The 72,089-nt window shown below is 37.2% G+C and overlaps 2 protein-coding genes and 1 pseudogene across 2 annotated transcripts; 1 reads left to right on the top strand and 2 right to left on the bottom strand.

The window, feature by feature from the left end:
• Positions 1 to 30,250: 30,250 nt before the first annotated feature.
• On the bottom strand, positions 30,251 to 38,015 carry LOC149225711 (putative xyloglucan endotransglucosylase/hydrolase protein 32; annotated as a pseudogene).
• A 2,315-nt stretch (positions 38,016 to 40,330) lies between these two features.
• Positions 40,331 to 41,005, top strand: LOC149225710 (uncharacterized). The gene has a single exon (XM_089379994.1). The coding sequence runs from the start codon at positions 40,331 to 40,333 to the stop codon at positions 41,003 to 41,005; it is 675 nt and encodes a 224-aa protein (XP_089236120.1).
• A 5,720-nt stretch (positions 41,006 to 46,725) lies between these two features.
• LOC149225709 (putative xyloglucan endotransglucosylase/hydrolase protein 32) lies at positions 46,726 to 48,595 on the bottom strand. The gene is made up of 4 exons (XM_089375138.1): positions 48,316 to 48,595; positions 48,035 to 48,135; positions 47,301 to 47,521; positions 46,726 to 47,208 (listed from the first exon to the last, which is right to left on the bottom strand). Exons 1-4 carry the CDS (start codon positions 48,560 to 48,562, stop codon positions 46,794 to 46,796), a joined length of 984 nt encoding a protein of 327 aa, XP_089231264.1. The 5' UTR covers positions 48,563 to 48,595; the 3' UTR covers positions 46,726 to 46,793.
• Between the last annotated feature and the right edge of the window lie 23,494 nt (positions 48,596 to 72,089).

Raw genomic sequence — 72,089 nt, 5'->3', positions numbered from 1 at the left:
GAATTTGCCCTTCTGCACCTCTAAGCTTTACCATATATCCCACCATTCACCGTTCGAGGATTCCTAGGCCCAATGAAGCTCCACCCTCTAGGCCTTACCATATATCCTGCCATTCACTAGTCAATCATTTCATAGGCCCAATGAGGGTATACAAAATCAGGCTTTACTGCAATCCCACCTTCACCGGTCTATCGATTCTTAGGCCTTGTGTTTTCTCCTGAGACCACCCCACCTAGTTTCAAAACCATCCATCAATCCAACTCAACCAATAAGAGAAACCCCATCATAGCATGGTTATCCAGAAATGACAAGGCAAGGTTGGAAACCATTGGCACACCTGGAAAAACCCATGCCAATGACAACAAGAGAACCAAATATATGCATGCAAAAACTAGTAAGGAAATCATACATTCAACTCAATACCTACAAGTAATCCCATCCTGCTCTTCCTTACTTGATCTTTACTTCTCTTTACTTTATTGTCCTTCCGCTGCCTTCCTCCAATGTTAGAGTGCTCCAAGAATATTCTAAGTGTCCAAGAGTATGTGAGAGAGAGAGATTAGAGAGATATCTCCAAGATCAAACTGACAAAAGGTTGTGTACTGGTCCTCAAAATTCTTTTTTATTAATAAGGCCTCTATTTTCTTCAATTTCAATTATTTTCCTTCATTTTCCTCCTCACATGCAACCTGTGACCTTTCACCTTTGTTTTCTCCTAATTTCCTTTATTTTCATAAATAAAATGCTAATTAATGCCTCTTTCCTTTTCAAATCCTTTTCCATTTCCTTTTCCAATTTCCCTTTAGCCATAATAAACCAAATGAACACCCAGTATGATGTTTTTCCAAACATTCAACTTGGAATAAGCATCCCATGACATTGGTCTTATTTTTCCTTTATTAAATTTATTACACGGATTTTTAACACAGGGTTGTTACAACTAAGATGAGGTTTTTTTACTCTTACTATTGACAATTAACTTTAGCAAAGCACCCTTCACCCACATTTGTGAGTGGAAGAGATGCTCACCTTCATTTGGATCTTCAGTCTCACTTTTCTTGACCTTGTTGGAGGCAAGGTTGGTGGGTTTTGTATCAATGATTTGTTTCCCCTTGTCAAGTTATGGCTCATAGTTGGAACATGTGTCTGACTCTAAAGCTTTCATATCGGCCCCAAGTGACTGCTTTGCATGACATTCACTTATTTTGTGAGTGGGGTTGTTGTGGAACTCACACCACTTTCCTATGTTTTTCTTCATCTTCCCATTGTTATTATTTGATTACGACTTCAACGAGTTGTCCTGGGTCATTCCACCTTGGCTTTATCCTTTGTTTTACTATTTGGGAGTGCCCTTTCACTACTTTAGATTTGCAAATCCAAAGTCTCGCTTCTTATGTTTAAATTTCTACTCGATTTTGACAACATATCAATATGTTTCACCAAGCAAGGAGATGTCCAAGAACTTCATTTTTTCCTGGATTTATTTATGCAGACAACCACAGTACTTAAGCACTAGATGTCGCTCAGAGTCATTGATACCTAGCTTCGTGCATAGGGTATAAAATATATGTGTGAACTCTGGAACTTCTTGGTCCCTTTCCTATCATAGTGTTGTCCATTTTATGTATTTGTCTTCATAGCTCCCAATAGGTTAATATTGTTCCTTAACAACATATTAGAAGGAGTCCCAAGAGGGTGCATCTAGAAATAGTGAGGATTCCTCCTCGACCCTTTGGTCACAGTAAGTTTCCCACCAGTCCTTGACATGGGGAGTGGCCTTAAGGAGCGCAAAAGTAATATTTTCACTACTGGAAAAATTATGCACTAATAAATATCCTTCCAACAGATTTAACCATTTATCCAGAGCATTTATGTCTATATGGCCTTCAAATATGGGAATATCAAAGTTAACTTTTACTTAAAGGGGTAAAAGCCTCTGAAGTGACTATTGGATGAAGATGTGTCATGCATTGGTATTCGTCGAATGATATGGAAAAAATTATCCATCATCTCGTTCCTCTGTCTCCCGAGGGCTTCTTTGAGTAAAAATTTGATAGAATCTTCTGCTCCCTCATATTTATTTTCTTCTTCCATGGGAAGTTATTTGGGTCAGTGAGGATGTTCTTGTAATGGTTCAATTAGTTCGAGTCCCAAATGCTTATATCTTGACCTCATCAAGGACATGCACTGACAAACAAAGAAAGAGAAGACCGCTCTGATCCCACTCATATGGGTTTACAAAGGGAAAAAATGAAATATAAATTTAAAATAGAAACATAGAGATAGAATGAAGCTAAACCTCAATTAATAATTATCAAATGTTGGAAATTGTCTACATGCATAATGAAAGCAAACTAGCTTGGGCGATGGTAACTAATCTTTGAGAAGAGATGTGATGGCTACATGTTTTCTGAAATGTGTTACAATGAGGCTTTGAGGAATTTTTATCACAAAGAAGCAATGAGAAACCCTAAACATCCAAAAAATAACCCTATGAGATGAAGCACCAAAAGATATGGGCCCCGATGGGGTTAGTTGGAATGCCAACTTCCTGGAGTTGAAAATTTGGCATACGATCTTTGTTTGGTGTGCATGATATCCTATTAGAAAGGTATATCCAAGGACAACAAATTTTGATTACAAACATGACCATTGATCTATGTTTTCCCATTTCCCCAAAAAACTCCTTTTCGGGCCTCAAAGTGGCTCCAGAATTTTATGACCCAAAACTACCAAAAATAGAAAACTATCGAAATTGGAAACTATGCTAAAGAATAGGAGACTGATAGAAAACAATGTTGGGAGTCCAAGTGGAATAGGCTAGTGGCCACCAATATCCACTTCGATAAAAAATATAAACGTATGATGGTCTTTCTTGCAAGTTCACTAATCTTCCCATTCATTTTCCTCAACAAGAGAAGGGAAACTAAACTAGGGCTTCCTTTCCTTCTCTTCTAGTGCTTATTGTCCATTTTTACTTCTAGTTATTGTAATACAAAGACATATACTAAAAGTGTTCAAATATTGAATTTACATCAATGAAAACACTATTCAATAGATCCAACCATTGGAAATTAATCAATGGATTTAGGTGCACAAACATGTGTATTTTTTAACACCGTAAAACATCGCGCACCTTTCAACTAATTTGATGATGGTCAAAAGCATGTATTGTGGATAGAGTGTATAGATGCATGATGTTAACCCCACCACCAGACCAATGAAGTATTGACACATGGAAGACATCCAATGGGTGTACAGGTGGCAAGATTCAATTGGGAAAATGGCAATGGCACATGGAATTCTAAGAATGATGACATAACATTTAGTGAGGACATGGTAGCTCGAGAATGGATAAGGTTGATGACATGGTCTTAGTGACATGGTAGATCAGTGATACATGGTGGCTTGTGATAAGGTCAAAGGAGATGACGTGGAAGGAAATGATGCGATGACAAGTGATGATGATGTTGTGAAATGAGGATGAGATGGCATCGTGTCATGATACCATGTGGCATGCCAAGATGACATGATAAGTCAACCAATAGGTGCAAGTCTTCGTGACACATGGCCCACTTGGAATGAGCTATGTGGAAAATATGATGTCATGATGATGTCAACACTCAGGTTCCTAGTAACCCTTAGAGCCCGGTAATTTGGTGTGATCCCATGAGAGTTTAAAAGTCATCCCACTCCCCATAATAAGGCTCTCTTCATGTATATATTGAATGATCTAAAATATTTCCACTACCATAATTAACCAAGATCTTTTACTTCTGTGATGTTAGTAGAATTGCATGTGAAAGAGTATGAAAAACCACATGTGCATACTTTAAAGAAGAGGAAACATAATGACAACCATCAAATCAAAGAACACACACAAGTTGATAACAAAGTTCACCTAGTGTGGGTTATATCTCTGGGCCCAGTGTCAAGAGTGGGGAGGTCACTTCATTAAATGTTGCAAGATGATGATGAGTACATGGTGCATTCTTTATCATTACAAGGATAAACTCCCTCAACTAGAGTGGCATGTCTCTCCACGAGATGTTCTCCTATAAGAACTCTCACTCATATGGGCCCTCCTTTAGCATGACAAGATATTAAATTCTCACATGAAGTGGCATACAAGTATCCTCCAACAAAATGGTAAACAAGGATCTCAACATCAAAATCATCATCTCAGCAAATCAAAAGAAAGACATGGCATCACTACATCATATACCTCCACTTCCAGGGATGACCTGAAAACACACAGCTCTATTGAAGAAATGGACTGCACCATTGGATTCATGGCGTGAAATCGCATCAAATGATTATAAACTTGACCCCTTTGTGACACCATAAATTTTGGGCACCTGGGAATCTCAAATATTCCCCTCAAGATTCCTTTCTTAAGATTGGAGAAAAACACATTGCTGGAAAGATGAATCTAACTTCACCACTATGTTCCTTGCGAAAAACTAAGTAAAATGAGTATAAAGTTAGTCTGGTTTTGAAACTATCATTTTTGGGCCTCTAGGGAAACTCAAAGATTACTCAAATTCCACAAATATTCCTCTCTACAAGTTGACTGAAAATCTGCTTCTAAGATGAAAAATTTGATCTCACCATCAGAATCCTAGTGAAATTTTGATTAATCTGAGTATAAACTTGGTATAATTATACCACTGTCAAAAATCAGCTCTGAGGAATCTAAGAGATTCCTTCAAGATTCCTCTGCTTAGGGTTCCACCTCTTGGAACTGCATCATGGTTCCACACGGTCATGGTTCCATCTATGTCCAGGTTCTAACACCTGTCAATGTTATACACGCTCGGTTCCTCCATGACCTCTCCTACCCTCTTTGAATGACATTTGAACATGTTAAATAAACTTGGGCCTGACGGATTAACCAATGTGGTCGTTTGGTCTAATAGTTAGCGCACTTGAATCAGGCCGTCCATGGTATTTTGTTAATTAAGGAACCGATTCCCCACATCCCACGCTTATAACAAATGGCCATTGATTAATTTGGTTGTATGTATAATTTTGGGTAGCAGACATGTGTTTTTTTAATGGTACGATTGGAGGGGTTGGCCATCTTGGTTGGGTGGGTTCAATCCTTGTCAGCCCTATTATGGTGTTCCTTTATTTAAATGTTGGGTGGTAGGTCTGCCAATGGTGGCCATCCTCCATTATATATATGATATATATAGGGAGGGTTAGAGGGATGGTAGGGTTTGACCACCCGCCATTCCAATATATATATACTTTATTTTATATAAAAATAATGGTCTAAAAACCGTCGAAAGATTTCGAGGGTCACCGAAAAAGTGAAAGAGGTGAAAAATTCTCCCATCCCGACCACCAAAATTCGTCACCAATAAGTGCCAATTGTTTTCTCGTTAGTGGCTGCCAAATTTAGTTGGCGTTCCTGCCAAATTTAGCCAATGGGCTTAGTTTGACCAAAATATTGACTAGCCATAACTTTCACATACGAAATTGGATTGAGGTGTCATTTTTGCCCTTGGAAATATTCTAACGAGCTATTTGATCTAACCCTAGTTTCATTGTAGTCCAAGAACTTTGATTTTTGGACCTTTCCTGAGCCCTCTTTGATTTCTGAGCCTCTCTGGAGCCACCTAGATAATTCATCCCCACTGAGGATCTTTTGGTCCTCTAAAATCATGAACATAATCTGCAATTTGATGTGCTCCCTTATCTGCATAACAAGTGCTTTGACAGGCCACACTTCCTTCTCCTTCACCTTTTTTCTCCAAAGCCATAAGTGATGAACCGACACCTACATCCTTTGCAAACTTGTAGTACAATATTTGCAAACTACATGTTCAATTACATGACCAATCATGACCCAAGCATCCCCATACTTGCCAAGAGTTTATAACACACACTCTTTGGTCAAGTGTACATAAAAAACATAATAGTGTTAAACACACACATGGCAGAGACAAAATAGGAAGGATAAACATGAGAGTACCTCTATTATTAACAAATGATATACATTTATAGTACATGGTGTGACCATTGGGTTCCACATCCCAAGGTCTCTTGGACTTCCTTAGTATATTCGGATTCCACACCAACCCTTAGAGGATTAGGTGTCCAACATTCCCCCCCTTAATCCAAAGGGTTATGTATGAGTCCAAGAAGAGAGCTGTAATACAAAACATGCAAAAATGCATGTAGAACTAGACTGAATGTGCTATCTGAAATGTTGGTATAAAGGGTGGTGGTTTAAGGATGACCACCAACACTGGAACGCTTAGTGCAATTCCCAGAACTCTTCCATGTCTGGGATGAAGCTCAAGTCTTCTTCTAGAGGAAGTGCTTCTGATGTTTTGAAGAGGGAAACCTTCAACCATGAAAGGGAGGTCTCACCATGCATAAAAGGGAGAACTTCAACCTGAAAAGGGAAGTCACAACCTGTGATGGTTTAAGGATGACCAACAACTCTGGAATTCTTAATGCAATTCCTGGAACTCTTCCAAAACTGGCAAGAAGTTGAAGTATTCTACTAGAGGAAGTGTCCCCAATTCTTTGAAGAGGTGTCACAAATTGAAGGCATGCTCAGGGGCATCTTTGTCTCTGGCTACAACTTTGAATCTGGTATGGCAGGTTGTGGCTCAGGCTCGCTTGATGTGGCTTTGAAGCTTGTAGATGACCATCATTTACCCCCCTGTCAGATACAAGGTGAGATGATGGAGAAAACTCAACTACAAGACTGTTCAATACTCTACAACAATTTCGGACATATGACTGAAATATCTTCTTCGTTGTTGATGCCCATTGCCAAGAAGCGATCCATCCAAGATGAATATTTGTTCTTACAGGAGGTTTGTTTCTGAAGCATCTGTTTGAAGAATGACTCGTTTTATGACAATGCTTACATGGATGAAGATCAAAACAATGATCTTTTAGATGGCCAACTCGGTCACAGTGTTGGTATTTCACAATCTGTTGCTGTTGAAGAGGGGCAGAATCTGGAACAGCTGAAGGTGAACTTTCATGAAGAAATCCAGCACTATGGAACTTGATGGGATTTGAGTAATCTGGGATATGAAAGGAAACCTCCTTTTCATATCTAAGACCTGTTATGTGCTTGTTGTGGACAAGTTCTTCCCAAGGTCTGATGATGGACTTGGGAAATGCAGACTGAATTTCTGCATCTGCATGTAACCTTGTTGCTTTATTGGGCACTGTATCTAAATCAACTTGCTACTTATGGGAGTCTGTTTCATTATTCTGAACGATAACAGGTTCAGAATTATGACTCCTATGTTTTAATTCTTCTTGCTGTAGCTGAGATCTAAGCTCCAAAAACTCTATCTTGTCTTGTGTATTTTGCAGACAAATTCTAATGTCAGCCAGAGAGGATTTGTTGATTTTCACTGTGTCATGATCAGTAGAATGCATCAATGTTTTCAAGAATTATAATACTTCAGTAATTTGAGCCATATTCTCCATTATCAAAATTACACCTTTTAAAAACTGATCATAAATATGAAGAAATGAAGAAGCAGCACCCACTCACAATACTATGTCAAGAATCTTTTCTTTATCGCTGGAAATTTGGAACCTTGAGCAAGTCAACATTACCATTGACCAAGAAAATTTCAGCTTTGGAAAGAGCGCAACTTACAGTTCAAGATATATAATTCAAAGCAGAGAAAACATCAGCATATATATACCACATAACCTTAAAAAATAACTCAATGTGCATATAATTTGTCATTTGTCATACGATTCAAGTTGTCAATGCAAAGAGAAGAGCCACCATACCACATACTACTTGCAAAGCATACCATGAATTACGCACTCTCCAACATATACATACCACGACCTTCAAAACATATGCTCCATTCACCAACGCATAAAAATAATGCAGCATATAAAGTTTGGATGACACCAGTGCTCACGGAATTGTAAACACACCAACACACCTTCTTCACCTTCAATGCACAGCACACCACCACATTCCAACACATATTCAATGTAGAAAGTCATCATTTTAACCAACTCACCGTTACGATTGAAATGAGACAGGAGTTATCAACGCACATATCATGCACGAATACAACTGCAACAGGGTAAACTCCAAATGCAACAACAATACTCGTAGGAATGAAGGTACTAGCCAGATGGATATGCATGGGCCATACGCATTTCTGGTGCAAATAAAAGGCCCAGGTCTCAAAGATAAAAGATGACAGTAATATGTGAGCCTTCATTGCACTAAGAGAATAGATAATGTATGTATGGACAGTGTGACCATTAGAGCGAGTTATTACATGTGTACCCCATCTGGAACATATCAAAAATAAAAGACATAGCTCTTATGACCATTGAGAAAACACAGCTAGTCCGTCTTCTTGCGAGGGGCAGATGAGTTACCAGGGAAAAGAAAGTGACCGTCCCCTGTGAAACAATAGAGTGCTAGAGTCGTTCAATCACATTTTCATTCCCAAATGCCAACACCTATTCACTCCCCTTTCGGAGCTCGACATTGTATGATCCCTACCATTTTTCGAGATTTCGAAACCTGACTAGAGTACATTACCACTCGAGAATTTCAATCAACAGACGGATGGCCGGCTCCCTGTACAGATAGCCGAAAGCAACGCAGGCAGTAATTGCTTATTAGATTTGGAGGCAAATACAACAAATCATAAATGTGTCATCAACAAATCACAAAGACCATCAGCAAGTGTGAACAAGTTCTACGATCGATGTGGAAGGACAGTAACCAATGTGCCCATTCAGTAAATTGCTCAGCCCAACACATGGAGGAGGTCCCCAACAGTTCTTTTGCTCCACATATAGTGACATGAATATCATATGAATACAACCATTTCCTACGCAAAAGAATCAATTCTTGCCCAAAACATGAATACGCCTTCCACCACCAGAGATGTTATATGCAGGTCCAAGAATTGTTCCGAAATGGGAATCAATAGGTTGGGCTTTGTGGAATACAAAGAGTATGTTTGCAGTTATGCGTTCCAACTCAACTCAATTGCTTCAGCTTCCATAGAGTATCTTTGTAACTGTGTGTTCCAACTCAATTCAATCGATTCCACTTCGGACGTAATGTAGAGTCTCTCTGCTCTCCACGCCGCTGCAAATCTGTTCTGCGGTGCTTCTGATTCCCCAGACTCAGGCAGCCGTTTTTGTAAGAGAATTTAGTTCATCATACCGCAATGGGAGGAAGATTTACCAATGGTGGCATGAAACTATGCATACACAACGTTTATACATAATGTTAAATGAATATAGTTGAATGGGAGCCGCGGGGAGGCACAACGTATCAGACAACATTCAACTTAATGCCATGACAATGTTAAATGAATAGATTATGACTGATGGTATGGTGTAACTGCAACGATACCGCCTTGGATAGACTGTAAAACTAGAGTGAGGAGGAGGCGGTGTAATACAACGTTAGATATATTAAAAAACACATGAGACAGAGAGCAACGGTGGTTTGGTGGGATGATGATATGCGATGTGGTATGGTGCTAAGCCGGATGCTGCAACAGTAAAAATATGGTAACCGGAATAGATTTTACAATGGTAAGGTATACCACAAACCATTCAAACCAGCCTTAACGCACATTTCCCAACATAAAATGTACATACCATGCAATGCATCCTTTCAACTCTACGCATGGAAAGCAGTGATCAGACTATGATTCAATGTAATGCCAAAAGTCTGCAGCGCTGACAGAAAACCACACAAATGATTTGTAGCAGGAGGACGGAGAATTCTGGAATGATAGGTTAGAATGACATGTAGATGGACCCCCAATCGACCTCATACAATATATGCACAGAGAAACAATCAAGTGCACAGATGTTAGGAAGAGCGTTCTTCAAGGAAGAATTAGGTATTGGCTCTCAAACAGAGAAACGATGGAGGGCAGCAGTTCTGACAAGCAGACAGGGTATGGTAGCATGTTTGATGAGCAGAGGGCAGATAGAGAATAACATCGATAGCGCTAAGAGAAGGCCAACGAGCACAAGGTCAGACGAATTGTTGTTCAAGGAAAAATCTATAATAGAAACCATCCCTGACAACAATAAGAAAATAGATTTCTGACAAAGGCCAAATTAATGGAGCGTTAGCTCAAGCGCACATTGAAAATTCTCAAGTTTAGGCAAGAATGAACATATGAAGAATAATGGACATGCAGAATAGGAAAAACTGACAGGTACAGAGAGCAGCGTATTAAGGCGGTTCATGAAATTCAAGGTATGTTATAACGTTTAACTCTCGACCAACTCATTCAACAACAGAGATTTGACAGAGATGGCAGTCTAGAACATAGGTACAGGACTGACATGTATAAAAATGCCATAGAAAACAAGTGTCTCGTAATTGAGTAGGGTAGGAGATCGCCTGCTCTGATACCTTGTTAAACACACACATGGCAGAGACAATATAGGAAGGATAAACATGAGAGTACCTCTATTATTAAAAAATGATATACATTTATAGTACATGGTGTGACCGTTGGGTTCCACATCCCAAGGTCTCTTGGACTTCCTTAGTCTATTCAGCTTCCACACCAACCCTTAGAGGATTAGGTGTCCAATAAACAAAAACCAATACCCCATCTATAAAAAGAAAGAGAGGCCATAAAACATCATCATGTTGCTTTCATAAGTGATAGAAAGCACATCACCACTTTTACAATCATGTCACAACATATGATTTACAATGAGATTGCCATGAAAAATTGTTGTATCTAATAAAACCGTCTCTTACTTATCAAAGTGAATGAGTCATTATCCTGGAGTTGATTCGCTTGTTGAACAATTTTTTCAACTGGTTCATGCACGAGCGATTTGTCCTTGACATGCTACTCTGGATGGAGCCTCCAACAAGTGGCTCTTTGATGTCCATCTCTGTTGCAATGGCTGCAAAAATTATTCTTCCTCCATACCTCCTTAACCTTCTTCCTTCTTTGATGTGGAGAGGACCTTTAATGTCTTATCCTCTTTCTTGTTTCCATTCTCTTCCAACACTCGACAACCACATGGTTAAACAAGCCACAAAAACTACATGGTCTTCTATGCCACAATTTACCAATTTGCTTGTAATCAAAATGAACTCTAGAACACTAAGACTTTTTATACCTTGATTTGGATCCCTCTTTGGAATGCTCACTTCCATTTGTAAATGACCTAAAATCACGATCACTAGAGGCTTGTGAGGTACTCTCAACATCCTTCATTGTCTCGGACTTGTTGCATGAATATTCTCTTGTTTCTTCCTTTCTGACATAGACCAATCTTGCATGTCGTGGTAATTCCACCACTTGGATGGGATTCACAATGCCTTGCCCATTATCTCCTAGGACCTTTCCTTCATATCCCATCTTTTCCAATAATCTTGAACCAATGCCTGTAGTGTGCTTTTCAAAAGCACCCAAATCATCATCATGTGAAAATGAAACTGAAGAACTACCAACACTGTTTACCTCAACTGTCGATTCTAAAGCAGGTGATGATAGCCTTGCTAAGCCTTCGTTGCGCTTCAACTTTTCCAAGGCCTCTTTTGTGGCTCGTAATGAAGTTGCATTCTCTGCTTCTCCTCTTTTTCTTCTTGAAGAAGTCTCCTCAATTCAACATTCTCTTCTTGAAGGCTTTGATTGATCTCCTCATTTGAATGATGATAATATGATGAAGAAGAAGAATGTTCACTCGAGAAGGTAGATGGAGCATCATCCTCTACTCTTTATTTCTTATTCTCCTCTCTTTCTATTTCTCCTCACCATTTTCTTTCTAGCTGCACATTTAATCATTCACACTCGCAATTCACATCAACGAAGACCGCTCTGATACCAAACTTGATCCAGATTCTCTCTGCTACCAGAATTAACCAAGACCTTTTACTTCTGTGATGTTAGCAAAATTGCATGTGAAAGAGTATGAAAAACCACATGTGCATACTTTGAAGAAGAGGAAAAATAATGAAAACCATAAAATCAAAGAACACACACAAGTTGATAACGAAGTTCATTGAGTGTGGGTTACATCTCTGCACCCGGTGTCAAGAGTGGGGAGGCCGCTTCATTAAATGTTACAAGATGATGATGTGTACATGGTGCATTCTTTGTCATTACAAGGATAGAATCCCTCAATTAGAGTGGCATGTCTCTCCAAGAGACGTTCTCCTATAGGAACTCTCACTCATATTGGCCCTCATTTAGCATTACAAGATATTATATTCTCACATGAAGTGGCATACAAGTGTCCTCCAACAGAATGGTAAACAAGGATCTCAACATCAAAACCATCATCTCATTAAATCAAAAGAAAGATATGGCATCACTACATCATATACCTCCACTTCCGGGGATGGCCTAAAAATGCACAGCTCTGCTGAAGAAATGGATTGCACCATTGAAATCTTGGCATGAAATCGCATCAAATGATTGTAAACATGACCCCTTTCTGACACCATTAATTATGGGCACCCAGGAATCTCAAAGATTCCCCTCAAGATTCTTTTCTGGATATAGGGAAAAATCTGTTACTCAGATGAGGAATCTGACTTCACCACTATGCTGCTTGCAAAAAACTGAGTAAAATGAGTATAAATTCAACCTGGTTCTGAAACTATCATTTTTTGGCCTCCAGGGAATCTCAAAGATTCCACAAAGGTTTGTCTTTTCAGGTTAACTGAAGATCCGTTGCTCAGATGAAAAATACGATCTCACCATCGCACTCCTGGAAAAATTCTAATCAATCTAAGTATAAACTTAGCATAATTCTGCCACCGTAAAAAATCAGCTCCAAGGAATCTAAAATATTCCTTCAAGATTCCTCTGCTCAAGGTTCCACCTCTTCAAACTGCATCATGGTTCCACACAGTCATGGTTCCATCTGTTGAAAATGGCAACAAGAAATGCTAAAAATGGAAGTGCTAAAAATAGCACTGCTATAAATATCATTTCAAGATACATTCCAATTTTAGTTAGTCCCTAAACTAAAATTGAGAATTAAAATTCGAATCTGATTTTAGGAGCTATTTGTAAAATAATTAATTAATTCATCTTGAGTTAATTAGTTGTAGAAAATCAAACATGAAGTCTATGTGAAGACATGCAACAGTTTCCCCTTTGATTGAGGAAGTTATCCCTTGATTAAGGAGATCAGGATGAGTTGTACTTTGAGTTGTAATTAGTTAGCTCAGTTAACAGAGTTAATTCCAGTTAGATTAGTTATAACAGTTTGTGGAACTGATTGTGAGTTCAGTTAGTTAATGTATGCATGCATGTAACTACTGCACTTCAGATAACTGAATATTCTCTCATAAATAACTCATGCATGTCAGTTCAGTCAGAGACCCAGTTGAGATAAGATGATGGGACAATGTACTATCAGTTGCAGGAATATTCCATTGAGGATATCTCTTGCATGCAGAAGGAATTCATTCCTTGGAGATTGCGTAGTTACTTATGAGTTTGGTGAGTTGTGTGAGAGGTCAATTCACACAGGTGGCAGCCAGAGGACCCAGGAGAAACTGCGCAAGGAAATAGGAGGCTTGGAGGATTGGAGGAAGGCATATATTGTGTCTATTCAGTCTATGAGCAGCATTGAGGGATTATACTGAGAGCTGGATAGCTTGTGAGCTAAAGCTTTGTGTAATCCAGAGATATTTCCACTTGTATGATAATACAGAGATCAGGGATTTTAGCTGAGGCTTTCCCCATAGTATTCTTCTGTGTTCATGTGTGATTGTTTCTTCTTCATCTTTTATATGTGTTCTATTTGATCTTGCTCAAAATCGATTAAGCTTTTGTAAGTTTGTTTGTAGAAGTAGATCAATTATTTTGCTTTAGTATATTTCATTATCTGGTGATCTACAGTGGGAAATTCTACATGGTATCGGAGCAAAGGTGATCAAAGCGAAGAACAATATACAAAGAAGGGAGAAGTTTGAAGTTTGATGTTCCTGATTATAGAATTAGAATTCTTATCACATCTCAAATTTCACCAATGGCATTCAATGGTTTGAGACTCAAGTATGCCCTTGATGGCAACTCGAATTATATATCCTGGAAGGATTACATGGAAGCGGTATTAAAGGACAATGGGTTGAAGGACTTCATTGATCAAGAAGTCCCCAAGCCAGCAACTGCTAATGCCCAAGAATTGGTGGAATGGAAGAAATGTGTGGCTAGAGCGAGGAGAATCCTTCTGGAGGGAGTTCTAGACCACATAGTCTCGAGTCTCCATGGGAAGGAGACACCATTTTCAATGTGGAAGACATTGAAGGATCTATATCAGAATAACAACGATCAAAGGAAGCTGGCACTGAAAGACAAGCTTCAGAAAATCAAGTGTGAAAAGGGCGACACGATCTATACGCATCTGAACAAGCTCAACACCTGCAAAGATGAGCTTGGAAGTGTAGGGATCACGACAGCCGATGATGACATGGTGAGTCTTACTCTCCTCGGTCTTCCTAAGAGCTGGCATAGCTACCAAGACTCAGTAAATGGAAGAGAGAAACTGCCAGATTGGGAACAACATTAGTAGGATCTGATGTAGGAGGAGATAAGGAGAAGCACCAGAGATGGATCTTCATCAAAGCAAGATGATGAAGAAAATCTAGCCTTAGCGAGTAAGGGGAGGAAAGGGAAAGGGAAGGCGTCCCATTCCAAATCCAATTCTTCCCATTGTGGGAAGAAGTTTGACAAATCAAAAGTGAGATGCTTTTATTGTCATGAGGTGGGCCATTATGCTACGAATTTTCCACAGAATAAATCCAAGAAGGGATCCTCGAAGGGATCAGATGGTAAGGCACTAGCCTCACAGTTCGAAATGGATTTCACCCTCATCGCATGTATGGTTTCATCGATGGTGGGGTGTGTTTGGTCCCTGGACAGTGGAGCTTCATTCCACATGACCGGAAACAAGAATATTTTTAGTACCTTGGAGGAGAATGATCTCCAGATGCGGATCGAGATGGGCGATGATGGAAAGTATCATGTTTCAGGTGAAGGTACGGTTGTGTTTCAGAGGGAGCATGGAGCTCCCCTCACCCTGACTGATGTAAAGTATGTGTCAGGTCTGAAGAAGAATCTTGTGTCCGTCGCTATGCTGGAAGACAAAGGCTATGATGTAGTCTTTAGTAAAGGAAAGGCATCCCTGAGGCATATCGGCACTGGACAGACCAAGAGGATTGGTATTCGAGTAAAGAATCTCTACAAGCTGGAGGTAGACGACTGTGCTGCATTGAGTTCCAAAGTAGAGTTGGTGCAAAGCCAAGATGTTGGCGAGCTATGGCATAGAAGATTGGGCCACTTACACCATGGGGCCTTGAATATCATGCAATATATTTCTACCAGACTACCCAAGGGAAAACTGGAGTAAATGGATACATGCAAAGGTTGTACCTTGGGTAAGTATGCGAAATATTCCTTTCAAGATCGAGACAGTAGAGCTGGAGAAATCCTGGAGCGAGTTCATACAAATGTGTGTGGACCATTCTCTACAGCCTCCACTGCTAAACAAAGGTACTATGTTATTTTTATTGATGATTTTTCTCATAGATGTTGGATCTACTTTATGTAGAAGAAGGATCAAACCTTCTCAAGGTTTTGTGAGTTTAAAGCCTTGGCAGAGAAAGAATCTGGAAAGAAAATAAGGGCCTTGCGTAGCGACAATGGTGGAGAGTATGTCTCCCAACAGTTTAAGGACTTCTGTGCAGCATAAGGAATTAAACGGGAGTTGATGGCACCCCATAACCTACAACAGAATGGGGTGGCCGAAAGGAAGAACAGATCAATTGTGGGAGCAGCTCGAGTGATGTTGCATGACCAAAGCCTACCACTTCATTTGTGGGTTGAGGCATCCAATACAACAGTATACTTGCAGAACAGAAGCCCACATCGTATACTGGGAATGAAGACACCTATGGAAGCCTTTTCCGGGAAGAGACCAGATGTGAATCACTTCAGGATCTTTGGATCATCGGTTTATTACCATGTGACCAAAGATGCCCGGAAGAAGCTAGATCCAACAGCTGAGTTGGGGATATTTGTAAGGTACACAGATACACCCCACAACTATCAGGTGTTCTTACCTACCAGTCAAAGGACAGTGGTACGCAGAGATTTGAAGTTTGAAGAGAAGAAATCCATGCAAGTATCACTTGAGAGGGAGCTCAAGTTGCATGCAAAGGAGGAACTTTTAGTTCCTAAGGAGGAGGAGCCTCAGACTGATGCGGAGCAGCCGCATGCAGAGGATCTGAGAGTGGAGACATCCACTCATTCTAAGTCTTCCAGAGATGGGCAGAAATGCTCAAGGGAAGCTGACAGGTTGATGATGGCTGCGCAAGAGAATGTGGGACAACCATCTTCTCAACGCAGACAAAGGAGGTCACCCGAGCGGTACACTGGTTACATGGCCTTGGTTGGGGAGTGTGTAGAGACCGAACCTTCTTCTTTTGAGGAAGCAGTGTAGCAACCAGTTTGGGTTGATGCAATGGTGGAGGAGTACAACTCTATCGTTCAGAACTGTGCTTGGGATGTTGTCCCAAGACCGGAGGACAAGCCAGTGGTGAGTTCTCGATGGCTTTACAAGGTAAAGCAAGCAACTGATGGTAGTGTTGAGAAACATAAGGCAAGGTTTGTTGCCCGTGGTTTCTCATAGGTCGAGGGGATCGACTATGATGAGACTTTTGCTCCTGTAGCAAGGTACTCATCTATCAGATCGATGTTGGCACTATCAACTCAAATGGGTTGGAAGATCCATCAGATGGATGTGAAGACTGCATTCCTCAATGGCAAGATTGAGGAAGAGGTGTACATTGAGCAGCCGGAAGGTTTTGAGACCTTTGATCGTGAGTCGCATGTGTGCCGACTCAAGAGGGCTTTGTATGGGCTGAAGCAAGCACCTCATGCTTGGTACACCAGGATCAACAGTTATTTCACCGGGTTGGGCTTCACCAAAAGTGAAGCAGATGCGAACCTTTACCACGTCATGGTAGAAGGTAATCCATTGATCATTGTTCTTTATGTTGCTGATCTGATATTGACAGGTGATGATCAGTTGATCAAATCTTGCAAGGAGGACCTTGTAAGAGAGTTCGAGATGAAAGACATGGGTCTTATGCACTACTTTCTAGGCATGGTAGTGTGGCAAAAGGATGGGGAAGTGTTTGTGTCTCAAGGCAAGTATGTCAATGAGATACTCAGGCGATTCCACATGGAAAAGTGAAAGTCCATGCAGACTCCTCTAGCTGGTAACTGGAGGAAGGAGGATGCTACTTCAGGTGAGGTAGTAGCTGCTACTGTTTATCGGCAGCTTGTGGGTTCATTGATGTATCTAGTGAACACATGACCAGATCTGTGCTTTTCGGTGAACCAGCTGAGTCAAGCTATGGTTTAGCCTACCAAGCTGTTTTGGAAGGCAGCGAAGCATATGCTGAGATACCTCAGAGGCACATCTCAATATGGATTGTGGTATAGATGGACAGAGGGAGTGAAGCTTCAGGGCTTCACAGATGCAGATTGGGCAGGGAGTCCATCAGACTGGAAGAGCACTTCAAGAGGAATCTTCAACCTTGGTTCAACTGCAATTTCTTGGTACAACAGGAAACAGATATTAGTTGCACTTAGCTCAGCAGACGTTGAATACATGGCTGCTAGTCAAGCAGCATGTGAGGCAATTTGGATGTGCAAGATTCTAATTGGATTGTTTGATCAGAGGATGGATCCAACTGTGATCTATTGTGATAATCAGAGTTGTATCAAACTCTCTGAGAATCCAGTATTTCATGACAGGTCCAAGCACATCGATATCCAGTATCATCATCTTCGAGACTGTGTGGTGAAGAGGATCATGTTGTTGTTGTATGTTTCGATCGAGGAACAAGATGCAGATATTTTGACTAAGGCATTATCAAAATGCAAGTTCGAGTTCCACAGAGAAAGGATTGGGGTGACAGATAATCCCTTTCTTGTTAAGAGGGAGCGTTGAAAATAGCAACAAGAAATGCTAAAAATAGCACTTCTATAAATAGCATTTCGGGATACATTCCAATTTTATTTAGTCCCTAAACTAAAATTGAGAATTAAAATTCGAATTTGATTTTAGCATCTGTTTGTAAAATAATTAATTAATTCATCTTGAGTTAATTAGTTGTATAAAATCAAACATTAAGTCTATGTGAAGACATGCAACAGTTTCCCCTTTGATTGAGGAAATTATCCCTTGATTAAGGAGATCAGGATGAGTTGTACTTTGAGTTGTAATTAGTTAGCTCAGTTAACTGAGTTAAGTCCAATTAGATTAGTTCCAACATTTTGTGGAACTGATTGGGAGTTTAGTTAGTTAATGCATGCATGCATGTAACTGCTGCACTTTAGATAACTAAATATTCTCTCATAAATAACTCATGCATGTCAGTTCAGTCAGAGACCCAGTTGAGATAAGATGATGGGACAATGTACTATCAGTTGCAGGAATATTCCATTGAGGATATCTCTTGCATGCAGAAGGAATTCATTCCTTGGAGATTGTGTAGTTACTTATGAGTTTAGTGAGTTGTGTGAGAGGTCAATTCACACAGGTGGCAGCCAGAGGACCCAGGAGAAACTGCGCAAGGAAATAGGAGGCTTGGAGGATTGGAGGAAGGCATATATTGTGTCTATTCAGTCTATGAGCAACATCGAGGGATTATACTAAGAGCTGGATAGCTTGTGAGCTAAAGCTTTGTGTAATCCAGAGATATTTCCACTTGTATGATAATACAGAGATCAGGGATTTTAGCTGAGGCTTTCCCCATAGTATTCTTCTGTGTTCATGTGTGATTGTTTCTTCTTCATCTTTTATATGTGTTCTATTTGATCTTGCTCAAAATCGATTAAGCTTTCGTAAGTTTGTTTGTAGAAGTAGATCTAGTATTTTTCTTTAGTATATTGCATTATCTGGTGATCTACAGTGGGAAATTCTACACCATCTACATCTGGGTTCCAACACCTGTCAATGTTTTACATGATCGGCTCCTCCACGACCCCTTCTGCCACCTTTGAATGACATTTGAACAGGTTAAATGATCTTGGGCCCGATAGATCAACCCTAGTGACGTGGAGATAATTATGTTGATTGGTTATTGGGCTTTGACGTGGCAAGGACCTCTAGCTTAATTTGAATAAAATTGACTCCATCTTGTATGAGGTATGTTGTAGCACAGTTAGTTAGCATATGGTTGGTCTCTTGTGAGGTCAAGGGTTCGAACTTAGTGGATGGTTGATTATTTTATTAATTTTTTATTTTTTCAATGGAGACCCATTCTATATAATTTTTAAACTAACCAACGGTAACCTTTTCGAAGAACGACCACTAGATTTTGTGCATTTTGTAGAATGTGTGTTCAAAGAACTATTTTGCAGAACATTTAACGTTATCTAATGTTTTTGGGGTCAAATTGAGTGCAAATTGATTTTGTAAATGGATTGTTGGTTGAATTGGTTTTTAATTTGATAAAGGGAAGTGAGAAAAAATTATTGAGATCAAGGAAGTCATTATTATTTACAATATGAGCATGCGTACAAGTTTTTGACATATAAAAAGAAGGCAAGTTGATTTGGTTATGATTTGACCTTGTGGATCTAGTTTTAAATATTCTGAAAAGTGGTCCACACCAAATTGAATGAGGTGGGTGCCTCCCCCAAGGTTGGTGCCTCAATCAATTTTAGGCCTACAACAAGTCGAAGCTTGCACATTTTCGAGGTTGGTGCCTCAATCAAGTCATAGCCTATTGCAAGTGGGTGCTTGCACATTATTCGAGGTTGGTGCCTCCAAAACGTTAGTGTCTGCAAATCTATGTTAACAAATTGAAGAATATGAAAAAAATTGGGGTTTTCTCCTGCAAGGGTTTCCACATAAAAGTTGGTGTTCTCATGTGTTGAAGTGATGATCGTTTCTTGATGCACAATTTATTCATTGCTATAATTAACTTCATTTTCTGATACACTGCTACATAATCAATTATAATTGATGAAATGTTTTGAAATGATGAATTTTCCATTACAATGATTCACACAACCCCTCCTCCCCAACGCCCTCCTCCCCCCTACTCACTGTCACCTTTGGCCTAACACAAGTAAGTCATTGTGGTGCTTAATGCTAAAGAGTATTTTTCAAACCACTTGAACAATGGGATCCTTCTCCTAGGCATTGACTAAGCCTTGGGTGTGAACCTCCCTAATTAAGCATCCCATATTTTGGATCTAGCTCGGGGGCGGATGGCTGCAAGAAAGATTGTAATGAGGCTGGCCTATGGTTGGGTGGAGAGTTGAAGTCCCTCCAATTTCCAACCATCTTAAATCACACAAATAAGTGTAAATAGCTTATGTATTTGGTCTCATGGAATGTGATGATCCTTGTTATATTGTGTATAATGCAAGCTTGCTAAGTGTTTATGAATGTGTTGATTGTTAAAATTGTAATGCTTGTTGTCATGCTAATGAGTGGAAAAAAATCCTATAGATACATGAAAAATTCTTGACGCTTACCTAGAATATGCAGTTCTTGATCATGATTTTGAATGTGGAAATTTTGGTATTCATGTGCATTTAGATCTGTCTCTAAGATCTGTGATAGAAATATGTTTACTTGGCATTACTATTTAACCTGTATAAATCGAGAATTAGTGGCCATGATATTTTGGGACACAAATCTCTGGACTCAATAGCATGTGTTGCCCCTATCTTAAGTATCATCACGAAGTTTGATGGCTTGGACTTCATGATATCAGACTATAATTTTCCTTAAGACTAAAGATATTCAGGTGGCTACCATATGGCCATTCATGACAAGGCCTCTATTAATTGGCCTGAACTTTGAATGAGTGTAAATTTTGATTTAAGAATCAGATCAAAGTGAATTTGATACTATTGGAAATCTCTCGTTGAGCTAAACAAAATGATGGTATTAGATGTTAAATTTTGCAAACTTGCAAAAATGAGGTTTCTACTAACGTTATCTTCATAACGGACCTTGGGGATCAAGTTCATGACATGTAACACCTAGATTACACTAGATTCCACTATTATGGCTATGACTATTACACCATATGCAACTATTTCACAAAAGTCACAAACTGAAAATTTACACGTCTCTAGAGATTTGAATCCACGTATTTGGGAAAACAAATCATTCACCAAAACCACAAAAAAAAGATGGTTTGAATGTTGTTAATGACACACCATTAATACTCCTAGGAAGAAAATGGTGGAAGGTACAATTTTGTGAAGATATAAACACTATGTATTGTCCATTGAATGTTGGTGTGCATTTTAACATGCCTAAGATGTTTGTTCACCAAATCACTCGTGCTAAGATCTTTTGACTTGACTTCTAACATAATTACAATAAAATTTAAGACCAAATTTAATCCAAAAAATAATATGGTTTCCCGTTTTGACATGCTAGCTATGTACAATCAAAAGGGGAATAAGGTGCAGTTATTTCATAGATGCCACAAATTGGAGAGTTACAACATGTCTCCTAAGCATAGTTTTAAAACTCCGACTCCGACTCCGACTCGGCCGAGGATCGACTCCGACTCCGACTCCGAAACGGTAATGACTCGGACGGCTCGATTTCAATGACTCGGTCGTTGTAAAAAATACATTAAATATTAATTTTTTATTATAAAAAAACATAATTTTAAAGATTTTAAACATAATTTTAAAGATTTTCATTCATGTTTCCAAACACACAGCATTATAATATAGATGGAAGACAACATATGATCAAAGTAGGCTCATGAACCAATCCATTATATCAAAATGGTACCCAATGGCAATACATAGTCAACTGTCATACATGATCAAAGACTCAAAACAAAAAACACATAACCAAGGAGGCTAGAAATGGCCTCTACAACAAAAGTAAACTGTGACCAGACTCCAGTACTAGTACTACAGCTATTGCCAGAGGAGCCAAGATCATGTCGATCAATCTCTGGATCATCATCAGAGTCAGACAGGGGGCCCCATGGCTCCTCATCATCATCATCATCTCCAACTGCAGCTGTAGAAGTGGTACCACTAGTAGGCTGTGCAACTGCAACAGATGCAAGCTGAGATAGAGTAGATATGCGACTGCACTTCTGTCATGGCTAAGCATAGGAAGCACCTACAACTGGAGTCCTTGCTGGTTGTGAGACTGAGGCTGGTGGATTGGGATCTGCATTCAACTGAACAGCATGTTCAAGTTCAACTGATGTCTCGATATCTAAATCTAAATCAAGATCCTCATCAGGATCAAACTCTACTGGATGACTCTCCACTACCCAATCTGATGTTGGATCAATGTCTTCCAACACAATGGGATCTGAATCAGGTATTTTGTTCAGCAAATGGTTTCGTCTGAGCCGGAGGTTGTATTGGACATAAACTAGATCATTTAACCGTTTTTTATCCAAACGGTTTCTCTTCTTTGTGTTACTTGGGAGCAGGGGAGAAAACGGGAGCGGGAGCGACATTTTTAGAAGCTCCTGGTTTGGGAGCGAATCCCAGAGGAGTTCGACAACCAATGTCACTAACATCAAGGTACATAGAGGGATTGGTGCTCTTGATTAAATATGAGTTCCATACCCTAATACATGACAAAATTCAATGGAAACATTGCAATCTTCCAATCCTGAAATCCTGAAAAACTGATAAGTCTGCTGCATTTTGAATGAAATCTAAAATTCTACTTTCTCCATATGAAATCCAATGAGGCCGAAACCACTCTCAAACATCCTGAGTCATTTCATGGTAATGTTAAAAATTTAAGTAAAAGGATGAAAATGAAGATTAAGGAGAATGTCACTTTTACTTCAAGAATTTAACATTACCATGAAATTTGAATAGCATATCAATAGTAGAGAGCATTTGAGTGTGTTAAATAGGGTTTGGGAGGGGGAAATGGACCCCAAATAACATTTAGCTAATTCATAAAACACCTTGAAGTCCAAACCAATAAGCAAACCCCTTAAAATTTCATTAAAATAAGTTAAATCGTTGTTTTAGTGGGTTACGGGCCGTTGTTTGTGACTCGGCCGAGTCAATACGGGAAACGGCCGAGTTGGCCGAGTCAACCATGACTCGGCCGAGTCATTCAATAACTCGGCCGAGTCATGGCTGACTCGGCCAAACCGAGTCACTTCGGAGGGCAATGGAACGGACCAACTCGGCTGTTTCCGTTTCGAAACGGCCGTTTTTTAAAACTATGCTCCTAAGACTTGAATCCCACTGGGAAACTAATTGTTCACCATCCCGCTCAAGCTAAGACCATTTGACTTGACTTCCAATATAGATACAATCAAATTTAATCTTAAAAAACGAGATGGTTTGCATGTTGTTAATCCCAGGGCATTAACACTCCTAGGAAGAAAATGGCTGAAGGTACAATTGTGTAAAGACATAAACACTGTTTATTGTCCATTTACTGCTAGTGCCAGTTTTGATATGCATGTGATGTATAATTTTGTGAAGAGATATAAACACAAATGTGAAATAATACATACCGTAATCTAAATTTTCTAGGTTTTATTTTTTTGGTATATTTTTTAGTCAATTTTACTTGAAATTTGGTTAAATTTTATGGAAATAATAAATTTGAGATGAGAAATCTACATAATCTAAATATTAATTTTTTTTTTTACTAAAACAATAAACTTGAATTGAAAATTCTACCTAATCTAAATATTTCAGAAAAAAAATTCAAAAACACTAAATTTATTATGTATTTAAAAATACATTTAAAACCAAAAATATCTAAATAAATTATAATACAAAAATAAAACTAAACTGCTCCCATCCTTCTCAATGGAATCAAAATCATGTGGAGGGAGCATCTACTGGCGTTAGAATAACAGGGAGTCGTTCATAGATGAGCACGTGGTTTGTGAAGGGTCGATGCATTCAATGGCTATTTCATATGATGTATAACCCTCCATGAAATTCGATTTCCCATGGTCACATGCGACAGAGCGAATCAACTTACTGTTTCTCTTTCCAACGGAGATGTGGATATGTAATTTTTTTCAACAAGAAAAATCCGATTAACTATATATAATTTTTCATGTCATTAAAACCCTGTCATACAATATTTATGTTTAAGCTTTATCGTAAATTTAAATTATATAATTAGATATAGGAATGTTGGATATCCCTAGGGCTAAACTTGTTTTCCTCGGACCCAAGAAAAAGGTTAACAAACCAATACCTAATATTCATGGGCATTTTTCAAGAGTGAAAGCTCGCTCTCTGTTAAAATAGCTAATTACTCTCGCATGAAGAGTTATCTAAAATTACGTAGTTAGTTAACTAAGTCAAGTTGAGTCAAGTTGAGTCAAGTCGAGTTAAGTCTTATTTTAAGTAAAGTCGAATTTAGTGTGTGGTTACATGCCAAGTTAGTTTATTTGAGTCGCTAATCAGAAAAAGTTTAAATACCCCTCACCAGGTTCATTGTAATCATCAAGCTTTTGTGTGATCAATAAAAGAGTCGCAACTCATGTTATTGTGTGAATTATTTGTGTTATTTTGTGCCTATTCTCTTCTGTCTTTCCAACAAATTGGTATCAGAGCCGAGGAAGGATTACAGATCCATGGAGCCAGTAAGAAAAATACCAAGTGAAAAAGGACGACATTTTTTATTAATTTCTTGCAAAATTGTTGCACCGTTAAGGAGATAAAAATGTGCAATTGAAGTGTGAAATTCGTACTTTGTTAGTGCAGAAACCACATCAAATTGGAAAAAAACTTGGACAAAACTTCAAATTTCAGAAAATTTGCGCAGGTTTTCCAACTCGGGGGTGCACAAGTCTGTGAAGTGTTAACAAAGGCGAAGCCCGTATGCATTAATTCAAGTTGACTGAAGTTAAGTCACATGGGTTTTCAAAATAATGTTAACCCGTCCTTTTAATAAGTGACAAACCTCTTACTTCATAAAGTTCTTTCTCATTATATATGATTTTTATATTAAATCTTTAAAAGATTTATTCAATTTAGCAAAGTCTTTCGGTTGAAATCACATAAGAGAAATTTTTGGCCGACACCTTTCGAACCAACATGCGTGGTTCATCATCTGGTCCTGATGATGAACCACACTTGTTGGTTCGAAACGCGTTGGACAAAAATTTCTCTTATTTGATTTCTACCAAAACACTTTGCTTAATTCGTTATGGATTACAGAAGCCTGAATATAGAAAAAAGGGATTTATTCAAGTTTTTTAAAGGGGCTATTTATAAAGTGTGGTGGAATTATTTTAAAATGTTTTTATATTAAAGAGTATTTTTACGAATTTTGACTTTTTAGAAGCTTTTAAAGGGATTTTGAGGTTTTCTAAAAAAAAAAAAGAGGGTGTGTTATTATTTGAAGAGAATTTTTTTGTTTAACATGGCATCAACAAGCTTCCAGTCTCAATTTCCACCGTTTACAGGGAAGGATTATGATGTGTGGGCCATTAAGATGGAGACCACGTTGAAGGCACATGATGTTTGGGACTATGCCACGAATGGGTTTCTAGAACCTAAGAATGAAGCAGAAGAATGAGCCCTCACTAATGCAGAGAGGGAACCATGGAAGAAAGACAAAAAAAAGAATGCACAAGCATTGTAGCTTATCCAACAAGGAGTGGACCGAGGTGTATTCCAGAAAATTATGATCACGTCTTCAACAAAGTCAACATGGGAGACCTTGGCAACAAGATATAAAGGTATCACCAAAGTCAATATTGTTAAGTTGCATAATACTAAGAGATATTTTGAAAGTCTACAGATGAAGGAGACAGTGGACATCGATTCATTCATAAATTGGGCCATTAATGTCATAAATTAGTTAAAAAATTATGGTGATGATATTAAAGATCAAATAGTGGTTGAGAATGTCCTCAGATCTTTGTCTACCAAATTTGACACTGTGGTAGCAGACATAGAAGAAACCAAGGATTTGGAAACACTCACAGTTGATGAGTTGATGGGATCACTTCTATCCCATGAGGCAAGAATATATAGAAATAAGGATTCCACTTTAGAAACTGCTTTCAAAAGCCAGTTTTCTATTTCAAGAGACAAAGGTGGAGGCAAAGGACAAGGCAGAAGACATGGTGCTCAAAGAGATGGAAAAGGAGCAGGAACATGAAAGTGGAAGCAACAACAAAAGCTTCAACAATAATCAAAGAGTTGAAAAATCAAAGGTGAGATGTTATTATTGCAATAAATTTGGTCACTATGCCCGTGATTATAGGAAGATGATCGCTGATCAAGGAAACCAGAGAGCTAATGTCACTACAGATAATATTAACTCCATGTTCCTAGCTTGCCATACGATGCATGAACCATCTGATATTGTATGGCTATTAGACAATGGTTGTAGTAACCACATGACATGCAACAAGAATTTGGTTGCAAATTTGGATCAATCTGTGAAGACAGAGGTAAAGTTGGGGACTGACAAGACTATGGATGTAGATGGCAAAGGAGTGGTCAACATTTTGACCAAGTAGGGGGATCTAAAGACAATCTCAGAGGTATATTATGTCCCTGGCCTCAAACATAATTTAATAAGTGTTGGTCAATTGACGTAGAAGGGATACATCATTATCTTTCAAGGACAAGAATGTGTTATATATGATAAGCCCCCAAGAAAGCAACTGATAGCAAAGGTGAAAATGACGAGGAACAAACTCTTTCCTCTAATTATGGATTATAGTGATCACGTCAGTTCATTTACAGTTGCATGTTCTAATGATTAATTGTTATGGCACTTTCAGTTTGGACTTTCTGCACTTCTTTGGTTTAATATTGTTGCAGCTGAAACATATGGTTAGAGGATTACCTCCCATCAATAAACTTGCTAGTACTTGTGAGTGTTGCATCTTGGGAAAGAAACACCATGAAAGTTTTCCGAAGGGAGTTTCATATAGAGCAAAGCAACATCTAGAGCTGGTGCATACATACTTGTGTGGACCTATGAGAACACAATCGATTGGTGGAAGTTGTTACTTCCTCACTTTCATTGATGATTATAGCAGAAAGTCTTGGGTTTACTTCCAGAAGAAAAAGCTTGAAACTTTTGTAAAGTTCAAAGAATTCAAAGCCTTAGTAGAGAACCAAAGTGATCGACAGATCAAGGCATTGAGGTCATATTGCGGTGGAAAATATGATTCGAAGACATTCCATGATTACTGCAAACAACATGGAATTAAAAGGCAATTTACAACTAGATACACACCGCAACAGAATGGTGTAGTAGAGAGAAAGAATAGGACAATTATGAACATGAAAAGGAGCATGTTGAAAGGAAGAAACTTGTCTAATGAGTATTGGGAAAAAGAAGTTGCATGTGTTGTTTATGTGATAAACAAATCTCCTACAAAGAGTGTGATGAAAAAAGTACCAGAAGAAGCATGGTTAGGTATGTCTTGCAGTGTATCTCATCTCAAAGTGTTTGAATGTGGAGCTTATGTGCATGTGCCTAAGGATCTAAGAGGTAAGTTGGATGATAAAAGTGAAAAATGCACATTTACTAGTTATAGTGAGCAGTCAAAAGCTTAAAAATTGTATAACCCTATCACCAAGAAGACCATAGTTAGCAGAGATGTGGTGTTCAAAGAACAAGAGTCATGGAATGGGACTGTAGACAAAACAGTTGATGCACAAGCACCATTGATGGAAGAGGATGTAGCAGAGAAGGAGCAATCGGAGATGAAAATTGGGTGCAAGCCATGGATGAAGAAATTGAAGATATTGAAAAGAATGATACATGAGATTTGGTTGATTTTCCAAAGGATAAAACCCTCATTGGTGTAAAATGTGTGTACAAGACAAAGTTGAATGAGAAAGGTGAAATTGACATATTTAAAGCAAAGCTTGTAGCAAAAGGGTTCTCGCAATAACCGAGAGTATATTTTGGAGAAACGTTTGCTCCGATAGCCAGATTGGATACTGTAAGAGCAGTCTTAGCCACAACAACTTAGAACAAATTTATAGTATATCAAATGGATGTGAAATCAACCTTCTTGAATGGAATTCTGGAAGAAGAAATTTATGTGTAGCAGCCTCCAGGTTATGAAGTTGAAGGAAAAGAAGATAAATTTTACAAGTTGAAGAAAATGCTCTACAAACTCAAACAAATGCCTAGAGCTTGGTATAGCATAATCGACAACTACATGATCAAAAATGAATTTTGTAGAAACAACATTGAGCCTACCTTGTACAAAAAGGTAAATGAGCGCGGACAAATTTTGATTGTTTGCTTATATGTGGATGACATGATTTACACTGGTGATCTCGAGTTAGATGAATTTAAAACATCCATGAAGAAAGAATTTGAGATGATAGATCTTGGTCTCATGAAATATTTTCTTGGCACAAAAGTTGAGCAATCTGAAAAATGAATTTTTATTTGTCAAAATAAATATGATAAATATTTGTTGAAGATATCTAGGATATAAAATTGTAAACCTACCCCTACACTAGTTGTAACAGGTACAAAGTTAACTAAGGATGATGAAGGATCAAATGTCAATCCAACTCTATTTAAAAGATTGCTTTTTAGCCTCATGTATCTCACAACTACAAGACCGGATATTATGCAAGGAGTGACTTTGATTTCCATATATATGGAGACTCCGAAAGACACACATTGGAGAGCAAGAAAAATAATTTTGAGATACATAGCAGGAAGTAGAGATTGTGCATAATGTATGCAAGCACATAAAAGAAGGATTTGTTTGGATATATAAATAGTGATTTCAAGGCAGTTTCGATGAAATGAAGAGCACTTATGGTTATGTGTTCCATCTCGGTTCAAGTGTTATAGCACGGGCATCTAAGAAGCAACCTATTGTGACACTATCATCAACAGAAGCATAATATGTAGCAATGACATCAACAACATGCCAAGCAGTGTGGTTAAAAAGAGTATTGGATAGACTCAAGCATAAACAAGAAGGATCAACAACAATATATTGCGACAACACCTCAGCCATTGCACTATCCAATAATAATGTGTTTCTTCAAAAGAGCACTCATATTGATACTAGATATAATTTTATTAGAGAACTTGTGAGCAATGGAAAAGTCCACTTGGGTGTTGCAACCCTAGTTGAGACATAGACTAGCAAACATGTTTGAGTTGTCATGAGTCATGTCTAAGTTTAGCGGTCGTAATTAAGGGACAGTGTTAAAATAGCTAATTACTCCCGCATGGAGAGTTATCTAAAATTAGAGAGTCAATTCATTGAGTCAAGTTCAGTCAAGTCGAGTCTTATTTTAAGTAAAGTCGAATTTAGTGTGTGGTTGCATGTCAAGTTAATTTAGGCAAGTCGCTAGTCCAAAAAAGTTTAAATACCCCTCACCACTTTCATTGTAATCATCAAATTTTTGTATGATCAATAGAAAAGTTTGAGTGAAATATTTGTGTTATTTTGGGAATTTTTTAGTGTTATAAACATGATTTTTATAGTGGACAAAATAATTTATTTAAACACATTAAAAAAATTATAATTATTAAAATTTAGTAAATGTTTTATAAATTTATAGATATACGAAAATGAAAACCTTACTTTAATGTCATCACGCAATAAATTTTTTGAATGAATATATGTATGAACCACACTAGTTGGTTCGAAACGCGTCGACAAATGATACTCCATGTGATTTTCGCTGAAAAATCTCTCACAATCTTGATATGGATCACAGAAGCCTGAACTCTATAAGATATTATTTATTGAAGAAAATAGAATAATGTTTTAATACCATGATTGAATAAACTTTCTAAGTGAATAGGAATTTAAAATGAATTTATATTAACATAAAATAAGAAGGAAAAAAATAAACACTTATGAACTTAAAATAAATGTATATGAACATAAAATAAGAGGGAACAAAAAAATAAACACCTTTCCAATTTGGTTCAAATACATATGATTTTATTTAACACAAAATAGGTATATTAACCATGAATAAGGACAGACTGGTTTTGGAGATTCAAAACTCTTAGTTTTTTACAAACACCTTTCCAATTTGGTTCAAATATATATGGTTTTATTTAACACAAAATAGGTATTAACCATGAATAAACATAGACTGGTTTTGGAGATTCAAAACTCTAGTCTGTTACAATCTTGATGACAAAGGGTAGGTATGTACTTAATCACTACCTATTAATCACGATGTGAGCATAGGATCTCCCACACTCAAGGAGTAACAAAATGGTAATAATGTACTTAGTCATTATTATTACTATTAATCATAGTGGGTGGAGAATAGTGTCTCCCACATTCAGGGAGGCGATGAGGATAGCGTTTACTGTCCTTGTAGTAGTTGTACACCATATTGTTACTCTGGACCCACTTCATCCTTGCCCTTTCCTGGGTAGTTAGGCCTCCTCTTCCACTTGAAATAAGAGAAATAGAAAATGTAGGTGAGCATGAGTAGTCTGAAGCAGAGCAGCCACTGACAATAAACTTGGAGAACTTACCAACAAATGGCTGGTATCTGTAATCTGCTTTATATTTTCCATTGTCAGTGGACCAGGAGGAGGCATCCCATATTGATCCATACACCCAAAGCGGCCTCAATGGATAAGTAGATGAAATTCTGTCTGGGTACTTCCTTATTGCAATATCATCCACATAAAATATGTACCATAGACCAACATGGTGAGTAATCAAATCAGAGCTGCAATGCAAGCAACAACTAGATACATTTTTTCAATAAAAAAATTAGGCTTACATGATGTAATTTGGAGTCCAGAGAATGCTATAGTTATGGAAGTCTTGAGTGGGATCAAACGAGAGATGAAACTTCATCTCCCTGCCTGTGAGAAATGGTCCATCTCCTATTCCATTTACATAAACATTGGTTTGTAATGTGTAAGTTTGGCCTGGTATGGTCCCCAGGGACTCTATATCTATTTCATCATGGTGTCCTTCATATGCCTGGTCATTGGACAACTGCAAATAGATACAAATAAAGGCACTTCATCAACATATTGTTGGAAGTTTGACAACTAATTATGTAAATTTGGGTAAAATGTAACAAGTTAGTTTTATACCGAATCATCGGTTATGTAACTGAGGAGGCACATATAAAACCAAATGAATGCCCAAACTATTGTAAGGAGAATCATTTATTGATTGAATAGAGATTCCAATCCCTTGCCCCGTGGATGTTTACTTGACACTTTGACTGGGTTTTACCACGTAAATCCTGTGTTATTACTTGTGGGTTTGCATTCAATTTTTCTGTTAGTTATATTATTTCTTGGTTAATCCATAACTGCAAATGCCTTCTTTATTTCTTGATTAGTAACTCATTCACCTATTTAAATTACAAATGGTATCAGAGCCAGTTAGTTGAGTTGAAGGTCTTGGAGAAATCGGAGCTCGAGAGAGATGCTGCGTACGTGATTAAAAGTTGTGAGTGTTGTGTAGACTAGAAATATGTTGCGTGTTAAAGACCTCATCACTGGATGGAAGCTCATTCTTCTGCGTGTGCATGAAGCGTGGCTGAGGGTGGCCATTGCTGCGTGGGGAGACTCGTTGCCACTGTCGAAGAGAAAAGGAGGTCGGTTGAAAGAACAGTTGAAGGAAAGTTGGCTCACTGTTGTTGCCCGTTCAGAACCCTCTGTGTCCCAGAACCTGCGTATTTGCCAGACCGCCACCATTGTTTGCCCTCTCTGCGTGGTGTCTCTGCGTCTGTCAAAGGCTGAGCGTGGAAGCGTGGAATGGTTGGTTGAGCGTGGAAGCGTGGAAAGCATGGAACAAATTTGTTGTGTGGCTTGGAGCGTGAAGCCATTCTCTGTGTGGCTGAGGAAGCTGTCTAGTAGAACTGGCAGAACTGTTCTCTGCGTGCTGCTAGTGCTGGTTGCTTGAGGAAACCAAAAATTGAAGAAACCATGGGTATTGCCAGAGGACTTCAATCAACAAAATAAATTCGGGTATTTGTGAGAAAATAATATATTGCAAAGTTTCCAGAAATTGTTTAATTTGGGCAAAAATCAGTGGATTTTTTTTGTTTTTCAGAAATATATATATATATATATATATATTTTCCTGAAAAACAAAACAACAGCAGCATTGAGAAATTAGTTTGTTTTTTTTTTTATATTGCAAAGTTTCCAGAAATTGTTTAATTTGGGCAAATATCATTGAAATTTTTTGTGTTTTTCAGAAATATATATATATATATATATATATATATATATATATATTTTCCTGAAAGCAAAACAACAGCAGCATTGAGAAATTAGTTTTTTTTTTTTTTTTTTTTTTTTTTTTTTTTTTTTTTTTTTTTTTTTTCCTGAAAAAAAACAACAACAGCAAATTGAAATCAAATTTTTTTCTTAAAGGGGTGGATTTGTTCAAATTTGGAGGAAAGAAAATCAGGAAAATCAAAGGTTTTTTTTTAAATTGAAGGAAAGAAAACAAAGGATTTGAACTAAAAAACTCTTGAAGGGTTGTTTTGGGGGAATTACTTTTTTTTTTTATTCAAAAATTTTTTTGAAGAAAGGAAAAATGGCCAAGATGTCGAATGCAAAATTTGAGGTGGAGAAATTCACCGGCAAGAGAAATTTTGCTCTTTGGAAACTGAAAGTTAGGGATTTGCTTGTGCAACAAGGGTTGCACAAGGCATTGGATGGGGCAACTAAGAAACCTGCAACCATGACTGATTCAGACTGGGAGGACTTGGATGCCCGAGCTCTCAGTACCATCAGGTTATGCCTGGCGGATGAGGTTCTCTTCAACATTGTTGAAGAGAGTACAGCTTCAGGTTTATGGGAAAAACTGGAAAAACTCTATATGACAAAGTCGTTAACCAATAGAATTTATCTGAAAAGACAACTGTACAATATTCGAATGAAAGAGGGTTCAAAAGTTGCAGAACATTTGAATGTTTTTAATACACTTATATGCCAATTAACAGATATGGAAGTTAAAATTCAGGAAGAAGATAAGGCCATAACTTTGTTGTGTTCTCTGCCCGAATCATGGGATCACTCGTAAATTCAATCAGCTTGAGCACTGCTGATTCTTTGAAGTTTGAATTAGTCGTGGGAGCTCTCTTGTCTGAAGAAATATGAAGGAAATCCAGTATTGAAACAGCTGCATCAGAAGCCACAATAGCTAGAGGACTGTCAAAGGAAAGAGGAGAAAAGACAAGGGGCTCTTCCATATCTAAGTCGAAGGGAAAAAAGTGTAAGGCAAAATGTTGGCACTGCAATAAAATTAGACACCTAAAGAAAGATTGTTGGAAACAAAAAGAATCTGATAACCCAAAGAAAGAAGTGAATCAGGTCGATTCAAGTATGATAGACAAAGTTTTATCTGCTGAAGAATTATGTATGATAGATGAAACTTCACCTGAATGTAATGTCTCTCAGGGTTTAGAAAGCTAGCTATTAGACTCTGGTGCTTCTTATCACGTGTCCACATAGAAATTGGTTTACTTCGTATGAAAATGTAAATGGTAGTTCTGTGTTTATGGGTAATAATGTATCATGTCAGACTGTTGGGATGGGAAATATCAGGATTAAGATGTATGATAACACAGTTAGAACATTAACCAGTGTTATACATGTACCTGATTTGAAGAAAAAATTGATTTCTTTGGGAGTCTTGGATTCGGATGGTTATAAGTTTATAGGTCAGAATGGCGTGCTGAAAGTCCTTAAAGGTGCCCTAGTTGTAATGAAAGTAGAAAAGGTTGGAAATCTTTACATATTAAAAGGAAGTACTCAGGTCAGTGAAGCAGCGGTTGTGTCAGAAAAGGAAGAAATAGGTACTCGTCTATGGCATCAGCGATTGGGTCACATGAGCGAGAAAGGTCTTTAGATACTAATGAAACGTAAATCTCTTCTCGATCTGAAATCTTTGAAGTTATATTTCTGTAAACATTTTGTGTATGGAAAATAGTGTAAACGGAGATTTAAAACTGGAAATCATAATAGTAAAGATATTTTAGACTATATTCATTCTGATCTGTGGGGACCATCTCCTATTGTATCATATGGAGGTGCTCTATATTTTTTAACATTTATTGATGATTTCTCCCGTAAAGTTTGGGTCTTTATGCTAAAAAAGAAAGCTGATGTATTCAATGTCTTTAAACAATTTAAAGCAATGGTAGAGAAAAGAACAGGCAAATCAATTAAATGTTTAAGAACTGACAATGGTGGTGAATTCACTTCAATAGAATTTGAACAATATTGTAAGGATGAAGGAATCATTAGACACAAAACTGTTGTTTATACTCCTCAGAAAAATGGTGTTGTTGAACGTATGAATCAGACTCTTATGGAAAGAGCCAGAAGCATGATCAGCAATGCTAACTTGCAAAAGGAGTTGTGGGCAGAAGCAGTATCTACTGCTTGTTATTTAGTTAACAAATCACCTTCAGTAGCAATTAATTGTAAAATTCCTGAAGAAGTTTGGACAGGTCAGTCTTGTGATTATTCACATTTAAGGATATTTGGTTGTGATGCTTATTCTCTTATTCCTAAAAATCAGCGTTCAAAATTAGATCCAAAATCGAAATGTTATGTCTTTGTTGGGTATGACTATGCAGTGAAAGGATACAGGTTGTGGGATCCTACATTGCGGAAGATAGTCATTAGTAGAGATGTAACATTTGAAATTTTCTCTTTTAAAATCAAATGTTGAAAGAATTGAACAAGAACAGGTATCGCCAAATCAACAAGTTCAGTTGGAGGACAGACCTTTCGGTGACAGCCAAAAGGAAGGAGAGACTTCTGGAGAAAAAGGTGTTGAAGATACAAAGGAAGCTGTTGAAGTTTTTGAACCAGTTCAAGTTTCTGAACCAGTTCAGCAACTAGTCACTCTAAGAAGGTCTACAAGGGAAAGAAAAACTCCCAAAAGGTATGAAGATTCTGCTTTATCTTTTGCTTTGATTACTGAAGATGGGGAACCTTCTTATTATCAGGAAGCAGTAGATGATACAGATAGCGAAAAATGGAAAACGACTATGAAAGAAGAAATGGATTCCTTAGCCAAAAACAATACCTAGGATCTTGTAGAACTTCCTGAAGGGAGAAGTGTTGTTGGATGCAAGTGGGTCTTCAAACTGAAACGGAAAGTTGATGGAAGTATCGAAAAGTATAAGGCGAGACTGGTAGCAAAATGATATTCTCGAGTTGAAGGTAGCGACTTTCATGAGATTTTTTCTCCAGTTGTAAAACTTGTTTCTATTCGTATTGTGTTGGCACTAACTACATTACTTAACCTTGAGTTAGAACAGTTAGATGTTAAAACACCTTTTCTACATGGTGATTTGAATGAAGAGATATATATGGAACAACTAGAAGGTTTTGTACAAGGTCGCAACAAAAGATTAGTTTGCAAGCTCAGGAAATCATTGTATGGTCTGAGGCAGTCTCCCAGACAATGGTACAAGAAGTTTGATTCCTTCATGGTGAGCCAGAGCTTTATTAGAAGTGAGTATGATCATTGTGTATACTTCAAAAGTTTCAATGGCATATTTATTATCTTAGCTTTGTATGTTGATGATATGCTTATTGCAAGCAAAAGCATGGAAGAGATCAACAGGTTAAAGGCTCAGCTTTCTAGGACGTTTGATATGAAGGATCTTGGAGCAAAAAAACATATCTTGGGCATGGAGATACATAGAGACAGGAAAAATGGTAAGCTTTGGTTATCACAACAGAAGTATGTGGAGAAAGTACTTGAAAAGCTCTATATGAACAATGTGAAACTTGTTAATGTTCCATTCGCTTCCCATTTTAAGCTTTCTTCGGTTTTGAGTCCTAGAACTGATGAAGAAAAGTCGTATATGTCTCATGTACCATATGCAAATGCTGTAGGCAACTTAATGTATGCGATGGTATCTACAAGACCTGACATTTCACATGCAGTTAGAGTTATCAGCAGGTTCATGGCAAATCTAGGTGAAGAACATTGGCGAGCGATGAAGAACATTGGCGAGCAGTGAAATGGGTGCTTCGATATCTAAGAGACACAAGTGACCATTGCATCATCTTTAATGGTAGTGAAGGATCAGTCTGCGGATATGTAGATGTTGATTATGCAGGTGATTTGGACAAAAGAAGATTTACTACAGGTTATGTCTTTACTCTTGCAGGTGGAGCAATTAGTTGGATGTCAAAGCTTCAAGAAATAGTTGCATTGTCCACTACTGAAGCTGAATATATAGCTGCTTCAAATGCCAGTAAAGAAGCAATCTGGTTAAAGGGTCTGCTTGATGAGATTGGAAGGACACAGGAGAAAGTGAATGTACTTTGTGACAGTCAAAGTGCTATTCACTTGGCCACAAATCCTACTTATCATAGCAGAACCAAGCACATTGATGTAATGTATCATTTTCTGAGACATGTGATCGATGACGGAAAAGTAGCTCTTCAAAAGGTCCATACGTGAGAGAATTGTGCAGACATATTCACAAAGCCAGTTACAGTAGAGAAGCTGCGATGGTGTTTAGCTTCTCTTGGCTTGCAGAAAAGATGATGAATGGGCATGGGCAAGGGATTAGGAAAATTGTTGTCAAAGTGGAGTTTGTTGGAAGTTTGACAACTAATTATGTAAATTTGGGTAAAATGTAACAAGTTAGTTTTATACCGAATCGTCGGTTATATAACTGAGAAGGCACATATAAAATTAAATGAATGCCCGAACTATTATAAGGAGAATCATTTATTGATTGAATAGAGATTCCAATCCCTTGCCCTATGGATGTTTCCTTGACACTCTGTCAAGGTTTTACCACGTAAATCGTGTGTTATTACTTGTGGGTTTGCGTTCAGTTTTCATGTTAGTTATATTATTTCTTAGTTAATCCATAACTGCAAATGCCTTCTTTATTTCTTGATCAGTAACTCATTCACCTATTTAAAATATTGAGATAGTGAACTTCAAAACTGCAAAACCAGCTTATAAAATATGAATGTGCAAGTCCCTATTAGGTTTATAAAATGCATTTCCCTTCTTTTTATGTAGATGTAATCTCCATATAGAATATAAATGTGTTTGTCCTTACTAGGTTTATAAAATGGATGTCTCTTAAAATGCATCTCCCTTATTTTTATGTAAATGAAATTTCCAATTCCGGAATGATACTGTAATTTCAAATCTTGAAATTTGAGACTCAAGGGTTGATGCACCATTAGTTCCAATAAAATAACAATATATAATTGAGCCAAGAAGTTCATTATACAATCCAGTATAAAGAGATGTAAGTATGTCAGTCAGTTCATGCACATATCATGAAAAAATAAGTTTTAAGTTTTTATGATTAAAAAGTTTATTTGGTCATATAATCTATATAGCATTCAAAAATGAAATTTAAATAATGAAACATTACACATTGTATTTTACAAAGTAAAAACATTTGATCCCTCAGAAATAGATATATGCTACTTTTAAAATTTAGATGCTGACTTACATAAAATGCTGTGTTGACTCGTGCTGTAAAACTACCTGAAACTTATAGCAGCACTGAAGAATCCAGACTTATAGGCCTTCAAGGACTTAAAACCGCTTCCCGAAATCATTCAACACAGCAGATCTACTGGGTTACGAAGAACGCCAAAGCTAACTGATGAGTTCAGGAAAGTCCACAACATCAACTGTAGAGAGCCAAAACACCCTTTAGATTCCATTATATATATTTCAAGCATGAGAATGAGTTAAAACTATGCAGAAAAAACCAAAATAATAAACCTGAAGAACGATCCAACCAGATTGTCGTAGAAAACCCATCGTCAGACACTTGTTGATGCTGAGGACCCCAGAGATTCGAGTAGACATTGTAAAACTGCGTGGTCTGGAACTTGGAAGTTATAGGAATGATACTCTTCCTAAGCTCCTCTCCGTGTACATGTCGAGCTGAATGTGCCAGAGTGAATACTAATATTAAAAATACTGCAACAATGGCTTGCAGAAGATACTGGGAGGCCATGGAGGCCATTGTAGAAAAGACAGCAGACAAGCGTGGAGGAGTGGCTCTGTCCAAGAAAGGGAGAGTGTGTGTATGAGGGATAGCAGGGCGAGGTATCAATGAATAGAGGGAAAAGGGAGAGCAAGGGTTATTGCTCAGTTACACTGTTTCCAAACAGTTGAAGTCAGCCCTCGGGATTTGAGTGTTGATTAAAATATTTATTGAGATTTGAGCGTTATAGAAATATATTACTAACTCACGTAGTTGTACAGTAGTTTAGCTACCAGTCACACTGTTTCCAAACAGTTGAAGTCAGCCCTCGGGATTTGAGTGTTGATTATAAATATTTATTGAGATTTGAGCGTAACTATAGGGAGTCCTTAACAAGGTGGAGAAATTGCACGGACTGTCAAAAGTGATGTCAAAAGTGATCCGAATCTGGCTATACAAATTTCAAAAAATCTTGTAGAGGCAGTGTTTGAATGTGTTTTTGATGGTGGAAATGGATTCAACACCATCAAAAACGTCTAGGGCACTTAAAATTTTGAAGTTTGAGAACTATAACTTGGATTTACAAAAATCCTTGCCGGATTTTTCTCTAAATATAACCGGAATTTCCACAACTTTCTGGGCAACTCCTCCACCTGGTTAGACTACGCATAACTATACTATTTGTTTCTCTGAAAATCATGGAAATTCCGGTCTCTTAGGGATTTTTGTAAATCTAGATTATAGTTGTCAAATTTCAATGTTTAGGGTAAGGTGCTTCAGAGATTTTTGATAGTGATGAATCTATTTACACCATAAAAAACATGATTCAAACATTGTTGGTGCAATATTTTTTGAAATTTTTTTACTTAAATTCCGACCACTTTTGATCATCCAAACAATTCCTCCAACACAATAAACACTTCTAATTTATATAAACACCACATTCATAATTATATGAATATTTTATAATAAAAAAATTCCTTTTAAAAGTGGCGTGATATAAATGAATGCTGTTGTAAAATAACAAGCTACGAAATGGGCTATTTTCAAAATAAGGTTATTAATGAAATAGAATAAAAATGTTAAGTAATACAAAATTAACTAATATTGAAAATAACAAAAAATACTATTATTATTTTAAAAATTTTAAGTATTTTATGATCAATTCCATTTTGGTCTATTCCCAAGGCTTCCTAGGACTATAGATTTTGTTAGATTTGTGATACTAAAAAGGTGGAAGATGAAAAACACTTCTTTTCAGAGGCTCTTGCCCATATCCGCTCTCAATTCCCTATCGTCAGTCACACCTCCAATTTTTTTGACTTATTAAGCCAATCAAACTATAGTGATCTTGGAACACTTCTTTCCCTTCTCCTGGATCACAAAAACAAGATTTTGAAGAATGACAATTAGACTCTCCTTTTTTGAGGTCCAATAGACCACATTAGTCTTAGTGGACTTTAATCATCATTACCAATAAAGAAAAATGAAAAAAATGATCAATTTTACTATATTAATTATATTTATATTATTTTATTTTAAACAATGAATAATAATCCTTTTAACTAATTAATACAATACACTATTTAGAAAAAATAAAAAATGAGTCATGTCTAAGTTTAACCGTAGTAATTAAGGGAGAGCGTTAAAATGGCTAATTACTGGTGCATAGAGAGTTACCTAAAGTTAGACAATCAATTAACTGAGTCAAGTCGAGTTAAGTCTTATTTTAAATAAAGTCGAATTTAGTATGTGGTTGCATGTCAAATTATTTTAGGCAAGTCACCAGTCGGAAAAAGTTTAAATACCCCTAACTTGTAATCATAAGTTTTTGTGTGATCAATAAAATAATTGCAACTCCTGTTATTGTGTGAATTATTTGTGTTATTTTGTACTTTTCCTCCTACTACAAATATGATTTTTATAGTGGACAAAATAATTTATTTAACAAATTGAAAAAATATATGATTATTAAAATTTAATGTCATAATGCAATAATTTTTTTAAATAAATATATGTATGTAAAAGATATTATTTATTGAAGAAAATAGAATAATGTTTTAATTTCATGATTCAATAAACTTTCTAACCAAATAGGAATTTAAAATAAATTTAAATTAACATTAAAATAAGAGGGGAAATGTTGTCACCGGGGTGGATCTTACCACAAGTTTTAAAGAATGTTTTTAGAAAATTTTAATGATCGTCGAGCTCTGGAGCGCCACCATGAAACCCTAGCTGCGCCTCGGCACCTCTGCGCCCTTGCTGCTCTGCGGCCCGTGGCTTTGGGCCCTTTGCCCTCCTTTTCTGCATTATTTTTGAGTTCCTGCGGTTCAGAACGCTCGTCTACTGCTAGGAGGGATGAGTAAGCTGAGCTCGCCCTCATGGAGGTCCCGAGCTTGCCCCAGGCAGGCCCGCCTTCATCTGCCGAAGCCTTCTCTCAGCTCTTGGCCGGCTTGCCGCAAAAGAAAAAGAGTGAAGCAGCCAAGTTTGTTAAGAGGCTGGAAGACATTCCTGAAATCTCCCTACCGCCAGAGACCCTGATTCAAGTCGCCCTCTCCTTGGCTGAGCGGGCTCTCATTGGCCAGTTCACCGGTCTATGGCCTTCTCCTAAGACCACTAAGACCTGGGTTAACAGGAACTGGGCTCCTCTGATCAAGAGCAGCGTCACCTCTTACTTCTTAGGACGAGGGTTTTTCCTCTTCGAATTCACCTCAAAGGATGACAAGGACCTGATCTTTCAGAATGGCCCCTATTTCATGGGCCCCCAAGGCCTGTACCTCAACAGATGGACGCCGGATTTCAACCCTACAGTCGATGTTCCCACGGCTGTCCCTGTATGGGTCAGACTCCCTAATCTCCCAGTTCATTGCTGGAATTGGGACTCGCTGAAACACATCGGAAACGCCCTTGGGAAATTCATAGATAGGGCAAACAATAAAGATCAATATGACTATGCCCGTATCTGCGTAGAAGTAGACCTAGAGGTGGGTCTCCTGGAAGCCATCAAAATCAAAGTAGGTAACTGGACCCATTTACAAAAGCTGGATTACAAGTAGCTGCCTTTCAAATGTCGAAAATGTCATGTCTACGGCCACTTCGCCAGAGGATTCCCAACCAATGTGGAACCAGATAAGGGTAAAGAAGAAGGTTGGAACCAGGTCAAGAATGCCAGGAAAATCCAAAAGCAGGTTGGTCCAAACGGAAGAGGTCCTCAAGCCCCCCCAGCAACCTCCTCCCAGAATGGATCAAGAAAATAAATTCGCTCCTCGAAGCTTGCAAATAGAGGAAACTCAGGAACTAGACAATAAAAAATCAACCCCACCCTCTAAAGGTACCCCCTCTTCTCCCAAGGGGGAAAGCCTTGCTGAGAGTTCCAAAGGAAACACTGTCAAAGTAGAGGAAGATGAGCATGAATCGGATTGCTCGGAGGAAGAAGGGGAAATAGGAGATTCCCAAGCTTTGATAAGGAGACCCACAAGAGGCCACAAATCAGATCGGGAAAAACAAGAGCAAGAAACTTTCATGGATGAGCTCCAAGGCAGCCAACTAGCCCTTGAGAAGCTACTAGCATCAAAAGCAAAGATGGCGAGAAACCAACCCCAAGGCTCCAAGGGAGCCAACCAGAAATACAAATGATGAAGATAGTCTCCTGGAACTATAGAGGTATGGGGAGCAAAATCAAAGAAGAAGCCATCAGAAGCTTAATAAGAACATAAACTCCTGACATACTTCTCATCCAAGAGACCAAACTAGAAGACTCTGTCTTCCTTCAAGCAAGTAAGAAAATCTAGAACAAATGTGAGGCGAAAGCAATGAGGGGCTTCCAGATGGTTGGGCACTCTTTGGAATGCTAGCAAATTCATAGTCGTTTCTGAGACCCTCAATACTCACTTGCTGCTCTTAAAATTGCAGCACTTAGATTCAAAAGAGATTATCAGTCTCTTCAACGTCTACATCCCCGTGAATGCTGTGGAAAAAAAAGGCCTGCTGGGACTCCATAAGAACCCAAGCAGATCTCGTTAATCTTGAGAATACCATCATAGAAAGAGATCTTAACCTCACTCTCTTATCAGCAGACAATAGAGGAGGTAGCATTGTTCGAGATCCAGCAAGGGAATGGGCAAAGGACCTTATGCAGGACTAGGACCTGCTGGACGTCAAGCCAATCTCTGGTAAGTACACTTGGACTAATAAAAGAATTGGCCCTAGCCACATTGCTGCCAGATTGGATAGATTCTTAATTCAAAGCTCTTTTCTTCTACTTGGATTAGAGGCTAGAGTTCATATACTCCCATGTAACACTTCGAATCATAAACCCATTAAGCTAGAACTGGTGTTTCAGCTTGACCTAGGTCTAATTCCCTTTAGATTTAGCCCACTCTGGGCTAAGGAATCGGACTTCATGCAATTAATTAAGGGCATTTGGATGCAGCCGGTCAAAGGCTCCCCCTTTTTTGTCTGGGAGGAGAAGCTCAGAAGAGTGAAAAGGGCTTTAAAAAGCTGGGCCAAAACTCTGCCCAATCCAGCAAATGAAAGAAAAAATATCCAACGCATTCTGGAAAATCATCACCTCCAAGCTGAAACAGCTGACATAACTAAAGAGATTCTAGACAAAGAAGCCCAGCTCCAACAAAACTATCACAAGGCTTGTCTAGTAGAAGAAGAGTACTGGAGACTTAAGTCACGCAGCCTTTGGCTTAAAGCAGGGGACATGAACTCTTCCTTCTTCCATAAACAAGCTCAGGCAAGGAAATGTACCAATTCCATTTCCAAAATCAAAGATGGCACTATTACTCACAAAGACAATGCAAGCATCAAAAAAGTTGCCTCCCTTCACTTTAAAAGCCTGTATAGTGAAGATATAAATCTGGACCAAATCTCTAATATGATTGACGTGGTTCCCTCCTTGATTACTGTTGAAATGAATCACCTTCTTGAAGCTAAAGTCACCAAGAAGGAAGTCAAGAATGCCCTCTTCGCCATGGACCTAGACAAAGCCCCTGGGCTGGATGGAATTACAGCTAGATTCCTCCAATCTTGCTGGATGATTGTGGAAAAAGATCTATACAAAATGGTTATTAAGTCCCAAGCTTGCTAGAAAATCGGAGGCAGCATGAACTCTGCTTTTCTTGCTCTCATCCCCAAAGAGAAAGGAGCCAACACCTTCAACAGGTTTCGACCGATTTCGCTATGTAATATTGGTTACAAACTGATTACTAAAGTCATCGCTAATAGACTTAAGCTCATCCTCCCCAAAGTCATTCTGGAAAGCCAAGGAGGATTCATTCAAGGGAGACAGATAGTGGACAATTTCATTCTGGTCCAAGAGGCAATCCACTCAAGTCTGAGTCGCAAGGAAAAAGGTATGGTTGTCAAGCTTGATTTAGCAAATGCTTTTGATAGAGTCAAGCATAGTTTTCTGCTGAAAGTCCTACACAAATTTTGCTTTGAGGAGAAATTTATAAATTGGATTCAGACCTGCATTTCGGAGCCTTGGATTGCTCCATTAGTAAACGGCAGAGCTGCTGACTTTTTCAAAGTCATGAGAGGGCTCAGGCAGGGGTGCCCTCTCTCACCCCTTCTATTCGTTCTTCAAGCCTCTGTCCTCAGCTTCTATTTAGACAAAAAAAATGATGGACCAGGAAATTGTTGGGCTTTGTATAGCAAGAGGTGTTAAAAACATTAATCATGCCCTCTTTGCGAATGACACCTTGTTATTGGGAGTTGCCTCTGTGCTTATAGCCTCCAGATTTAAAGGAGTCCTGGACGAGTTTTGTATGATTTTGGGAAGCAGTCTAAACAATGGCAAATGCCATATCTATTGCTGGAACACCACTTCCAGCATGCTCAATTCCATTTCCAGAACCTTTGGTTTCGCAACCTCCTCAAACTGGACTTCCTTCAAGTATCTAGGCCTTCCTGTATTTCTTAAAATAGCCTTTAGCAGAGATTGGCTCCCCCAACTGGAGAAATTCAAGAACAAGTTGCTTGCCTGGGGCTTTTCTTGGCTCAACATTGCTGGTAAGTTTGTCCTTATTAAATCAATCCTTAACAATCTTTCCTTATTTTAGTTTTCTGTTCTTCTTGCTCCCTTTGGCATTCTCAAAAAATGGAGACCATTCAGAAATTTTTTTGGAAGGGGGTAAGCAAAATGAGAAAAAGATTCCATTAGTCAGCTAGGATTCCATCTCCAAACTGCTCTTGGAAGGAGGCTTGAACTTCAAAAATGTTGGCTATCAAAATATCGTTATGGGAGCTAAGCTCATCTGGAGAATTATTGCTCCTAACCCTGGCTGGGCACATCTAGCTCTTTGGAAAAAATACTTTAAGGGCAAGCACTCCCACTGTCTAGACCATCCTCTGCCGCTCCTGAATACGCCCTTCCAGAAGCTCTGTTCCAAAGCTTGTCCGCTTATAAATTCTCAGAAAAATGGAGACCATTCAGAATTTTTTTTGGAAGGGCGTAAGCAAAATGAGAAAAAGATTCCATTAGTCAGTCGGGATTCCATCTCCAAACCGCTCTTGGAAGGAGGCTTGTCAAAAATCTTGGATATCAAAATATCGCTATGGGAGCTAAGCTCATCTGGAGAATTATTGCTCCTAACCCTGGCTGGGCACATCTAGCTCCTTGGAAAAAATACTTTAATGGCACGCACTCCCACTGTCTAGACCATCCTCTGCCGCTCCTGAATATGCCCTTCCAGAAGCTCTGTTCCAAAGCTTGTCCGCTTATAAATTCTCATGCCTACTGGGTCCTCGACAATGGAAAGAGTATCAACCTTTGGATAGATAGAATTATGAACAATGAGCCGCTGGGAGACTGTCGCTCTCTTCAAGCGTTGTGCAGTTGGATGAACGATGCTGGAATGCGTTCCCTGTGGGATATCTCAGTCTGGAAGGATTCATGTTGGGCTGGCTGGAAACTTGAAACGCCCCCAGATTTGTCTATGGAACACGAGGAACTGCTCTCCAAGCTTCATGGATTGGCTCCAATGCGGATGCGAAGCAGGGATTCAAGAGGTTGGGGTGTGTAGGCTGGTGGTTATTCCGTTGCTTAGGGATACGCCAAGTTGTGTGAGCGCCCCCATGTGGCCACAAATCCAAAGCCATGGAAAGGGATATGGCATTACCCCTCACTGCCAAAAATCGATTTCTTCAATTGGTTGTTATGCCATTCCAAAATCTTGATAGATGATAATCTTCAGAAACGTGGCTTCCACGACCCTTCAAGGTGTAGTGTTTGCAAGGAAAATCGAGAAAGTGTTTCTCATTTGATGCTTGAATGTTCCTTTACATTACAGATCTAGACCATGCCGGTGGAAACTTTGAGTTCTAGCTTCGTGTTGGCTTACTCCAGTGCTGATTTTTTTGTCAAATGGCTGCAAAGGTACCCTGGTCCTCCTCCAAAAAACAAAATTATAAGAGCTGCTTCGTTTATTCTACCTAAAATTACTTACTGGCAGATCTGGCTTGAGTGAAACAAAAGGATTTTCAGAAACTGCGAGCAGGATGTCAAGCTAGTGGTAGTTAAAATTAAATGCCAATTAAAAGAGTGCCTGAGAGACCACAAAGATGATTTAAATCTCACCCAGCAAGATAAAAATTGGGGATCTTCTCTCGATCTTCAGTTCCAAAAATTGGCAAAGAGTATCTCCCTCCCAAAAGTTTGGCAAATAAGGGCTACAGCAAAAGAGTTCCAAGGATGGTTTGCAAACCATCAGAGGCACTCTCTATTTTTTGATGGGGCTGCAAAGGGCAATCCTAGAAGAGCTAGTGCTGGAGGAGTTATATTGAATCTAGCTGGTTTTAGGATTCACAGTTTCGCCTGGGGTTTGGGCATCGCTTCCAGCATTCAAGCTGAGGCTTTGGCTCTTTTTCAAGGACTCAAGATTTTGAAAGTGCTGAACATCAGGGAGGCTAATGTTATTGGAGACTCTCAGGTTATTATTAACACTATGGTGACTCATTCTAAGCCAATGGACCTAAGGCTAGCAAGGTTGATTCACAGAATTTCAGACCTTGGAGACTCTTTCCAGAACTTGAATTTCTATCATGTGTTGAGAGCCAATAATAAGGAGGCAGACACTGAAACTAACAAAGCAACGCTTCTTACGGCTCGTGCCCTGTTCAGAGGCGGACAGGAAATATGGGAAGCAATTCCTTAATTTAGAAAATTGTCATGTTTTATTGCCTTCTATTAAATCAGTTTGTATGTATCCAAAAGCTTGGGAAAATCTCTGAAATTGACCGCATAGTAGTAGCTAAGAAGAGATGTGAGCTAAACATAATTGTCATGGTCTTGCAAGGCTCTTCGGCATTTCTAGATTTAGACTCACCTTTTGTAATCCGTTCTTTGGCATTAAGGCCAAGTTTCTAATATATCCACTACGTAAAAAAAAAACATTAAAATAAGAAGGAAAAAAATAAACACTTATGAATTTAAAATAAATTTATATGAATATAAAATAAGAAGGAACAAAAAACTAAACACCTCTCCAATGTGTTTCAAATATATATGGTTTTATTTAAAACAAAATAGATATATTAACCATGAATAACCATGAATAAACATACAGTGTAGACTGGTTTTGGAGATTCAAAACTCTAATCTTTTACAAACACCTTTCCAACTTGGTTCAAATATATATGGTTTTATTTAACACAAAATAGGTATATTAACCATGAATAAACATAGACTGGTTTTGGAAATTCAAAACTCTAGTCTTTTACAATCTTGATCTTGATGACAAAAAGGTAGGTATGTACTTAATCGCTGCCTATTAATCATGATGGGGGCATAGGATCTCCCACACTCAGGGAAGTAACAAAATGGTAATAATGTACTTAATCATGATTATTACTATTAATCATTGTGGGTGGAGAATAGTGTCTCCCACATTCAGGGAGGCGACGAGGATAGCGTTTACTGTCCTTGCAGTAGTTGTACACCATATTGTTACTCTGGACCCACTTCATCCTTGCCCTTTCCTGGGTAGTTAGGCCTCCTCTTCCGCTTGAAATAAGAGAATTAGAAAATGCAGGTGAGCATGAGTAGTCTGAAGCAGAGCAGCCACTGACAATAAACTTGGAGAACTTACCAACAAATGGCTGGTATCTGTAATCTGCTTTATATTTTCCATTGTCAGTGGCCCAGGAGGAGGCGTCCCATATTGATCCATACACCCAGAGCGGCCTCAACGGAAAAGTAGATGAAATTCTGTCTGGGTACTTCCTGATTGCAATATCATCCACATAAAATCTGTACCATAGACCAACATGGTGAGTATTCAGATCAGAGCTGCAATGCAAGCAACAACTAGATACATTTTTTCAATAAAAAATGAGGCTTACATGATGTAATTTGGAGTCCAGAGAATGCTGTAGTTATGGAAGTCTTGAGTGGGATCAAACCAGAGATGAAACTTCATCTCCCTCCCTGTGAGAAACGGTCCATCTCCTGTTCCATTTACATAAACATTGGTTTGTAATGTGTAAGGTTGGCCTGGTATTGTACCCAAGAACTCTATGTCTATTTCATCATGGTGTCCTTCATATGCCTGGTCATTGGACAGCTGTAAATAGACCCAAATAAAAGTACTTCATCAACATATTAGTGAAAATATAAAGATAGTGTAAACTTCAAAACTGCAAAACCAGCTTATAAAATATAAGTGTGCACGTCCTTACTAGGTATAAAATGCATGTCATTTCTTTTTATGTAAATGTAATTTCCAACTCTGGAATGATACTGTAATCTCAAATCTTTAGAAATTTGAGATTCAAGAGTTGATGCACCATTAGTTGCAATAGACTAATAATATATAATTGAGCCAAGAAACTTATTTTATAACTCAGTATGAAGAAATGTGTAAGTATGTTCGTCAGTTCATGTATATATCATGAAAAAAAAATTATGATTAAAAAGTTTATTTGCTCATATATACCCTATACAGCATTCAAAAACTAGAATTTAAACAACAAAACATTACACATTGTATTTTACACTGTAAAAAAGTTTACATGTGAAAAAATTTGATCCCTCGAAAATAGATCTATGCTGGTTTTAAAATTTAGATGCAACTTACATAAAATGCTGTGTTGACTCCCGCTGTGTAACCTGCCTGCAACTTGATAGCAGCACTGAAGAATCCAGACTTATAGGCCTTCAAAGACTTAAAGCCGCTTCCTGAAATCATTGAACAACAGCAGATCTATTGGATTAGGAAGAACGCCAAAGCTATCTGATAAGTTCAGGAAAGTCCACAACATCAACTGTAGAGAGCCAAAACGCCCTTTAGATTCCACTGTATATATTTCAAGCATGAGAATGAGTTAAAACTATGCAGAAAAAACCAAAATAATAAACCTGAAGAACGATCCAGCCAGATTGTTGTAGAAAACCCATCGTCAGACACTTGTTGATGCTGAGGACCCCAGAGATTCGAGTAGACATTGTAAAACTGCGTGGTCTGGAACTTGGAAGTTATAGGAATGGTACTCTTCCTAAGCTCTTCTCCGTGTGCATGTCGAGCTGAATGTGAGAGAGCGAATACTATTAAAAATACTGCAACAATGGCTTGCAGAAAGCGTAACTGCAGATACTGGGAGGCCATGGTAGAAAAGATGGCAGACAAGCTTGGAGTGGTTGTGTCCAAGAAAGGGAGAGTGATGTATCAGGCAAGGCATTGCGAGGTATCAATAAATAGAGGGAAAAGGGAGAGCAAGGGTTATTGCTCGGTCCACACTGCTTTCAAACAGTTGAAGTCAGCCCTCGGGATTTGAGTGTTGATTATTAATATTTATTGAGATTTGAGCGTTATAGAAATGTATTACTAACCCACGTAGTTGTATATATATTAGTCTAATTTTATTGTTTTTTCTCTCCAAAAATAATAGAAATTCCGGCAAGATTTTCATAAAATTTTGAATGGACTTTTGTAAATTTAGGTTATAGTTGTCAAGCTTTAATGTTTTGAATATCTCAAAAAGTTTTTGATGGTGCTGAATCTATTTCCACCATAAAAAAATATGATTCAAACAAGCAAAAAATTAAAAAAAAAATTCCCAGATTCCGACCATTTTAATTCTCCACTTCAATTCCTCCACCTCAATTCCTCCCACTACATACCACATTTTATTATGAATATTTTTAAATAAAAAATTCCTTTTAAAGTGGCGTGATATAAATGAATGCTGCTGTAAAATAACAACCTACGAAATGTGCTATTTTCAAAATAAGGTTATTAATGAAATAGAATAAAAATTTTAAGTAATACAAAATTAACTAATATTGAAAATAACAACCAAAAAAATATTATTTTGAAAATTTTAAAAATTTATATTCGAAATAGAATAAAAATTTTAAGTAATACAAACTTAATTAATATTGAAAATAACACAAAAATATTATTATTTTAAAAATTTTAAATATTTATTTTTGACACGGTAAACTATTATTAAATATATTGGTTAAGAATGGCTATATGTATAAACAAATTTATTAATTACGTATTTATAAAATTAAAATAATTATAGTTACGTAATATTAAATTTATTTTATGAAAAAAATAATAATTTTATGTTAAAATTTAAAATAATGGGTTAAAAGATTTTATATGGAGAGATTTGGTTAATAATTTGTTATGGGTTTAAGTTTTTCGAGACATGTTGTAACTAGTTAGTTTGGGGTATTTTATGAAACAAGTTGTCTTTAGTGTGATTTTTTAGAAGTTTTTCAGGTGGGTTTTTCTGATCTAATTTCTCTAAAATCCGGCAGGAATTTATTGAAATCACAAGTTTGATAGGTAACCCCTGCGCAATTGAAGTGCCCTAGGGTTTTTCATAGTGTTGAATCCATATATACAATCAAAAAACTAATTTAAATACCAAAAATCAAAATTTAACCTCAAATTCTTCGACCGACACTATAAACAACTCCTTTTAGAAATAGATTAAGCTTTCCGAGACATTATAATTAACATATTTGTAGCATTTATAAAATATGTTGAAACCTATGCAAACATGTTGTAACTTACTCATATGTATCATATATAAAATAATTATATTTAGTATAAAATAATTATATTTAGTATAATAGTAGCATCTCATTATTAATTCTCTAAAAATTATCATTTTAATTAAAAAAATTAACTATATTATTAAATATTATATTTATTTTATAAAAACTTCAAATTTTTTATATAAAATTATTGTTAAAATAAAAAAATAAACTATTTATGTTTTTACAAAATGCACTATATTTATTGAAATGAAGCAAAACATATTTTATACGAGATTTTCAATTATATATAAATATTAATGTTGAAAATTTCGTTTATTTAAATGGAAAATAAATTTTTCACCAATATTTTATTTTAAAATATTATATATTAAGTATTTTAATTGTTTAATTTTTTTATACAAAATTTAAATTTATAAATTAAAATAGATATTTTATATTATACATTTTTACAAATTTATGTATTGTTGGATTTAGGCTTTTGTGATCTATATCAAATATTGAGAAGATTTTTCGGCCTAAATCACATTATAATTCATTTGATTTTGAACCAATAAGTATGGTTCATCGCCAGGACAAGTTGAAAAACCAGACCATAGCAGTAGCGACAGTTTAAATAGAGAGAGCAGATTTAGTTTTGAACCAATAAGTGTGGTTCATTGCCAAGACAAGTTGAAGAACCAGACCATGGTATCAGCAGCGATTTAAATAGAGAGAACAGATCATCCAACGCTTGTATTTGACCAGGAAATGACTATATTTGACCAGGAAACTCTATTGGACCAAAAGATAAAAGATAGAGAAATTAATTCAAAAATTAATTTTGTTTATTTTAAGCTCTTAATAAACTATTTTAATTTATTTAATAATATTAGTTTGTATTTTTTATATATAACTTTAATAATAATAATAAATATATTATTAGTTTATTCTCATTAAATATAAACAGTTAAATTTAATCAATTATAGTAATAAATTTAACGAAACTAATTTTTGAATTAATTTCCCTATCTCTATCCCTTGGTGCAATACAGTTCTCTAGTCAAATATAGCTGTTTCCTGGTCAAATATAGTCGTTTCATGGTCAAATACATTCGTTGGATGATCTACTTTTTCTATTTAAACTACTACCATGGTCTAGTTCTTCAACTTGTCCTGAGGATAACCACACTTGTTGATTTGAAATGCCTCGACAAATGAATTATGATCTTCTCAAACTTATTTATATTTAAAAATTATAATTAGTATAATATAATGAAAATATCAAAGATACTATTATTTCCAGTTTTAAGGACAAGGTGTGGGATGCTAAGGAGCTGGAGGGCAAAAGGAAGCTAGGGTACTATAAAGAGGCAATCAACCCCATCCTCGATAACCATAATTATCTCTCTATGTTGATTAGCACTAAGACGAAAATGAACATCGCTAGGATTAGAACTAATTCTCATGAGCTTCAGAGTGAAACCAGGGGTGGTTTACTCCCAAGACTCCTTGGGACAATAGAAGTTGTCAAATTTGTGATACTAAGAAGGTGGAAGATAAAAAGCACTTCCTTTTAGACTGTCACCCTCTTGCCCACATCCCCTCTCAATTCTCTATCATCAGTGGCACCTCCAATGTTCTTGACTTAATAAGTGAGTCCAACTATAGTGATCTTAGACCACTTCTTTCCCTGATCTTTAATCACATAAACAAGATTTTGAAGAATGACAATTAGACTCTCCTTTTTTGAGGTCCAATAGACCACATTGATCTTAATAGACGTTAATCATTATCATCAATAAAGAAAAATGTAAAAATGATCAATTTTATTATATTAATTATATTTATATTATTTTATTTTAAACAAGGAATAATAATCCTTTTAACTAATTAATACAATATATTATTTAAAAAATTAAACCATACAAATAAAATTTATAATAGAAAATAAATTCTTTAATTATATATCAATATTTTAGGTTTATAGTTTATTTATTTATTAAAAAAATATTTTTTCTAATTTACTTATCAATATTAAAAGTAAAAAAAAAACAAAACAATAAAACTTTTTAAATTTTGTTAAAAAATAATTAATGAAAAATTTGATCAGTTTAGATCTATTTTAAAATTATTTGTAATATTTAATTTAAAAATAAAAATAAATAAAACTTTACTTAAAAGAAATAACTAATCTTACAAAAAAAAATTAATGACTCTTTCAAAAAAAAGCTAGTCAAAATTTAAATTATTTATTAATATTTAATATTATAAAAATATTTATAATATAAATATAATTATTTTCATTTTTTAGTAGTTGAAGTAATAGTAACTAAAATTCGGCCTGGAGTATGCCGTAAAACTGCTTCTGCTTGGCTAAGAGCTCGTCTTCCTCGGACGTAAGGAAACAGGTTAACGGCCCAAGACCCAGAGGCATCTGGCAGGAGTGAGAGCCTGCTCCCGATTACGGACCACCAGCAGGGTTATGCCAGGTGGCGTGGTTTTCCTATTTAACAGTGATGAGTCAAACCCAGCATTCGCGGATAGCAGCCAGAGATGGCTGTCCTCACTGTTGGTTTGACACCTGAGTTGATAGGTTTTACCACCTTCGGAAAAAAAAAAAAAATAGTAACTAAAATTGACATTTTTTTACTTGAATTACGCGATCATTATAATTAATTTTTTATTTTTTAGTGATTGAAGTAATAGAAACTAAAATTGACATTTTTGACTTAATGGCGGAACAAAAGATATTATTTAAAGAGTATGAATTAGTTTTTAAATTGAAAATAACAATATCCTCAATTACAAAATTGTAATTTTGGTAAAGATAGCTTATTTTTTTAAGGTATTGACCACTCTTATCTATCAAAGAACAGATTTAAATTTACTTATTATAAATGGTCTTTAAGAAATTATTTAAAAGTTAAAATTCTTAATTTTAATAAAGTTAATTTTTTTTTTTTATAAGTAGAGCTTCGGGGTAAATCACATAAAGAGAGACTAGTGTGGTTTATCGTCAAGACAACTATTTTTTAATAATAATTTTTATATTCGTAAAAGTGTTTCAGTAAGTTGAAATATTATTAGTTTAGAAAATTAGTAATAAGTATTGTTAGAAGTTTTGGCTAATTCTAAATTTGGATGTTGAATATGTTTATAAACAATATAGAGGATCATCAAATTTTACTAACACCATCAAATTAGCCCTAAGCCTTAGAATTATCAATTGCATTATGCTTGAGTTTCTTATAAGAAGAAATGTGATATCCCTAATCCATTAGTTCTTGCCCACACTATACTTTACACTAAATATGATATCACAATTATTTATTTATGTGTTTATTTTTTCGCCTAGGCTCGACAAAATTTTTATATAACTGTTTAATGTTTCACAATGATCTAGTTGAAAGACATTACTACCACTTTTGTCTTTGATATCATAAAATCGCATATTTCTTTGACCTAACTGTTAATTTCATAAATAATAACTTGATATCAATAAATTAATATTTCCCTATATATAAAGAGACATGGAGGCGTACAATGTATACTACATGCATAAGAGAATCACATGAAAAACATTTTTTAAGTAGAATAATAGTTAAGATAACAATAAAAATAACACCTTTAATTATTCATAATCTACAACACTAAAGCGGACATGCTAGTAAGAACACACGTCTTTAATTAAAGTCACCAATTAGCTATTGAAATAGGGCATTCCTCCCAACCTTAGGCACTATTCTAGATCTCTCAATAGTAGGCCACCCTCAAGCTAGGGCTATGAAACCAGTGAACAAGAGTACTCAATCGCTTAGCCCAATTCCCTGTGTTTCATAGATTCCTCACTAAACTAGCCATCCCAATCACTGACTCTTTTCCCCCCTCAGCCACACAACCAAGAGGAGATCCCCCTTCTGTACAACTTTAGTCCCTTAGGTTAACTCCCTTTTCCATTGCTTTAGTGTAGACTAGCTAAAAAATCTCTATCCTAGGATACTAGAGATGCATCTAGGATAGTTAGACATTAGTTTTCCATGTAATTTAGATCTTTGTAATTCCCCCCTTACTCCCTTTGGGCTGTCATATAAATTGGTAAGGATATTAATGGAAGAATAAAAAATCAAGAATGTCATCCAACACATAAGGGAAAAGGTTAAGAATGCATGTGTCTAATTTAAACACTTGGCAATGACGAAAGTCTTTTCCCAACTAGTTGGCATAATTCCCCTAGTTGTTTTCCTTTTTCCTTAAAAGGTAATTGTATTTTGGTTAACAAAAAAATATTGATTATTCATGGCTTTGGCCCCTTTGACCCTCTTTTCAACCATTGATTCCCTTCTAGTGGATTCATAAGTCCCCATACTCTTTTTATCCCTTTGTCATGCAAGCAATGATGTATTTTATTATTTTATTTATGTATATTATTTACAATGCAAATATTTTTCCCTTGGCCATATGATTTAGCTCACTATCATATATAAGATTTATATACAATTACATTATAAAATTAGGAGTATTGCATTCCTCTCCCCATTATGTTTTATTTGTTCTCAGTGCACACACTACACAAGGGATTATTATATTCCATATGTACATCAAAATTTGTTAAAACAATTGCAGGCATGTCTCCTACATAGCATCCTCTAGCTCCCATCTGGCATCCTCAACGTTGTAATAACTCCATTGGAACTTTACCAGCCCTGTTCTAGAGCTCTTTGATCTAGGTGGATATTGGTGGCCACCCACCTATTACACCTAGACCTCTAGTCGGCTTCATCTGTTTCGTGTTTATTGCAACATTTACTATTTTTAGCAGTTTTTCGAGTCCTGAACTTCTAGAGCAGTTTTGACCCCCTCAACAACGTTTTTTTAGGCCTGCAACAGGCCCATAGCCAATGGAAAGGGCCTACTACAAATATTGTAGTACTCGTAGAGATCTTTCTAACAAGGTATTGTATGCGCCAAACAGAGATAAGATGACCAAGTTACGACCCCAGGAAGTTGGCTAGCCAACTAACCCCAACGAGGCCCAAAAACTCTTGGTGTTCCATCTCTTGGGGTTAGGGTTTTGGTTTTTTAGGGTTTTCCCTTGTTGTTCAATAATAAACAGGCTCTTGAGCCTCATTGCAACAGAGTTCAGAGGCATGTAGCCGCCACATCTCTTCTCAAAGATAAGCTACCATCGCCCGAGCTAGTTCTCTTTTATTTATGTATGTAAGCATATTTCAGTTATTTGATATTAATGAAATGAAGTTTTATTTTTGTTGCATCTCTGTGTATATGGATATTTCTGTATTTCGTTGCGTTCTGGTATAAGTCCAGATCAGTGGTGTCAGTGCGGTCTGCTCTTTCTCTGTTTTTCTCTGCATGTCCCTAACGAGGTCAAGGAATAAGGAGTTAGGGTTTGAACTAGTCGAACCTTTGCAAGACCAGCCTCACAAACCCCGAAAACCTCCGATAGCGGAAGAAAATAAAGACAAGGGGGAATGAGATTCTTTCAAAATATTGCTCAAGGAAGCCCTTGAGCGAAAAGGAACGTGATGATGGATGACTTTGCCCAAATCCTTTGTGCTACCCACAGGCGACACATCTTCATCCAATAGCCACTCTAGAGGCGCCACTCATTTTAAGGTACAAGTTAACTTTGATATTTGCATATTTGAGGGCCAGATAAATGAATACGTCGTAGATAAATGGTTCAATTTGTTGGAAGGATATTTTTTCAGTTCATGATTTTTCCAATAGGGAAAATATTACTTTTTCACTTCTCAAAGTTGCCCCACGCGTCAAGGACTGGTGGGAAACCTACTGTGAGCAAAAGGAAGAGAGGGAATCCTCATTATTTTTAGTCGCACCCACTTGGACTTACTTTTTAGATATCATCAAGGAACAATATTACCCTGTCAGGAGCTATGAAGATAAATACATAAAGTGGACCACACTATGACAGGGAAGGGACCAAGATGTGTTAGATTTCACCAATGTTTTCCATACCCTTCACACGAAGATAGGTATTAAGGATTCTAAGTGGAATTTGGTACTCATGTACCACAACTGTCTACATAAGTACATCTAGGAAAACATGGAGTTTCTAGACATATCCTTGCTTGGCATGGCATACCGATACACTGTCAAGATTGAACAGAATTTTAAATAGAAGAAGGAAGACTTTGGATCTGTGAATCCGAAGCAAGGAACAGGCGCCCCTAAACCACAGAGCAAAGGAAAAAGCCAAGGTAGGGTGACCCAGGACAACCCGCTAAAGCCGCAAGCAAAGAAGAACACAACAAAGACAAATAAGGACATGGGAAAATGGTGTGAGTTCTATAAGAGTTCCACTCACAACACAAGTGAGTGTTGGGCCAAGCAGTCACTGTTGTCTGAGCTGAAGGCTTCCGAATCAAACACATGTTCCAACTCTGAGTCAGAACCCGACAAGGGGAATGAAAAAGGGAAGAAAATCATTGATGTGGAGCCCAGTGCCACTGTGACCACCACTAAGATCCAAAAGAATGAGCCTGAAGGTCTAGAGGAGGGGGAACGCCTCTTCCACTCACAGATGTGGGTGAATGGTTCTCCGCTGCAGTTCATTGTCGATAGTGGGAATCAAAAGAACCTCATTTCAACAGAGGTCATGTAGCAGCTAGCCCCATCGACTACAACACATCCATAGTTGTAAACAATTGGGGGGCTTCACCAAGGACGAGATCTCTGCGTCAACTAGTAGCGTTGCCTTCTTTACAGCATCAAGCCCTTCACGAATGAAGTATTGTGTGATTTTTCTCCTCATGAAGTTTATGATGTATTATTAGGACAACATACTTGTGGAAGCGGCATGATGTATATGAGTCTAGACCTCACTCTGTGATTATTGATTTGGGCAATAAGTTGTACAAGGTAGTGGAGGTAGCCTCACCTACCACCATCTCTTTGATCACTACAAATCAATGCAGTAAGATCATTTCCAAAACTAGGAAATTTGTTTTCCTTATGATTCTCCCTCAAGGAAAGAAGAAGGTTATGGCCATGACTTCTAGATAGGGCTCCTCCACACAACAACAACAGATGGACAAGGTCATGGAGGAGTACAGGGACATTTTTTCCTCACCTACAGGGGTACCTCTACACTATCAGGTCAAGCACTCCATCGATCTGGCTCCGAACACGTCGCTACCCAATCGACCGATCTATCGATGCTTTGTTTTAGAGAACGATGAGATCAAGGTGTAGGTTTTAACCCTGTATAGAAATTACCTGCACACGAATTCTTAAACAAAGAAAATAAACAATGCGAGAGCATAACCCATAAAACACATATGCACAAAGATTTTTCCCTGGATCCCAAAACTGGGACTACCAGCTTGATTTTTCATTATGTTCCTTTCAATGTTACAATACATATTTATACATAACGAAGCATCAAATACCATGGACCGAAAACCATCGCGTCCAATACCATGGACCGAAAACCATTGCGTCCAAAAAACATGTGCGAAAATCATGCACAAAACCATAGGTGGGTCTGCCCAACCTAACATATGGTCCAAAACCAAAATTTTTTGGGGCGCTGCCCTGGACCCCATAAAGTGGGGTTACAGGTGCCCTTCAAACCCCCTATTAACTACGTGGAAAGAATATAATGCAACCCAACAATCTCCCACTTGTTGTTTTCTTTCCACAGGGGGCCACAGGAGAGCTTAGTCAAATTTTTATTTCCAGCCCTGAGATTCCCATTGCTTCTCTACAGCAAGAGAACTTCTCAGAGCTCACAGATTTTGTCAATGCATCTGCAATATTCTTCAAAGTGTCCACCTTTACCAGCAACACCTTTCTGTCTTCTATCATATCCCTCATAAAGTGATACTGAACATCAATGTGCTTTGTCTTTGAATGATAAGCAGGGTTCTTTGCCAAGAAAATTACACTTTGGTTGTCATAGTCTATTCTTATAGCTCCCTGTACTAACCCCATACTTGAACACAATCTCTGCAACCAAACTGCTTCCTTGCTTGCATGAGTGGCTGCCATGTATTCTGCCTCTGTAGTTGATAGTGCCACTACAGATTGTTTCTTACTCATCCAACTGACTGCACCTCCAAATAGGTTAAACACGTACCCACTTGTAGATATTCTCTGATCCAGATCTCCAGCCCAGTCTGCATCAACAAAGCCATGAATATCCAACACTCTATCCAATCCTGGTCTTCCTTGGTAGCACAAACCATAATCACTAGTGCCACGCAAATACCTGAAAACCCGCTTCACTGTTGTCCAGTGCTCCTTCCCAGGTTTTGACATAAACCTGCTCAATACTCCCACTGCATGTGCAATGTCTGGTCTAGTACAGACCATTGCATACATCGGGCTACCCACTGCACTTGCATATGGAACATGGGACATGTCCTCTTCCTCTTCTTGTGTCTTGGGACACTGTTCAGCAGATAACCTCACACCTACAGGAATAGGAACCTTCACCGGTTTACTATCCTGCATATTAAACCTCTAAAGTATTGCCTCGACATACTTCCTCTGGTTTAACCAGAGCTTCCTCTTTGACCGATCTCTTTTAATTTCCATGCCCAAAATATAGTTTGCAGCACCAAGATCTTTCATGTCGAATTTGGAGGACAATTGGGTCTTCAAATCCTGGATAATTTCTTTGTCATTTCCAACCAGCAACATATCATCCACATACAAGACCAGATAAATAATACGGTCACCAATTAATTTAAAATACACACAATGATCTGCTTTGCTCCTGGTGAAGCCAAGTCCCCGTATAAATGTATCAAATTTCTGATACCACATCCTTGGTGATTGTTTTAACCCATACAGAGACTTCTTTAACTTGCATACCAGTTCTTTCTTACCCTTCACCGCAAAGCCTTCAGGTTGCTTCATGTAGATTTCCTCTTCCAAATCCCCGTGAAGAAATGTTGTCTTCACATCCATCTGTTCTACCTCAAAATCAAAAGCAGCGACAACAGATAAAAGTAATTTAATAGAAGTTACCTTGGCAACAGGAGAAAAAATATCACCAAAATCAATTCCCGGCACCTGGGAATAACCTTTTGCTACCAACCGAGCTTTGTATTTCTCCACCTTTCCTTCTGCATTTGTCTTCTTCTTGAACACCCGTTTGCTGCCAATGGGTTTCCTTCTAGCCAGCAACTCCACTAGATCCCAAGCCTCATTTTTGTGCAAAGATGCCATTTCATCGACCATGGCCTCTTTCCAGAGTTTTCCATCCTCTGAATCCACTGCTTCCTTCACAGTTCTGGGATCATTATCAATAACAAACAAAGCAAAATTTGAACTAAAAGCAAATGGACTATACCTTTCTGGCTGCCTTCTTTCTTGAACTGATCTTCTCACGGCCGGAGTTTGTGGCTCTTCATCTTCTGATTCCTCCTCTGCTGTAGAGTTTGATTCTTCCTCCTTTGGCTCAAACTCTATCTTCTCAGGTTCCTTTGGTTGGACTTCATGTTGAATAACATCTTTTATCTCTCTGAACAACACATCTCGGCTGTACACAACCTTCCGTGTGACTGGGTTCCAAAGCTTATAACCCTTTAAACCATCCTTATACCCAATAAAGATGCACTTTTCAGATTTACTATCCAACTTGGTTCGTTTCTCCTTTGGAACATGTACATATGCATCACATCCAAATACCCTTAGATGTGAAAGAGAGTGTTTCTTACCAGTCCATACTTCTTGTGGAGTCTTATCCTCCAACGCTGATGAAGGTGATCTGTTGATCAGGTAACATGCAGTATCCACCGCCTCTGCCCAGAATTCATGTCCTAACCCGGCACCACTGAGCATGCTTCTTGCCCTTTCCATCAACTTCTTGTTCATTCTTTCTGCGACTCCATTTTGCTGAGGTGTATATGGAGTATTCTTCTGCCGTGCTATACCACACTTCTTACAAAATTATTCAAATTTATTGCTGCAAAATTCTCCACCATTATCTTTCCTCAGCACCTTTATCTTCTTCTCTGTCTGATTTTCCACCAGAGCCTTAAATTCTTTAAACCTGTCAAAGACTTCAGATTTCTTCTTAAGAAAATATATCCATGTATTCCTTGAGAAGTCATCTATGAATGATACATAGTACACAGACTTACCCAGTGATGGAACCTTCACAGGTCCAAACACATCACTGTGCACAAGCTCTAATATCTGTTTCGTCCTCTTACCACCAGAGGGGAAACTCACCCGATTCTGCTTCCGATATACACAATTTTCACAAAAATCAAAATCCACAGAGCTATTATTCATACCTTCTACCATACCTTTACCATGAAGTATTCGAAGGCCCTTCTCTCCAATATGTCCAAGCCTTTGATGCCACAACATGGTCTTCTCTCCAGAGACCACTAGATTCTCTACTCCATTTTCAGGAACCATAGAACTATTGCACCCATCAACAACAGTGCTACCTTACAGCTTGTACAGAGTTCCAATCCGAACTCCCCGCATTAATAACAGTGCTCCTCGAACCATCTTGCAGGTATCTTTCTCGAACACCGTCTTTACACCTGCATCATCCAACTTGCTTACAGAAATCAGATTTCTAGCCAATGCAGGAATATGTAGAACACCCGGAAGTGTTCTAACCCTTCCACCTTGCAACTTCAACTTTACTTTTCCCCGACCAATGATTCTAGCCTTCCTATCATCTCCTAAGAAGACATCACCACCATCGTATTTCTCATACTCGCAGAACCACTCTCTATGGGGAGTGAAGTGAAAGGATGCACCTGAGTCAATCAACCATGCCTCATGATCTACATGTGTACTTGAAGAAGCCAAGTACACATCCCCACCTTCATTTGAGGTGGTTTTCGCCTCTGCAGAAGGAGCATCATCAGATCCCTTTCCTTTATCAGGAGCTTTAGATTTACAATCCCTTCTGAAGTGCCCTTCCTTTCCGCATTTCCAACACACCACCTTTGTAGGTTTTCCTGGAGATTTAGATCTCCCTCTAGATTTAGATCTCCCACTCGATGACTTATTTTTGTTTCTGTTCTGGGACCGTCCTCGTACAGACAAGGCATCACCATTCTGGTTGTCCATATTTTTCCGTCTCATCTCCTCCGTCAGCAAGGCTGAGACTATTTCATCAAACTGCAAAGCAGTTGCATTGCTACCTATTGCAATAACCAGACTATCCCACGAATCTGGTAGAGAACACAATAGACTGATGCACTTATCTTCATCTGAAATTTTAATATCAACAGATAATAACTGACTTACCACAGTATTAAACGCATTCAGATGCTCTGTCACCAAGTCTCCATCTTTCATCCTCAGGTTATACAAATTTTTTCGCAGGAACAGTTTATTCACCAGAGACTTAGATTGGTACAAAGTCCCTAACTTGACCCACAAAGCCTTTGCCGTAGCTTCCCCTGATACTTTCAGCAATATTGAATCCGAGACACACAATCGTATTGTGCTCTTTGCCTTTCGATCCAACTTCTTCCATTCTTCATCGGTCACTCCCGATGGTTTAGTACCCGGATCTACCGTGATCCACTGATCTTTATCCACCAACAGATCCTCCATCTTGAGTTTCCACAACTCAAAATTCTGACCATTGAACTTCTCAATCTCTATCTTTCCACTGCTCGCCATCTTCTTTCACCACCAGAATCGATCTCGCAGATCTCCCACTGAACAGGGTCTACCACAGGCTCGAGCGAAACCCCTTAGCAACAAAGGCGTCCCCTTGAAGCCAAAACAGATCTAATACCAAATGTAGGTTTTAACCCTGTACAGAAATTACCTGCATACGAATTCTTAAAAAAAGAAAATAAACAATGCGAGAGCATAACCCATAAAACACATATGCACAGAGATTTTTCCCTGGATCCCAAAACCGGGACTACCAGCTTGATTTTTCATTATGTTCCTTTCAATGTTACAATACATAGTTATACATGCCGAAGCATCCAATACCATGGACCGAAAACCATCGCGTCCAAAAAACATGTGCGAAAATCATGCACAAAACCATAGGTGGGTCCGCCCAACCTAACATATGGTCCAAAACCAAAATTTTCCTGGGTGCTGCCCCAGACCCCATAAAGTGGGGTTATGGGTGCCCTTCAAACCCCCTATTAATTACGTGGAAAGAATATAACACAACCCAACACAAGAGGTAGATTTATGAGTTGTTTCAGAAATAGCACATCAGGCCAATCTCATCACCCTGTGGGAGCCCAACTGTATTGGTACAAAGACTGACGAGACTTGGAGACTTTGTATTGACTATCGAGTGTTGAACAAGATCATTGTTGGGAATAGGTACCCAATCACATAGATTGATGACCTTTTGAACCAGCTCAAGGGGGCCAAATATTTCAGCAAGATTGACTTGAAGTCTCGTTATCACGAGGTGCCTATCGAACCCTCCAATGTGTGGAAGACTACCTTCAAATCCAAGGATGGCCTTTTCAGATGGTTGGTCATGCCTTCGGGTTGAAGAATGCCCCTACAACCTTCATGATATTGATCTACGACATCTTGCAACCCTTCACCAATGAATTCATGGTGGTGTATTTAGATGACATCTCGATCTTCAACAAAGGTCATCAACAGGATGATCGTACACATTTTGCGCATGTGCAACTTGTAGCATCCAAACACACAGGATGAAAGCCTCCCCTATGTCCATCACAACTACAACAGATCTATCCATAGCTCAACGGGTCCCAACCCCTTTCATGTAGGGTTTGGATTTTAGCCACTATATCCCATTGATGTGGCCATACCATTTGTAGTTACTTAGGCAGATTCGTCTCACATCGAGTCCAAAGCCAACAGGACTAACCACTTCATTGATCATATTCAACACATCCTCCAGCAGTTCCATGATATATTAAATAGACCAATTCTAAGTAGAAGCAGTGCCATGATCCACATCGAGTGTCGCACAAGTTCTAGGTGGGCGACAAATTTTTTCTACATTTTCATAAGGAGCGCCTACTAGACCCCACCACAAGCTTCTCCCACTCTAATATGGGCCATACGTCATCACCAAGGTTGTAGAGGACAATGCCTTCGAGCTCATCATTCCACTATTCCTTGGTCTGCACCCATTGTTCAATGTAGACTACCTTCAGCCATACTTTCCAATAATGTTGGACACATCCGCCATTGCAGAATAAATCACACCAACAAAGATAAACTCGAACTGCATGGAAAAAGATACAACTGATCAGATCATGGACATGAAAATCAATAACACTCACCAATACAGGATCCATCTATATCAAGTTGTCAAAGCAAATCGACTCCTTCACGAGGGAAAGTGGTTCACGAGGGACGAGGTTCAACATAAATTTCCTCACCTCATGGAGGCTCTGCACAATGGGGACCATTTGTTCCTAAGGAGGGAGGACTAATCCAGGTGGATATTGTTGGCCACCCACCTATTCCACCTAGACCTCTAGTCAGTTTCATTTGTTTCCTTGTTTATTGCAGCATTTACTATTTTTAGCAGTTTTTCGGGTTCTGAACTTATAGAGTAGTTTTGACCCCCTAAAGGGCATTTTTTTAAGGTCCACAAAAGGCCTATATCCATATGTAGGGGACTTCTGCAAATCCTATAGTACTCAGAGAGATATTTCCATCAAGGTATCATATGCGCCAAATAGAGATAATATGACCAAGTTATGACCCCGAGAAGTTGGCTACCCAACTAACCCCAACGAGGTCCACAAACTCTTGGTGTTCCATCTCCTAGGGTTAGAGTTTTGGTTGTTTATGGTTTTCCCTTATTGTTCAATAATAAATAGGTTATTTAGCCTCATTGTAATAGAGTTCAGAGGCATGTAGCCGCCACATCTCTTCTTAGAGATAAGCTACCATCGTCCGAGCTAGTTCATTTTTATTTTTGTATGTAAGCATATTTCAGTTCTTTGGTATTAATAAAATGAAGTTTTATTTCTCCTGCATCTCTGTGTATATGGGTATTTTTGTATTTTTTTGCATTCTTGCATAAGTCTGGATCGCTCTTTTAATTTTTCGTCCAAGATGCACATAGGCTCTACCTAAAAGTTTCCTTTGGGCTTATCCTAAATCATATTCCAATCAATAATATGGTTAGAGTCATGCACATACTTTTTTAATAATGAAACATGAAATGCATTATGCACAAGCATGCATGCAGAACCTAAATTTTCATATGCAGTTGGCCCTATTTTGTTGAGTATCTCAAATGGCCCAAAAATCTAACTAATAACTTTTTGCAACTTCCTAATCTAAGTGAGCTCCTCTTTGGCCTTAGTTTCAGGAATACATGGTCACCCACTAGAAATTATTTGGGCACTCCTCCCTTGTCTATGTAACTCTTTTGCTTGTATTGGGATGCCTTCAAACTCTTTTTAATTATTTTACTTGATCCTCTACTTCCTTGAGCATTAATAACCTAAGAAACACTTTATCCACTAAATGATCCCAACAAATTGGTGTATTACATATTCTACAATGAAATGCTTCAAATTTACTCATTTTTAAAGATGCTTGATACCCATTATTGTAGGAAAATTCATCTAAGTGTAAATATTTTTCCCACTTAGGTGGTCAATCCATTACATATATTCTAAGCTTATCTTCAATAATATGATTCACCCTCTCTATGTAACCACTTTTTTGTGGATGACACAATGTACTAAAATTTGTGCCCATCTCACTGAATAATCCTTTCCAAAAATTTGACACAAATTTAGAATCTCTATATGATAAATAGCCTTGAACACTCCACGTAATATGGCCACTTTATATAAACTTTTTCTATGTCTATTGCTTTATGATTCATCTTAATTGGAATAAAATGAGTTTATTTAATTATCTTGTATACTACCACCATGACTGAATAATGTTGCTTCACAATTCTCAACAATTTAATGATGAAATCAATTGTAACTACCTCCCATTTCCACTCTAGGCTGGGTAACAATTGTGAAAAAATAGTTGGTCATCCATGCTCAACCTTCAACTTTTGGCATTTAGGTATATAACCAACCATATCCTTCTTTAATCCCAGCCAAAACTATTGGCTCCATATGGCTACAAGAGTATTTTGATAACCTAGATGTCCAACATAATTAGCATTACACATTTCTTTAAAAATTAAAATTTCCATCTCTTGTGAATTTGGCACATAATTTTTTCCCCTTTACATGAGAATTCCATCATTTTCTAGTTCGTAATTTTTATTTTTTGTCCGTAGCGTTGATTTTTGTTGTGCCTTTTTTTTTTTTGTAAATACAATTAATCTAATTATTTTGGCTTCTAAAATTATAATTTTTAATTTTGAGCTTTACATGCTTATGGTTGTAGCATGCATATCATGTATCCTTTTGTTGAGCACATCAACCACTTTATTTTATTTTCTTCTAATTTTCTTTATCTTGAAATCATATTAAGGAACTCCAACCATCTTACCTACCTTGCATTCAAGATTGGTTGTTCAAATAGATATTTCAAACCACTACGGTCTATCCTCAACTCTAACCTTTTTCTCATTAGATAACGTCTCCACATTTTTAAATCGTGTACTATGGCTATCAACTCCAAGTCAAGAGTGGCATAATTCTCCACATGCATATTCAATTTCCTAGATTCATAGCATACTATATGACCATTTTACACAAACTTTGCACCAAGCCCTTCCTTCCACAATAAATTCTTCATTTTTGGGAACAATTTTCAAAATAGGTGCATTTTTCAATAAATTCTTTATGCATTGGAAACTTTCCTCACACCTTGCTATCCATTCAAATTTGATCCCTTTATTTTGTAATGAAGTGACAGGATGAAAATGTTTTAGAAGCCTTGAATAAATATTCTATAGTAGCTAGAAAGGCACATGAATGATCTAACTTCAATCACATTTATTGATGCTATCCAACTTCTAATTTCTTGTATCTACTCTGGATTCAGAATTATGCTTTATTCTAAGATGGTATCCCAAGTAGTGGATCTTGTTATGGTAAAAAGAACATTTACTTTACTTGGAACATAATTGGTGCTCTCTTAGCACCTTGAGCATATTGGTACTCAGGCTTCTTCTTTGATTTGGAATAAATCAATATGACATCTACAATTACAATGATAAAATTAGCAAAGTAATATCTAAAATTTCCATTCATTAGTCACATAAAAACAACTAGTTCATTTGTTAATCCAAATGGAAATACTACAAATTCATATTTCCCTTACCTTTTCCTAGATGTTGTCTTACTTATGTCCTCTTCCCTAATTCTTGCATGGTGGTAACTCGATCTTAGGTCAATGTTGGGAAATACCTTAGCTCCTTGCGAAAGATCAAATAAGTCATCTATTATGGGCAAAGGATATTTGTTCTTCATTGCTACCTTATTCAACTACCTAAAATCTATGCACAACATCAATGTGCCATCTTTCTTATTAACAAAGAGCATTGAGGCTCCTTAAGATGGCACACTTGGGTGTATGTACCTCTTCTTTAATGGTTCCTCTGGCTACATTTGTATCTCCTTTAACTCTAGTGTTCTCATATTGTAAGGTGTTTTATATATTAGGGATGCTCCAGAAATTAGATTAATAGAAAAATATATGACTCTTTTAGGTGATAAATCTGGAAACTCTCTAAACACATCCTTGAATTCTTATACTAATTGGAAAATCTTAAATATTTTGACTCTCACTCTCGGTTGTCTCCTCTGCATGGGCCGCAAATAATAAAAACCCTTTTCTAAAGCATATTTTGAGTTGTAAGATTGAAATTTCTCTATTAGATATGGATTTTGGAATTCTCTTCACTAAGTTTTCTTTACCTTTTCATCAAGAAATGTACATATCTTGTTATGACAATATAATATGGCATGATGCTTGTCCAACCAATCCATCGCAATGAGGATGTCATAAGAACCCAAAGGAATGATATTTAAATTAGCAATAGTTTCCACCATTCATATTTATGGGAAAACCCTTGACAATTTCACTAATATTTCTTTTGGTTCTTGTGGCTAGCTAAACCAACCATTATCTCTTAAGCTTAGTCTTTTCTAAATGAAATTTATCCGCTATATTATGATCAATATAGCTATGAATTTCCTCTAAATCAACTATAATTACAACAAGAGGATTTGAAATATTACCTTCCACTTCAATCATGTATGATTGGCACTCAACTTGTTGATCTCTTAAGGCTACATATATCCTTGGAATGTTTCTTTCCTTTTATTCAACTATAGTGGCTTTATAAAGGTTGTTGGAAGTCTTCGTTTTGTCCTCTTTATGAGGGAAATCCTTAAACAAATTCTCTCCTCTATAAGTCCAACATTTGATTGGTGGTCTTGGCCTTTTCCCTAAAGATTTTTCCATCATGTATTCACCGTGATGTACTTGGATTAGTTGAAGCAAATTTGGACCACTCCTAAAAGAAGATGTTGGTTTGAACTCTTTTTTCCTTTTCTCCACTTTCCCCTCTTCTTTTCCTTCCTAGAATGTTGCTCTTATTTTGGTCTATTCATATAAGTACTTAGCTTTCCTTATATTCTCCTCCAAGGTCTATGGTCCATTAAATTGTATCATTTCCTTGTAGAATATAGATAGCCCATTTAAAAATCTATGAATCTTGACCTTTTCATCCTTCATGAAAGTGACATATCTTAGTAATTCCAAAAACTTCCTCACGTATTCATCCATTTTCACATTCCACAACTTAAGTTCAATGAACTCTTGCATATTTTTGTCATAACACTGCTCAAACATATACTTATTTTGGATGTACTTTTTGAATTGTTTCCGTGTGATCTTATACACATTCAGATGTTTGAATTGTCAATCCCACCACATATAAACCATTCCTTGCAAGTGGTAAATAGTAATCCTTGCTTCTAGGTTGGAAGAATAGTTATGTAGTTGAAAGCACTTCCTAATACCATGCAACCATGCCTCCACTTCTTCTCCTTCATTATTTTCTCCATCCAAAACTATTGGTTTGAGTTTCCTGAGTTCTCCCTATAAATTTTTAGACTCATTCCTTCTTCTTTGAAGCTTGACAAAATATATATATTGACTACTCTATGATTTATTAGATGAATTTACCTTCTATATAATTTATTAGGTGAGATATGGTGGTCTTTGAGTCATGCTAACACTTCTTAATATCTAGTTGTTCTATAGCTTCCCCTTTTTGCATGATATTTTGAGCTTGGTCCCTTTTTAACTTTCCCTTGTAACTAATTCAAATTCTATAGTAGATGAGTGTTGATGTGATTTGTCTCCTTTTGAGTATTAACTATTCTCTCATTATCTTCCTTAAAGCTTTGTACCTCCATTAATATACTTTTCATAGTCAAAATTAGCTCAATTGGTTCTACTATGTCCCTATGTCCAATTTACTCTATATCGTAATTTCCACACTTACATTCATGCCCCTCTTGGAAGAAAGTTATGGCCTATTGAATTTTGGCCTATTTTCTAATTTGCCCTTGTAACACTACATGTAACTTTTTTCCATTTACTTTACGATTTAGATGCCCATTTAAGTTATGATCTCATAGTTAAAATCTTCTATATGAGAAATTTATAGTTAATAATTGCATGCCCCACTTTGAGGTCTGAGCAAGGATTTATACGTACTATAAGTTAATAGGTACCCTTTTACTCTTCCTACACTATTTCATATGAAACTTTCACATATTGATTATAATTTACGCTTAGAATATCTTGTTGGAAATGTCTTTCTGAGCTCTTTGATTAAATCAATAGATACTATGTGTACCTGGTAACATTCCTAACATGAACTCTAGGTTAAATGTCAATTAATTATGTTTAGGGTATTGTAGCATTTGTATCAACATTTAAATGTCATTGTTGCGACAAAGCAAACTTAATGATTAAAAAAATTATGTGTATGTAAATATTCCTCTAGTGATTAAAATTATTGAATATTTGATAGGAGAACTAATACAAGTTATCATACCACGAGTCGGAAAACGATGATGGAATGTGGGGAATTGAATTTCCAAAGCCTTGTCATGAAATTTGAATTTAAATCTAAACCATTTCCTTCTTACCCAAGAATCAATTGATTATTTATGACCAAGTAGTTGGAATAGTCACCCTCATAAATATGGAAGTTGGGGTGGTAGGTCAAACATTTCTTTAAAATTTAATGGAAGGAATGGGTTGAGTACAATCCTTGGATTTTTAAATTGATCCACTATTTTCCTCGAAGATTGAGGTAAATGTAGGATTGTACAACAACCAAATGCATCAAAAATGGAAAAATATATAAAGGTGAGAGACCCACAAATGGGAAAGGATGTGAATCAATCATTCACACATGGATAGATACACCCATAGAGGGAAGAGACACATGGAAGCATGAATAGTGAGAACCACAAGTGAAATGTTTCGAATTTTAAGTGGAATGATGACTGAAGCATTCTAGGTAATTAAATTGCATTTTGGATGCCCAAATATATGCCTAGAAAAGTGTCAATCATTGATTTGAGTTATGCTAGTGTGCTTTGGGATCCTTAAAATGAATTTCACTTGTCAAACACTTGCAGAAGAACTTTAAACTTGAATTGTGTACAATGGGTTGTGATTTGATGTGTGCCAATTGAGCATGACAAGAAAGACGTGAGGGAATTATTGAGGGACTATAGAGCAATTAAGATATTCCATGATTTTCTTTTCTAACCAAACAAGAGGAAATTATAGATTGTGGAGACCCAAGCTTAGTTTGGAAAGGAGATCCTTGAATTTATCATATGTGTGAACGAAAGATTCTTTTCACCTAGACAAATTACTAGTGAGTTATCATTTTTTCCCTTATGGTATTATGGCCCGACTAGGGGTTGGAAAACTGTAGAAAGTTGATGTGTAAATGAGCTTATAGTTGGGTGGAAAAGAATATTTCCCAAATTAGTTGCCATCTTGAAATTTCATATATGTGTTTCCTATAATCCCTATGATTATTATTCATTTTCTCTTAGAATTTTGTTAGTAAAATTAGAGATGAAAAATGTATGCATTTTCTTGTATGGAATTTAGAATGTGGTACATATGTTAAACTATCAAATATCTTTGGTTATGAGGTGTTATCAATGCTCAAGAGGGTTGGCATGTTGAAGATTGTCGTTATTGAATCATTGGACTCATAAGGAAGATGAAGTGTTTTAATTATTCATTGGAAGACAAGAGATTATAATTTTCAATAGTGAATGATTATTCCTAAAAATTTAATTTGTGCGGTCAAATATGGACCTTTAGTTATTTTAATTGTTAAGCAAGATTTTGAGAACTTCATTGTTGTATAAGTAGAGTTGTTGCATATTGATATAATCAAATTCGGTCTCAAAATATTGTTGTAGCTTGAAGGCCTTGCAACTTGTCTCCTAAAAAATATTTGGGCCAAGGCTTGGCCTTTGGGGTCTAATTTGAATGGGGCTTTTAGGAACCTTTTGATCTAGAGTAACAATCTCACTTATAATGTGTTAACTAAGGACAATGTGTAACTTATAATGTGTTAACTAAGGATAGAAATAATCTTGTACCTTAACTAAATTCACTTGCTACAAATTTGGTATGGTGATATGAAGGTGTAGAAATCTATCACTTAATGCCTCCTCCATTTCCACAATTACATGGATAAGATTTGAACCTATGGTGAATCTGCATATTTACATTTTACTCCTACCTAGATGTTTGCAAAGAATTGCATAATGCATGGTGAGCAATAACTTTTAGTAAACATATTTATTTATATGAGTATACAAAATAACCGTGATTAATTAGAGTTTGATGGAGATGATACTCTTCGTAAACTTGAATAATTACCTCAATATATATACCATCAATAGTCAATGAGGGTTTCAAAATGTAAAAGCATCAAAATGAAATTTGTGAAAATTTTCACATGGATTTCTCCTTACATGTGGGAAATGTTTTGGTAAGGCAAATGACTTTAAGGTTTTAAATGTAAAAGTACCAAATTTTTCCAATGGTAAATGAGACCATCACCAATCACTGCTTTGAAAAGGGAAATGTTTTGGCAAGACAAATGGCTTTAAGGGTTTCAAAAAGTATTAAATTTTACCAAAGTTTAATGAGACCATCACCACCTTGGAAATTTGTGAATATTTGCACATAGGTTTTTACTCATACATGGGAAATGTTTTGGAATTCACTAACCACATATTTTTTGGAATTTATCTACCATTGATGATTGACTCAAAGACTTTTCAATTTGATAACTTAATGAATTTCAATAAGGTGTTTAATTCAAAGTTTTATCTAGTAGCTACACAGGTTTTAACTCAAATGTGGGAACTGCTTAGGTTTATGGATTGGGTAACTTGATGAATTTCATAGAAGGTGACATACTTGTGGGAAATGTTTTGGAATTCTCACACTATGAGAACTTTTGAATTGTGCATGTGAATTATTTTTGCACATGGTTAATTTTAATTTTGGTATTTTTTGCAAGTAAAAGATCTTAATTTTATTCAACTTGAAAAACAAGGAACAAAATTACATTTCATAGATGGCATTAAGCATGCAATCATGTCAGAAAGAAAATAATAGAAAAATACATAAATTTTGTTGGGGTGAAGTGTGATCAAAATCACTTATTTTCCCCTTTTTTCTTTTCTTTTTCTAAACCTTTTCCCAGATATCTTGGTTGGGTTCAACTGTTACCATGGCAAATTCATTTCCAATTTCCTACATAATGACTTCTTTGTTTGAGTCAGAGCTCTCAGATACATGATTTCTCTTTATACCCACCATGGCGTTTTTGTTGAGTGTTTCCTCTTTCTCTTGCTCAGTTTCTTTGATCTCTAACAATTTAGTATCTTTTTGGACATGGGTCTCAGTTCCTGATTGGTCTGTGCCCCCTTCGTTTGCTTGGTTACCATGTTGTGCTTGAAGTTCCTTTGTTGGGTTTTCCTCCAAGTTATCTTCTACTTCTTCTTCAGAAAAGAGAGGTTCAGATCCTTGCCATCCCTTTGGCTTATAGGTTTGCCTCTTTTTCTTTTTTGGGATCATTTTTTCCTGTGGGAAAGTGTTCTGCAAGTTCCTGCTTGAAAACAGAGGTGGCATATAAATGTCATGTTCTCATA

The sequence above is a fragment of the Pinus tabuliformis genome, chromosome J (genome assembly GCF_031772625.1).
Source record: "Pinus tabuliformis cultivar Carrire ecotype Pingquan chromosome J, CPIR1, whole genome shotgun sequence".
Classification (NCBI taxonomy): domain Eukaryota; kingdom Viridiplantae; phylum Streptophyta; class Pinopsida; order Pinales; family Pinaceae; genus Pinus; species Pinus tabuliformis.
The sequence above is the reverse complement of the archived record's forward strand: the minus strand, read 5'-3'. Positions and strand labels throughout refer to the sequence as shown.

What these genes read in the sequence shown, in the direction of transcription:
- LOC149225709 (XM_089375138.1), bottom strand. Translation starts at nt 48,562, where the DNA reads ATGGCCTCCCAGTATCTGCAGTTACGCTTTCTGCAAGCCATTGTTGCA. An exon ending in CTGGCTGGATCGTTCTTCAG is followed by an intron (nt 48,136 to 48,315) that starts GTTTATTATTTT and finishes CAATGATTTCAG; the next exon opens with GAAGCGGCTTTAAGTCTTTG. An exon ending in TGGACTCCAAATTACATCAT is followed by an intron (nt 47,209 to 47,300) that starts GTAAGCCTCATT and finishes TCTATGGTACAG; the next exon opens with ATTTTATGTGGATGATATTG.
- LOC149225710 (XM_089379994.1), top strand. Translation starts at nt 40,331, where the DNA reads ATGGAGGTCCCGAGCTTGCCCCAGGCAGGCCCGCCTTCATCTGCCGAA.